This window comes from Mya arenaria, chromosome 15 (genome assembly GCF_026914265.1).
Source record: "Mya arenaria isolate MELC-2E11 chromosome 15, ASM2691426v1".
Lineage (NCBI taxonomy): Eukaryota > Metazoa > Mollusca > Bivalvia > Myida > Myidae > Mya > Mya arenaria.
In genome coordinates, this window is record NC_069136.1 from 51744067 (window position 1) to 51802405 (window position 58339).

At 35.4% G+C, this 58339-nt stretch overlaps 2 protein-coding genes across 7 annotated transcripts; one reads left to right on the top strand and one right to left on the bottom strand.

Moving 5' to 3' along the window:
• The first annotated feature begins 775 nt into the window (after positions 1-775).
• On the top strand, positions 776-5221 carry LOC128219902 (uncharacterized). Its single transcript, XM_052928056.1, has 5 exons — positions 776-922; positions 2344-2494; positions 3023-3155; positions 4411-4502; positions 5110-5221. Exons 1-4 carry the CDS (start codon positions 786-788, stop codon positions 4497-4499), a joined length of 510 nt encoding a protein of 169 aa, XP_052784016.1. The 5' UTR covers positions 776-785; the 3' UTR covers positions 4500-4502; positions 5110-5221.
• Positions 5222-26977: 21756 nt separating this feature from the next.
• Positions 26978-46689, bottom strand: LOC128219903 (uncharacterized). 6 transcript variants are annotated; one of them, XM_052928063.1, is made up of 20 exons: positions 46666-46689; positions 44320-44504; positions 42846-43011; positions 42454-42522; positions 41461-41661; positions 41054-41163; positions 40366-40506; positions 38963-39157; positions 38465-38580; positions 36444-36570; positions 35771-35880; positions 33821-34038; positions 33103-33283; positions 32664-32844; positions 32206-32463; positions 31376-31440; positions 31091-31215; positions 30142-30311; positions 29512-29723; positions 26978-29111 (listed from the first exon to the last, which is right to left on the bottom strand). In XM_052928063.1, exons 2-20 carry the CDS (start codon positions 44467-44469, stop codon positions 28892-28894), a joined length of 3015 nt encoding a protein of 1004 aa, XP_052784023.1. In that variant the 5' UTR covers positions 44470-44504; positions 46666-46689; the 3' UTR covers positions 26978-28891. The 6 variants fall into 6 exon arrangements, with proteins under 6 accessions (XP_052784023.1, XP_052784017.1, XP_052784019.1 ...); XM_052928057.1 differs by lacking the exon at positions 46666-46689 and adding an exon at positions 46424-46623; XM_052928059.1 differs by lacking the exon at positions 46666-46689 and adding an exon at positions 46395-46623.
• Between the last annotated feature and the right edge of the window lie 11650 nt (positions 46690-58339).

Consider the following 58339-nt stretch of genomic DNA (forward strand, 5'->3'; position numbering starts at 1 on the left):
TTTCTTTCAATTAGATTTCGGAAGCATTATGTCCGAAACCATGTATTTTGAGCACTATTCCAGGTACTGGCTTACATCATTTTTAATGTGACTTTAAATTTCAATTTATTTCCCGAGTTTTCAACGATGAACTAAAGATGCCTATCCACGTTTAACGAAGTTGCCAATACTATTGTAGAACATTGGCACAAAAACTGAAAGTGAAAGCGCAATATTAAAGAACTATGTGCTTCTAAACACAGTTTATACGTGTTTTGTTCAATTTTTTAATGATCAACATATTTTCGAAATAAGCATATGTCAACACTGTTGGAGTACAACATATTCAAATTATTAGTAAAATGATTACGTGGTTGGTGGCAAAAAACTAGAACATTGTTATCGACTAAATATTGTAAGCTTTATCACATAGTCTGTTCAGGTACATTAACTTCAAATTAATCAGTTTAATTTATCGCTCTAACTCCCTTGAAATGAATATGGTTGATTTTTATCACGCCATAAACTTTAATCAATAGATTGCGAATTGCATCCTATTCAAAGCATGTCACTATCGTAATGGTACTTTACACGCTCTGTAAAATTAAATATCTCGCCATCAAAATGATCAAAGCTAATATTTGAGCATATATCAATATTTGATGCAGCCGGCACTTTATTTCGTAAAAAAACAACCGTAAAAGTGCATTTAACCGACCATAACAGAATCCCTATAAATTTCAGATGTCGCCATCATGATGAACGACGTGTACGACACCATATACCGGAACTTCGAACGACCTCACATGGAGGACTTCTCAACCGAAAATGACGAAAACCTAGAAGAGTACATTAAGAACATTTTCAAGGTGGACTTTTATTGTCCTGACCTAACCATGGTCAAGATGGTTCACGCCCGTGCAATGGAGAGATTCAGATACCAGTAGGTGCTTCATTTTGCCATTTCGCAATATTCTGAATTTTAACCATTGTCCCGCGCAATTAAGGGAAACAAATGCCGTTTCTTTTGCATTGTCTGGTACCCTGCTTACTTATATTTCATACAGTGTAAGGGGAATGAACTTTGTAATTTGGATGATTAAGAAGGGCTGAGCGATCAAAGATTTTACCTATTAAATAATAAGTGTCTTGAATTGTTACGTGTTCACCGTAGACGGGGAACCTCATTATATGACGTCATTCATACTGTTTAATTTTTAAACTAATCTCTACAATAGTGTTACTTATAGAAGGCTAAAAGCTATTAAATTGGCTCGATTTGTAGGTTATAATCAAGTTCGAACATTATAATCGCCATATTAAATAAACTTGCCGGTTATCAAAGACAGCCATGATGTTTGTCATATCTTTCGTTACAAAGTTCCGTATCGTGTGTAACACTTGTCAACTGCTGTTCTATATATTGAAGGTTCAAGGACATGATTAACGCAGCATCTACTGATGTGTTCTATATATTGTAGGTTCGAGGACATGACTAACGCTACATCTACTGCTGTGTTCTATATATTGTAGGTTCGAAGACATGACTTACGCTACATCTACTGCTGTGTTCCGTATATTGTAGGTTCGAGGACATGACTAATCATCTTCTACTGCTATGTTCTATATATTGTAGGTTCGAGGACCTGACTAACGCTACATCTACAACTGTGTTCTATATATTGTAGGTTCGAGGACATGACTAACGGTACATCTACTGCTGTGTTCTATATATTGTAGGTTCGAGGACATGACTAACGCTACATCTACTGCTGTGTTCTATATATTGTAGGTTCGAGCACATGGCTAACGGTACATTTACTGCTGTGTTCTATATATTGTAGGTTCGAGGAGATGACTAACGCTACATCTACTGCTGTGTTCTATATATTGTAGGTTCGAGGACATGACTAACGCTACATCTACTGCTGTGTTCTATATATTGTAGGTTCGAGGACAAGACTAACGCTACATCTACTGCTGTGTTCTATATATTGTAGGTTGGAGGACATGACTAACGCTACAAGTACTGCTGTGTTCTATATATTGTAGGTTGGAGGACATGACTAACACTACATCTACTGCTGTGTTCTATATATTGTAGGTTCGAGGACATGACTAACGCTACATCTACTGCTGTGTTCTATATAATGTAGGTTCGAGGACATGACTAACGCTACTTCTACTGTTGTATCTTATATATTGTAGGTTCGAAGACATGACTAACGCTACATCTACTGCTGTGTTCTATATATTGTAGGTTCGAGGACATGACTAACGCTACATCTACTGCTGTGTTCTATATAGTGTAGGTTCGAGGACATGACTAACGCTACATCTACTGCTGTGTTCTATATATTGTAGGTTCGAGGACATGACTAACGCAACAATGTGTTCGTACATGAAACAGAACATGGGCAAGGACATCATGCAATACATCGTGAACAACTATTACGGTTACTACAGAAAGAGGGGCATTGAGCAGGACTTTGAGAATGTAAACATGGACATGACGGTAGGGACTGATTTCTAACTCGACGCATTGTCTTAACATTGATATTGTGGTTGTTCGAAAACTTAAGGATTAACCCAAATTGTTACATGCAGCCACAGACGACAGGCAAATAATTATTAAGGTCCATAACTAATTTATTACAGTAGCTAGAGAAAGTACACTTGTTCGACTGCGAAACACATATGAGTGTTTGCATGCTGTCCGCGCAGCACTTGCTTAAGAGGTGCTGCGAAGGGACTAAATGATCGTAAAATCAAGATTGTTAAAATTGCAATATTGTTCATGATTTAATCACGCGTATTCTATATCTTTTATGCTGGCATTTTGCATGCTGAAACTAAATGACAATTCTTATTTCATGCAAGATTTTTTAAAACAAACCACAAATGATTGTCCAGACTTTGTGTATATACTGCCTTTCGCGAAACAGTATATATTATAAAGGTGATTGTTCACTTCCAGACTTCAAAAGTACAGCTTTTCAGTCTGTTTTCCATTACAATTGGCCTTTTATTCTTACCTCCCCAGGCGTTCGACGAGATATGTGGACGTGTACGTATGATGGTGGACGGAATGTTGGTTAACTTTATGGACATCGAGAAACTGTTCGATGGTTCCACGCCCAGGGAAGAGGTCAGACAGAAGTTTGAACCAGTTGTTGGTAAGTGCCAAAACCAGAACAATATATACATTTTTGTTCAGTATTACAAATATGTGTGAAAAAAAATCTGCTCTCCATCATTTTAGCTCGACTATTTGAAGAATAAGGCGGCTTTACTACTCGCCTCTGCGTTAGCATATTCAGTCACAACTCAATACTTTTCATTTAATTCACTAAATACTTCCACAGTCAACCTAACCTATGGTATCGAATAATATAAGTTAGGTTTGACATATGGTGACCAAACTTGGGTTATATAAAGAGTTTATTCAGACCTTTTTATGGAATTACGTTAGTGGCCCTTATGGTCAAGGCCAATGTCAATGTCACTGAAAGTATATATATGGTTGGTACTGAATAATTTAAGTTCCGGTCGACATATTGCAATTAAACTTGGTTTAAAGGAAGATACCGTTCATGGGATTGTTTGTGTCCGAGAGTTATTGTCAAGGTCAAGGTCAAGGTAACTGTGACTAGTAATAGAACAATTGCTAGTACTGAATAACTTGTGTGAAGGTTGACATATTGCAACCAAACTTGGTATATTGGAAGAGTTCATGGACACCTTTCTTGGGATTGCGTTTGGGACTCCAAGGGTCAAGGTCAGTTTTACTAAAATAGATAATCGCTTGGTACTGAATAACTGTAATTAGGGTCGACATATTGTGCCAAATTTGGTATGTAGGAAGAGTTAATTCAGCTCTTCCATGGAAATGCATTTGGGCCTCCTAGTGGCAAGGTCACTTTTTCTAAGGATAGAAAAAACCCCAGTTAATACTGAATCTCACAACGAAGGCTGAATGTTTTAGGGCAATCACTGAAAACCTGGTTTCTTCGCATTGCAGCGTTTCTTGTTTAATGTTTTAGTTTGTCTTTTTTTGACAGGCACATATTACATTATGATTAATTCAATTCTAAGACCAAGCGGCGTATAGTCGAGCGCACTGTCCTACGACAGCATTTGATTTATATTACGTTTGCAATCACTCAAATCGTTTAGGATTCTCACATGTAACTTTTTCAGTATTACTAATCTCATGCACATATGTATAAGTAATTTAATAACACCTACACTATTGATATAGCAGTATGCTCCTTTGCCAACACACCTTTGCAACTGCTTCCGGTCCGGTCCTATTGCATTATGAAATTGGCGTATGTTAAGCGTTGCTTTTAACAAATACTCATTTTTGTTAAAGAAATAAAAGTATATAAATTTTTTGCATGATTGATATATGAAGTTAATACATTTCAGGAAATGAGAAGTGGTGGCGAATGGATCAAGCAATGCGTATCCTGGAGGGAGATTGGCAATCACCTGACATGTCTCTTATCATGAAATAGACGGTAGGTCCGGATATAAGTGACGTCATCAACAAAAATAAGAATTGTGCTAGAAAAAAAATAGATTATTTTATTATTTATTCAATTGGTGTGAATAAATAAAAACATGACTAAATTTATGAAAAAAAATCTTATTATATTTTATCCGGTTACCTTACGGTATGACCTTATGGCCGTTTCAACACATTCTAATACTCATTGAAAACGTATTCTTAATAAATGCGTATTTATTCATCATTTTCTAAGTAAACTAATTTGTCTGAATGTATTGTGTATGTGTTGTTGTCTTTACTGCATTTCAAACGCCTTTTTTGCCTGTTAAAACTATAAAAAGTTTCAAATAAGTCGACATATCCAAGAATAAATGAAATATCATTGGAATTAATTCAATTGATATCCATCCATAATATTGTATGCGCAGTAATACAGGCAAATAAGTAGACCTCGTCAGTCATCTGCTCACCAACTATTTCTTCAAACGTTAATTAATGAAACATAGCTCTAATTCTCATAAATGGAAAATAGATCTTATTCTGACAAGATTGAACTGAACTGAGAGCTACAACAAATCCATACATTAGTTATTAAATGTACTCTTTTTGTTTTTCAGATGGATCGCCAGTGACGTGATTTTTTTTTCTGTATTTGTTGATTTTAATCGTTTTCATTTGTATGAATTCGTCTTTCATGCTTTTTGTTGTTGATTAAACGTTTTGAATATATACAATGTTTTTCTAATTTCAATATTCCACAACATAGTATTGTGATATACCTTATACATTGGGAACAAAAGATAAGCTCTAATACATCAGATAGTCACGCGTCTTATGGAATAAATCGTCTTGTCAAGGTAAAGGTCAACATGCGTCTTCGAATATATCAGTTTGTCAAGTTCACCACGCGTATTTTGGAATACAAAGGCTTGTCAAGGTCAACATGTGTCTCATTTACTTAAGGTGATCAAGGTCAACATTTATCTTGTTACATCATCTTAATACATCAACTTGTCAAGGTCAATCTGCTTCTTGCACTTTTGCTGTTCCTACTTGACCTACAAATCTTTCCAGTAATCCATATACAGTTGATCACTCGAAAACAACAACAAAATACTGATAAAAGTTTTTTCATAACACCATTGTATACTAATTACCAGGTCAGATTTTGGAAATGGTTACTTGATGAATAAAATTTGACCTTGTGCTATTTGCATATTGGATAGCGTTTACAACCATTAGCTAGTTCTAGCATAGTTGAAATTTTCAAGAATAACGTTAAGTGCAAATTAGGTATCGGAATAAGTAAATTATACCTATGTACAAAAACTAGTACATTGCTTATGTCTACTTGACAAAAGCAATTCTTTTGCAAATATTACTCGCATTGGATACAAATCCGTCCGCCAACAACTACCGACAGCTTTTTTCAGCATTTTCTCATAAGCTATACATTAAGTAAATTTTAACCTAGTCCCGAGCGGAACACGATATGCAACAGTAGTCCATTGTATGCTCTTATTGAAAGAAATGCGAAGGGTTAGGTTCAAGCATATCAACAGAAAGTACTTCAATCCAAAGTCTTTGGGTTGTTTTTTTACGAAAACGAGTAGTTTAGAACAAGAAACGCCACTATGCGACGAAACGATAAAGATTCGCTACTATAAGTCTCCATAAAATCTTTCAATATACCAAGTTTGGTCAAAATATATAAACCCAGTCTAAAAAAAGCATAGTATGGCCGGCCACAATGCAAACGTATTTTGGTGGACCAACATTTAAAATGTTTAAAAAAAGTATTTTTTTATTTAGTTTTGAGGTTAAATATTTAGTAAAGCTTGGTTTAAACATATTTATTTTACAACGATTGTGTAACCAGTTATAACAACATTATATCAATCTCGTTGGCACGATTTTACGCGTGAATGTGGTCTTGTGTTGTGGTGGGAAACCGGAGAACCGGGAAAAACCCACTTGTCAGGCTTGGTGACCACAAACCAAACTCACATGCGCCCAAATCGGGAATCGAACCCTGGTGAGAAGAGAGTGCGCTAACCACTGCGCTAACCGGACAACATTAAAGCTTAAAATCAATATTGTCTTGAGATTTTGTGGTGATTGCAGCTACTTTAAAAAAAATATTTGCATTTTTGTAACCAGGAAATGAATTTCATCCACAAGTTTCAAATATTTTTTTTTAAATAACGTTCTTATTTGAAAAGATAACACCAATACCCCTCAAGATTTTGGTGAATACACAGGTGATTTTCACATAGGTTGGTCACTAAAATATGGCCTTTCAGTTCTTTGATATTGTTTAAAAAATATTTTTAAATTCTGCCCTTCAGTCAATAATATTGTCTAAAAATTAACAAACAATAATTAAAATTGATAAAATAACATTGCAATAAATTTCTAAGAGTATAACTTGGAAAAAGTATCATTTTATAATTATATATATAAAATAGATAAGGTTCCCATGTCTAGAAATCCCCATAACCACAGTTGCCCTAAACAATGTCAAATATTTCCTGAATATTTTAAAAAATGCTATCATTTTTTAATTGCCGGAAAGGTAAAAGACTAAGCTACAATAAGTGTGTAACTTTTATGCCAGTTCTTGATACAAAACTAACATAATCAGAAGAAATGCACAGACTCAACACTTAAAACGCCAATTACGAAACAATTAAGGCCAAAAAAAACAACCCGTGTTTCTGGTAACCCGACCGAACCTATTTTTTCCTCGCCGACCCTAATCTTTTTTAGGCATAAAAGTAAAAAAAAATCATAAATTAAATATATCGTCGTTATGTTCGTTGTTTGACTGTCTCTGTTCTCGGAATATAAAATTTCATTCCTGAGTATGTACATTACCGAGACGCTTTGTCAACAGGGAAACAAAAATGGCGGAGTTCGGCGATCGCTGTCCGATATCTTCAAATTGGCAAACGCATGTTTATGGTCCAAACACGTGGTTGATCACAGGAGACGCATTTTGCTGTCTTTATAATGAAAATATTTAGGATAATGTTCGCGTTGTTTATATAATATTTATCCATGTCCAAAATAGAACTTACTTTTTTACATTAGGCTTTGCGTATATCATGCAGGCTTCTTACGATTAGGCTTTGCGAATTCATGCAGGCTTAACTGCGAGGTTCACATTTTCATTAATCGTTACATTAATTTATCAGCAGTTATCATTGTTTATTTATTTCGCCTAATTAAAGTCACATCAACAGCAATCCAAACAAAAACCTGCGAAAGTTATAACAACACATGTATAGGAATGTGTCGGCTGCAGATCAAACGGTACAATTTGTGACGTCTGAGCACGAGCGGCAAAAATATCAAAGGCGCGTAGCTATGGTTTGTATTTAAATCGGTCGGTTGGATACCGTATGATACCATTTGATTGCCTGGATTTCGTCTAGGCTGGTAAGAAAATACCATACGATCGAAAAATATAATAATCAATAATCGTCGTCTGGGAATCTTAAAGCAATGACCGAAATATTTGAATTCACTACGAATATGAATAAAACTTTGATTGTTACGAGAATTATGAGAAATTATAAATAATTAAATAAGATAAGTAAAATAAATGTCCGCGTTTACTTGTTCTATTATTAAACTAACTCCATATAAGAGAGCTTAAACAGTTGACAAGAAAATCGGCGATTTCTTCAAGCAAATTAACAAATTTAGTTGATAAATGACTGTTTCGCTAGAACATAGATTTGTAGAAATTGAAGTGCTGGATTCGTTCTAAAAACCGATCGCGTCTTATAAAGGTGTATTGTATATAAAAACACAAATTTCATGGGCAAAATTGGCGGGAAAATACGGTAGTCAAAGGCAAGAAAATGATTTCAGGCATTAAACAATGCTGTTTTTTTCTGACTTTCTGTTACTTATGGAAAGCTTGGATATAATATAATTAATTTGATGCAACAGAATTTTGCATGAAATCGAAACTGTAAAAAAAAAATCCCGACCGACCGACCCTATTTTTTTTTTCGCCATGTTACCGGAAACACAAGTTTCTTTCATGCTTTTCGATGAAATATGGTGTTTTAACAGTGAAATAACAACAGTGAAAATATCAATTTGATATTTCCACTGCAAAATAAGGAGTGAAAATATCAACTAAAAAAAATGTTTAAAATCTCATCATTATATATATATATATATATATATATATATATATATACAAATATCCGCATTTGTTTAGCTAATACATTTGACCTTCCAAATTTTTATTCATAAAATGACGGCGTAGTAATTTGGTTATGTATTCATGCCCCGCTTAAAATCAAAGTGTTTTCGTTATTTTTTGGAACATATTTACACTTATAAAACTTCATTGATTACTGTTCATAAAAGCTTTGCACCAAAAAAGAGCGAAAAATAAACTGTAAGAATAAATAGCAGAGCAACAAACCGGAAATAAAAAAGTTGACAGCTATAATTTTGCGTGAGGGGCGCCCCACGGATACTGGCGTAAATAACACCCTTTTCAAAAAAGGGGGTAATTAAGAAAACAAAAAAACACACCGAAAATGAGCATAAAAGAAACAGAAAAAATTGTTTATTTCAGTGTAAGATCGTATTTTATTTCACTCGTGATCATAGAAAAACTATATGTTTTTCTATGACACTCGTGAAATAAATACAGGATATTTGTTTATTTCAGTGTAAGATCGTATTTTATTTCACGAGTGTCATAGAAAAACATATTTTCACGAGTGGCGAAGCCACGAGTGAAAATGTAGTTTTTTTATGATCACGAGTGAAATTAAATACGATCTTACACTGAAATAAACAAATTTTCTGTTTCTTTTATGCTTATTTTCGGAGTTTGATTTGTTTTTTATTTATTTCTGAATAACCCCCTTTTTTGAAAAGGGTGGGCTTTACGCCGCTACCCGTGGGGCGCCCCTCATGCATAATTATAGCTGTCAACTTTTTTACTTTCGGTTTGCTGAGAAATAGTTCTCTGCTGTTCATTCTTATAGCTTAATATTTGCTCGTTTTTTATTGCAAAGCTTTATGAACAGTAAAAAATGAAGTATTATTAGTGCACAAATGTTCCAAAAAATAATGAAAACACTTTTTATTTTAACCAAATTACTACGCCGCTATTTATAGAATGAAAATTTGGAAAGTCAAATGTGTTAGCAAAACAAATGTGGATACTCATTGGATTTTAACCATTCTTCTTAGTTTTAAGACTGCATATACGCGTGTTTTGATAGTAAGTTAATATACAGTCATCTTACTGTCAGAGACCAGTCTGTTTCGCTTTAAAATGTTTGTTTTCCAGAAGAGTAAATGCCACGCTAGTTTCAGATTGATCCGATATTTTTTACCCCACCCACATCTCAAAATGTGTCAACAAACTAGCGTAAAATGAGCTTCCTGGAGAATTCACAGATAGTATCTGTAAATTGTTGTGTGAAGTCTCCAGGAAGCTCATTTTACGTACTACAACGGTTAACAGTTCAAAATACATTTGATCGATGCTATAAAATTTTATTTATGTTCGAACAGTTGTTTTTGTCTGTAATTTGTTTGGAATGAAAGCAAATGTTCGAACATTCAGCTTCAAAGATCAGTAAAATGTTTGATAAACGGGATAACCGGTAATAAACGGTAAGTTGTTAATTTCCAATTATATATTTATTTAAATTTATAAAGTATTTCTTTATTTTTTTTTTAACCTTTTTTGACATAATTTACTGAAGTCCAGTGTTCTGTTTTGACCAAGGCAAGTACATGTAACAACAAAGGATTTAAAAAGTAGTTCTGAAAATTGATATTTTCTCTCCTTATTTTGCAGTGAAAATATCAAATTGATATTTTCACTGTTGTTATTTCACTGTTAAAACCCCATATTTCATCATAAAGCATGAAAGAAAATACGATCTTACACTGAAATAAACAAATATCCTCTATATATTTTTTTTGGCCTAAGGGGTTCAAAAAGTACGAAAATCCCCCCCCCCCCAAAAAAAAAACACGTTAATTACAGACTGACATGTAAACTTTGCTCATGCATTACAAAGAAAATCTTGAAATAGCATCCCTACCGTTGTGAACTCGTTAAGTAAGGCGCTTATTTATTCAAATCGACCGTTTTTGTTGTTGCGGTATTTCTACTTTCACTTTGGACAACATTTGAAGGCTTTTCCAATAACGTCATAAAACCAGGGAAGTCGATGATAGCCGTCCAATGAAGACGCTTCATGCATTTAAGACATAGCCGAGTGCGCGGTCAATGTCAAAATTGCAAGAGGGTGATTCGAAGTGAAAGTAATATTTCAAAATATGTAGGCAAATGCTCAGTATATGGAAAAAAAATGTTGGTTATTCCCGAAAGCAATCCGCTTCACTGGTCAAAACTGGGTGTTCTCGTGCACTGCAATGCAAATTTATTGCGCTTATCAGGCTTGCTAAAAATTGAACCTAAGAAAAATGTTAGCATGTTATATTTTTGTCCTTTTGCCCTGTCTTGGATCCGCAAGTTACCACGAGTGTTGGTGAATTTTAACTCGCCAAAAAATGCCACGAGATCACCGCGGATTCTGATGCTAGGTACATCAGTTCGAGACCTGCTCGAGTTCTCTTCTATGTGAATACATGAGTAGTACGACATTCTTCTGTTAAACTCGAGTTTAAGCAACATCAGTACGATGTGTGCACGACACTCTTTCGACAACCACAGAGATTTCTACGAATTCTGCCGAAATGTGCACGATATCATGACGAGTAATGAAGAATGAGCTACGAGAGTGTACGAGAAAGGACGACACATGGCGAACTGGGTAAACATACAGATGGTGCTGTACATCAGGACCAAATCCCTGTTGATCAGCGTAGGTGACGCTTCCTAGCAATGGCAGATAGACTTAGAAACTTCTTGCCCAGATGGAAGAAGGTGATGCAGAAGATGATCTTTCGATTGCTCAGCCTTTACAGTACAGGCAAAACAGAAGAAGATATTGGGTGAGGTTATATATTTTGACTAAGCATGACTAGCATGACTAGTCTAACAATGGTTTATCTCTTGTAAAACAGTGTTTTTTTACTGGTTGACATCTTCAGGAGAAATGATGCAGTGCTTTTTGTTGATATGATCATATATATGAACTTGCCGGAAATAGCAGGGTCTCGAGAACATGTCGAAGGGGTACGTACAAACTCACAACAACTCGACCGAATCTCGAACAGAGATCGCATTAATGTCCTCCTGAGTCGCTGCTGAACTCGTAGATTGTCGAGCGGCTTTTTGACTCGGCGAAAAGCGACGACAAGTGAAGACATGTCTACCACAAGTGTTCGAGTTTGTGCGATACCCATACCACATGTATTCGATATGTGTACGACGAAAACGTTCAATACACTTGTTAATAGTATTTTTAACGTCATGTCGGGGCGGGGTTTACTTTCGGCGGGGTATCTTGGGCATATATGTTTAATCAAATTGAAATACTCTTTAAAACCTTTTATTTAGTATCAAGAATAATTATCATTATTAATCGAAACAAACAGGTGCATAATCATTAACATTTCATCAAAATCGAAGTAAATTTGTGAGTTTACTTGACGGAAACAAAGTGAGCTTATCCCCGACTGTTAAAATCTCAGGAAAAGAAATCCACATGATGGTCACCATAAACCCGAAATTTACGTGCTACTCGAAAATATCACAATGTGAGGCCGTGCTTGTGTTTTATGAATACAGTATTACATACTGATGACCAATCGGTTTTTGAACAAGTAAATGGTGTTTAAAGATCCGGCGTATATAAAAACTAACCGGACGTTCGAAAGTCGAAATCACTATTTCAATATTTATTAGTTGGTCTAACATTACTCTATATACCAATGTTTTCTTATAATGTTTATTTTATTATAAAATCATACCATCTTTATTTCTTGACCTGCCGGGCCTGAAACCCATTTCCTTTACGCGCATAACGACCACGGCGGATATAAAATCCAACACGTTTTGTCACACTTAGTTCAATTTACAGACGGGAGACATGAGACTGTTATTAGCGGCGTTGTTTTGTGGAGTTGTGGTTGGAGGTATGGGCAACTTTATTATTTTTGTATATACGTTATGTTTTCACATTCTCATTTCGACATTATTAAAAGGAGTTTTGTGTTTGAAGACAGTAAAAGAAAGGCCAGTCTTGAAGTTCACTAACACTCCTGAAAGAGAACACACTTGCTATTCATTGCACCAACGCTCGTGAAGTATGACATACTTGATATTCATTGGCACCTTTGAAATATAGTAATACCTTTGAAACCAAATTTTCCAAAATTGTTTAAAGTCTTGTTGAATGCCTTCGTAATTGTGCCAGTTGTCAAAAATATTGGTGTTACATAACTATAGTCGTTATGTGTATTTCTTGTCGCCAAGTTTTATATCCAAACAGTTTGTATATTTTATCTGCATGTCCGTTTGTGGAACAAAAGTCTCCATATGGTTTTCTCCCCCATGTCGTGTTGCATACAATAAGGTTATATCTGAGATGAGATAAAACCTGACCACGTGCTATGTCCAGCACGTCCTATAAGTCTAATAAATGCTTATGTTGTTTTTTATTAAATGAGAGATAGACGGTTTGACACAGGCTTTGCAATGTCTTTTACCTGTGTATCCGGATTTTGCTGGTAATCTGCTAATGTTGACAAATTTTGACCTTTTTTACAGCGTATTCGAAATCCGTAGCTGACAATGACCTACGGAAATTGTTGAAGTTGCTCACTGAGAGGAAAAATGTGGATGCACGGCAAGGGAGTGGGGCGGACACACCCAGCACAGTGCCACCATCTAACCCATTTCCGATGCCTAACATGCCCGTAGAACCCTCCACCGACGACAACTACCCCCCAGCCCCCGGATACCCCGGAAACTACTGGCCTGAAACTGGAAACGGCCCGGAGCCAGGTCCCAGTGAATTCTGGACATCTAACAGGTATATTATTTGGTCAATTTTTAGCTAGCCTGTTTTTCGAAATATGTCCTAGTAGTGTCATAGCATTGGCATCGAGTCTTTGGCAAAGTTGTGAACAATATTTAACCTTGGCAATAACTCAAAGATTTCCAATGTATTCCCAAACGCGAATGTACAAGCCCAATTACTCTGACCTGAAATATTGACTAATTATTACGCAAGCCGATCGATTTATTACTTGCGACTTCAAAAGGGGATGAAAATACTATCCATAATAATAAATTAATAAAAGAGTAACAAATGGTAAATCATCCGTCCTGTGAAAACCCCGCACCTGCCTTTTCAGGTGGATGGACTATACGTTTGAGAGCCTACAGGAATCATTCCTGTTTCCCGGCTACGACTTCATGTACAGCCTGATGGGCCGGGCCCAGATGGGGGTGTGGAGTCGTAGGGATCCCACCGGTAATAACTTGATCTTTATTTAATCTGCCTGATATCGACTTAACACATATGCTAGTCGTTATAAAGCGTTAATGTAATTAAAAGAATTTTGTGTTAGCAATAATTACTTTTTTTTGAATGCTTCAGCTAATAATCTTTAGTTGTACGGGCTACTCATTGCCGAAAACAATACAGGATAGCTCAGATCATTTAAAATGCACTCTTACTTCCAAATAAGACTAACCACAAGTAATTCAATTGTTTGAAATTACCGAAAAGGGTTGATAAATGTCACAAACAATGATGCTTATGAAGGATACCGCGTTTAATTTGAAAGAAAAGTGCAGAATACACGGTATTCTACTTTATGAGCTGATAGTAGATCACAGTAAATCTTTAAGCAATCACCAATCATTTAATACTGTTTGCGTGTTCAGCTATTAAATACACGATTGCAATCTTTTATCAGTAATTAATATTTTCCATAAATGCATTATTTAGTAATTATTTAGTTAGTAGGAAAAGGTTTATCACTAAAAAGTTATGTTAATTTGTTATTATAGTATGTATTGATTTTAAATAAGAGTTTCTCTTTAACATTCCTGTTTATAATATTGATGCTTCGGTTTTTCTTTATGGAACTTACAAAAATATTAACCTTTTATGCAGTGTCGTTCAAGTTCGAGCACTGTGACCTTAACCTGGATGAAATGCCCGAGCGTCTGCATGCCATGATGGAAATCACACGGGACCCAAGCGTTCCGGCGTTCTGGGGCACCAGACGCTTGCTCGAGGTCTACTTTCCACAGCGGTTTAACTGCCCCTCAACCATCGTCGATACCACCATCCTAGGTAAGTGTTTGTATTTTTACCCGAACTGTGCTTACCTAAATAATGCACTGATTTTGGACTCTGTTGCCAAACGTGTGGACTTCTGCGTATTGCTTACTTTATTCTTAGTCTTACGTATTCCTTACACCAAACTTTTATACCGCGTTTCGATATTCGGGAGTGTTTAAGTGTTTGTTGGGGGAGAGTAGGGTATACCCCCTTTTTTTTGGAAAAGTTCCCTATTTTAAACTTTTGTAACTTATGCTAAGTGACTCTCGTTGGCTCGATGTTGCCGATTATGATTTTGTGTTGTTGGGGGAACCGGAGAACCCGAAGAAAAAACGCACTTATCTGGCTTGGTGACCACCGATCAAAGTCCTTCAACTAACGGCAACTTTTCTATTCTATTTCAGACTACTCAAGACATACTACTATAACACGATTTACTGGTGGAGAATTTTTCGACTGGATGAAAGATCGCATACGTCGTCTGCACCCGGCATTCGATAATGAATACGTCATCGATGACGTCACGTATACAACAACAGAACGTCTGTTCGAGATGGTGTTCGATGAAACGAAGTTCTTTATAATGGAGCTTGGGATGGGAGGTAAATCATTTTCGTTCATGTCCTGGTGAATGTATAAACAAATTCTTTGTTAATTGTGTACATATATTTACGGTTGGTATCGAGTTTAATTGTAAACCAATTGTAAAAAGACGGCGAGAGATCTTGCTTCAAACTACTCTTTGGTACCATTTGTTGTTCATCACTTATATGAAGGCAATCGAAGCCATACATTTTGAGTTAACATTTCCAACTATTGACTTGTATTTACCTGGTCTTGAATTGGTTTGTGCCGTCATTAAACCTTTCAACATAACCGAGTTTCGACGATAAATTAAAGCTGCATATCCAGTCAATTAACGTTAACAATACTATTGTCAATATCGGACAGCGCCGCAATTTAGAGGGCGGTATTAAAGACTTATGCCCCGAAACATTTGAATATTTAACAATTGTCCCTGTAAAGTTCATTATTTAAATCACAAGCGGATCATGGGGGTGGGGTGCCTCCTAAAATCGTTCAAGATTACTTTCAATTCCAATATAGGACAAAATATGTAATAAGATACGACGAAAATGCACAATTTAGGACTACAATTTGTTAAAATTGTCGAGGGGGAGCCCCCACCCCCATGTCGATATTTTAAACCAAAAAGAGCTCGGTTCTGCTGGAGGGGGATGGTCATGTTAAAAGGATACGCCCCTAAGTTTCGCCACCTAACGTCGAATCCTCGATCCGCCCTTGAAAGTGATCGGTATACTGTCGAAATCAGACAGCTCAAAGACGCATTGACATGCTGTCAATATAATTCATATTATAATGCTATAGAATGGATGTTGAGTACAAAGTAATACTTGTGTTAGTTATATGATTGCGCAGTTAGTGGCAAAACCAAGTAAAATTGTATTTACTCAATATTGTCAGTCTATTGTAAATGGACCGCTTAAGTCGGTTAATTTAAATGTATTACAAATTAAACATCTTAATAATGCGTCATCCCCGTCAATACACTTATTTGTAAAACAAACCATATACTAATTAATTAACTTCAACCAAGTTCTGTATGGTTTAATTTTGTAATCGTACTTTACACGCACCCTTAAAATCCAGAGGTCGCCATCATATAATGAACAAAGACCACATTTGAAGAGTTCCAGCCGTCAGTATCTTAGTTTTAACGCTTCAATAATTTGCGACACTATTTAGTAATAAAAAAAACCGTAAAAAGTATAAATTATCAACAATAAAAGAACCCCTTAAATTTCAGACGTTGCCATCCTGATGAACCACGTGTATGAAACCATATACCGGAACTTCGAACAACCTCACGTGGAAGACTTCCACACCGGAAGTGACAAATACCTAAAAGAGTTCATGAAGAGCATCTTCCAGGCGGACCTTTTCTGTCCTGACCTTACCATGGTCAAGATGGTCCACGCCCGTGCAATGGAGAGGTTCAGATACCAGTACGTGCTATATTTGTTTTAACTTCTAAAATATATGATTTTAGACCTTTGTCTCGCCCAATACAGGAAACGGATGTTGACGAAACAAGACCTAATATGCATTACATGTTGCGCTTGCATAAGTCGATATTATCACACATTTAAAGTTCACCGATATGTAATAGTCATAATGACGTTTAAGATTTTTTTGTTTAATAAGGCCGGAGCGAGCTTATATTTTACCTTAACAGAATCTTTATGATTAAGAAGGCTGGAGCGAGCTTATATTTTACCTTAACAGAATCTTTATGATTAAGAAGGCCGGAGATAGCGAAGACTTTACCTTAACAGAATCTTTATGATTAAGAAGGCCGGAGATAGCGAAGACTTTACCTTAACAGAATCTTTATGATTAAGAAGGCCGGAGATAGCGAAGACTTTACCTTAACAGAATCTTTATGATTAAGAAGGCCGGAGATAGCGAAGACTTTACCTTAACAGAATCTTTATGATTAAGAAGGCCGGAGATAGCGAAGACTTTACCTTAACAGAATCTTTATGATTAAGAAGGCCGGAGATAGCGAAGACTTTACCTGAACAGAATCTTTATGATTAAGAAGGCCGGAGATAGCGAAGACTTTACCTTAACAGAATCTTTATGATTAAGAAGGCCGGAGATAGCGAAGACTTTACCTTTACAGAATCTTTATGATTAAGAAGGCCGGAGATAGCGAAGACTTTACCTTAACAGAATCTTTATGATTAAGAAGGCCGGAGATAGCGAAGACTTTACCTTAACAGAATCTTTATGATTAAGAAGGCCGGAGATAGCGAAGACTTTACCTTAACAGAATCTTTATGATTAAGAAGGCCGGAGATAGCGAAGACTTTACCTTAACAGAATCTTTATGATTAAGAAGGCCGGAGATAGCGAAGACTTTACCTTAACAGAATCTTTATGATTAAGAAGGCCGGAGATAGCGAAGACTTTACCTGAACAGAATCTTTATGATTAAGAAGGCCGGAGATAGCGAAGACTTTACCTTAACAGAATCTTTATGATTAAGAAGGCCGGAGATAGCGAAGACTTTACCTTAACAGAATCTTTATGATTAAGAAGGCCGGAGATAGCGAAGACTTTACCTTAACAGAATCTTTATGATTAAGAAGGCCGGAGATAGCGAAGACTTTACCTTAACAGAATCTTTATGATTAAGAAGGCCGGAGATAGCGAAGACTTTACCTTAACAGAATCTTTATGATTAAGAAGGCCGGAGATAGCGAAGACTTTACCTTAACAGAATCTTTATGATTAAGAAGGCCGGAGATAGCGAAGACTTTACCTGAACAGAATCTTTATGATTAAGAAGGCCGGAGATAGCGAAGACTTTACCTTAACAGAATCTTTATGATTAAGAAGGCCGGAGATAGCGAAGACTTTACCTTAACAGAATCTTTATGATTAAGAAGGCCGGAGATAGCGAAGACTTTACCTTAACAGAATCTTTATGATTAAGAAGGCCGGAGATAGCAAAGACTTTACCTTAACAGAATCTTTATGATTAAGAAGGCCGGAGATAGCAAAGTCTTTACCTTAACAGAATCTTTATGATTAAGAAGGCCGGAGATAGCGAAGATTTTACCTGTTAGGGTAATCCATCCATAATTAGTACACAAATTCTACTGGTAAAGTTTCATATTTAAGCTACAATGTAAGTTGAAATTTTAATTGTAAGTTTCCAATCAAAGGGTTAAATATTTACTGCGTTGACAGATGGATACGCGTCGGTATCCCATTACAATTTACCTGGAAAACTGTTGGCATAAATGTTCTGTATTTTGTCGGCTCGAGGTCTCAACTTACACTACTTTAACTGTATTTCGTTGGTTCGATGATTTCACTAACACTACTTCTACTGCTGTATTTTGTAGGTTCATGAACTTGTTCTAACACTACTTCAACTGCTGAATTTCGTAGGTTGAAGTACCTTTTCGAACACTGCTCCTGCTATTATTCGTAGGTACATGAACTTTTTCTAATACTACTTCTACTGCTGTATTTTGCAGGTCCAGGAACATTTTCTAACACTACTTCAACTGCTGAATTTCGTAGGTTCAAGTACTTTTACTAACGCTGCTGTAGTTTGCAGGCTCACGCTTCATCTACTTCATATAACCGTCAGGTTTAAGAACTTCACAAACCCTACTTCTACTGCTGTAATCTGTATTGTGTAGGTTCGAGGACATGAATAATGCAACATCGACTTTCTGTTCTCTGTATATTGTAGGTTCAAGAACATGAATAATGCAACATCGACTTGCTGTGTTCAGTATATTGTAGGTTCGAGGACATGAATAATGCAACATCGACTTTCTGTGTTCTGTATATTGTAGGTTAAAGGACATGAATAATGCAACATCGACTTGCTGTGTTCTGTATATTGTAGGTTCGAGGACATGAAAAATGCAACATGAACTTGCTGTGTTCTATATATTGTAGGTTCGAGGACATGACTAACGCTACATCTACTGCTGTGTTCTATACATTGTAGGTTCGAGGACATGACTAACGCTACATCTACTGCTGTGTTCTATATATTGTAGGTTCGAGGACATGACTAACGCTACATCTACTGCTGTGTTCTATATATTGTAGGTTCGAGGACATGACTGACGCTACATCTACTGCTGTGTTCTATATATTGTAGGTTCGAGGACATGACTAACGCTACTTCTACTGCTGTGTTCTATATATTGTACGTTCGAGGACATGACTAACGCTACATCTAATGCTGTGTTATATATATTGTAGGTTGGAGGACATGACTAACGCTATTTCTACTGCTGTGTTCTATATATTGTAGGTTCGAGGACATGACTAACGCTACATCTACTGCGGTGTTCTATATATTGTAGGTTCGAGGACATGACTAACGCAGCATCTACTGCTGTGTTCTATATATTGTAGGTTGGAGGACATGACTAACGCTACATCTACTGCTGTGTTCTATACATTGTAGGTTCGAGGACATGACTAACGCTACATCTACTGCTGTGTTCTATATATTGTAGGTTCGAAGACATGACTAACGCTACATCTACTGCTGTGTGCTATATATTGTAGGTTCGAGGACATGACTAACTCTACATCTACTGCTGTGTTCTATACATTGTAGGTTCGAGGACATGACTAACTCTACATCTACTGATGTGTTCTATTCATTGAAGGTTCGAGGTGCTGTGTTCTATATATTGTAGGTTCGAGGACATGACTAACGCTACATCTACTGCTGTGTTCTATATATTGTAGGTTGGAGGACATGACTAACGCTACATCTACTGCTATGTTCTATATATTGTAGGTTGGAGACATGACTAACGCTACATCTACTGCTGTGTTCTATATAGTGTAGGTTCGAGGACATGACTAACGCTACTTCTACTGCTATGTTCTATATATTGTAGGTTCGAGGACATGACTAACTCTACATCTACTGCTGTGTTTTGTATATTGTAGGTTCGAGGACATGACTAACGCTACATCTACTGCTCTGTTCTATATATTGTAGGTTCGAGGACATGACTAACGTTACAGCTACTGCGGTGTTCTATATATTGTAGGTTCGAGGACATGACTAACGCTACATCTTCTGCTGTGTTCTATATAGTTTAGGTTCGAGGACATGACTAACGCTACTTCTACTGCTATGTTCTATATATTGTAGGTTGGAGGACATGACTAACGCTACTTCTACTGCTGTGTTCTATATATTTTAGGTTCGAGGACATGACTAACGCTACATCTACTGCTGTGTTCTATATATTGTAGGTTCGAGGACATGACTAACACTACATCTACTGCTGTGTTCTATATATTGTAGGTTCGAGGACATGACTAACGCAGCATCTACTGCTGTGTTCTGTATATTGTAGGTTCGAGGACATGACTAACGCTACAATGTGCTCGTACATGAAACAGCACATGGGCAAGGACATCATGGAATACATCGTGAACAACTATTACGGTTATTACAGAAAGAGGGGCCTTGAGCAGGACTTTGAGAATATCAAAATGGACATGGCGGTAAAGACTGATTTTTACTTAACGTATTTTTTTAGTTAAATCTGATTAATGTTATGATTGTGAAACAACATATCAATCACCCTCGTTGGCATGTTGTAACGCATAAGTGTTGCATTGTGTGGTGGAGAGAACCCACTTGTCCGGCTTGGTGACCACAAACCAAATTCACATGCGCCACGGCAGGGGATCGAATCATGGACACCTAGGTGAGAAAGTGCGCTAACCACTGTGCTTACCGAACAACATATTGTCTAGAACTTTGACCTTAGCTCAAGACTTTAAGGAAAGTGACAAAGTTGGAATATGCAATACGATGGTTTATGAATATAAGCTCTTGTTCAAATAATGTTAGCCCTTGTTCAAATCATCTTATCTGAACTCCCAAGGTGTTTGACGAGATATGTGGACGTGTTCGTATGATGGTCGACGAAATGTTGGTCAACTTTATGGATATCGAGGAACTGTTCGATGGTACCACGCCCAGGGAAGAGGTCAGACAGAAGTTTGAACCAGTCGTTGGTAAGTTTTCAAAACCAGTACAATACAGATACATTTTTCTTCGATAAAAATTCAAAATGAAATCTATTGAACTCCTCTTCATTGTTTAATTTTACGTTTGCAAATGCTCAAACCGTATAAAACGTTTACACCTTTATCTCGGTATTCATATGTAAATCGAATTAAATTACTCTCGACATTCATGATGTAGCACTAATGCCCCTTGACCATGTGCTTTCTCTCTTTTGCAATGTTAAAATTTGAAGCGAATGTTAAAAATGTGCTGTTTAACTAATAGTCATTTTCGTTTAAGAATTAAAATATTTACATTTTTTTTTGCATGATTGTTATATGAAGTTTCATTTCACTGCAGGAAATCAGGACTGGGTGCGAATGGATCGAGCAATGCGTATCCTGGAGGGAAATGGGCCATCACCTGACATGACTCCTATGTGACCTACACTTGATATAGGTGACGCCATTAACGATGAGTATTGTGCAAGAAAACATATCATTTCATTTCTTTGCATTGGTATGAATGAATTAAAACCTGACATTTTGCAAGATGTCAAGAAGGGCAGATTCAAGTTTTCTCCATCGTTTTATCTTATCATTTTTTTAAGATATGACCCAATACCCATGGCATTAATCGTGTTATAGACGTTAGGTCCGTACAATATATGCGACGTCATTAACGAACATGAGTTATTGTGCAGAAAATCATCGATTTTTTTTTTCAATTTTATTTAAGTTTTGTGAATGAATAAAATCATGGCATCTTTAAAATATTTAGTATCGCCGATTCAATTTTCCATGTCACGATTATATTGTTCGGTCTGATATTTTAAATGTCATCTCATATCCGCTCACGTCACATATTCTATTCCTCAAACAAATGTTATCTTAACATATTCAATTTTATTTATTTATCCCTCTATGTCCGAACGAAATGTTTGTTATTGTAAAATCATTGTGATCGTCTTTTTCGCCAGTGATAAACATTCTTGAAATACAAATTACAGTCGAACCTCGTTGGCTCGAACTCGCTGGGACCGGCAAAAATACCTCGAGCCTCGAAAAATTCGAGCCAAGCAGGAATGCTCGCCTTCAGAATAAAGAAATCGTCCTTTACATCCAGTTCGAGCCAACGAGGAGTTCGAGCGAAGTCAGTTCGAGTCAACGGTGTTCGATTGTATTTTTAAATAAGTCGACAAAATCCTATATTTCATGGGCTGAAATTGAATATATACCAGTTAATATAAATATAACTGTTCCTTGATACTGTTTTATTACAATAGAAAATAGCTCTTCACTCTATTGAAACGCATTGTAACGAGACCCATAAATCCATTCATCCATTTTAAATGTACTCGTTTTGTTTTTCAGATTGATCGCCAGTGACGTGACGTGTGACCGTCTTTGTTGATTTGATTTGAACCGTTATCATTTGTATAAATTCGTTTTTCATGCTTTTTGTTGTTGAATTAAACGTTTTGAGTATACATATACATTATTTTGAATTCCAATAATCAAGAACTGAGTAATGTGACTAAATGTGTTAGTTCGAAAGGAAACTAAGTTAAAACACATCAGCTATCATGTGTGTCTTGGGATACATCCAAGTTGTCAACATAGACGAAAAACTACTGCCAGCTCTTATCTTACAAACTGTCACCTTAACATTCCTTATGTTCGGCACAATTATTTTGGCACTTAAATCTTAGCGATGTAATATTAATACATTTGGTAAAACCAGTTTTTAAGGCGAAGATTGTCTTTACCGTTTTCTTTGGATATCGACAAAAGTTCGAATCCGGTAAGTCCGCAAAATTAACATAACCTTCATAATTTTAGAAAAAGTTAATCAGATCATTCTCTAGGTAGACGCGGTTTTAAATGTTCAAAATGACCATAAACTTAGCTTATTACGACAACGACGAAATATACAAGCGATTAAGAGCAAAGAACACTAGGTAACAAGTCATTGTAAGGGGGAAAATCGATTTAAAAAAACAAACGAGTCCAGTGTGTATACTACGTGATAAATTACGTCATAAATGGAAGCAGTGAATCGGGCAAAAGCTGATAAAGTTGGACAAGAGTGGTTGCCTGGCTGGCTAGCTAACATGAAAGGGACGATTTGAGTAATAATGTGAAAAAGGAGCATCCTATGACACATTTCTAGGTCGTTAATTTACACTAGGGTACACTACTTTTTTGCATACTCCACCAAATAGTCCTGCGGCAATAAGTGAAGGCATTTAGATCTCGATAGTTCTAAACAAAAATTTACTGGTCAGCTGAGTTAAACATGTTTTTAATAAATTTGACCTTTCCTCGTGTAGGCTAAATAATTTTCAGTAATAACATACAGCATCAAAACATACTTGATATGCGTATTGGTATGGCTTCGAACGTGACACAAATAACGTTTTCCATATACAAAAGCGAAGTCTAATATCAAGATGTATCCATTGCTGTGAGTGTGTTTAGGGAAGACCTGTTATTTGACATAATTGTATTTGATCATCTAATATCAAACCGAACCGTCAAATCGGAAATACGAGGTCAGTCATTTGCATGATGAGCTTATAAAGTCCATGTTAAAATTGGGCTTATACAAAGATCTACTAAATTACTTGACAACTTTATGTTAGTCAGCGCCTCTAACACGCGACCCTGACAATGACGCATTGTCGTATTGAACACAGGCACTGGCTCTCCGTCGTTTCATCGTTTGACGGAACGTCAACTGTTTTAGCGTAGAAACCATAAATGTTTACACTATTTTTCTATTATCTTGGCTAGTAACCAAACGGACAAGAGTATTACAAACCGTAAATATGGTTAGAAATTTGCGTATTTAGTATTTGCGTTAGATTTCTTTCTTCGATGTACAAAATTCTAAAAAATCAGACGTTGACGGATGTTGATGACAAAGGTCGAATCAAATCGTTAAGGAGATCTTTTGTCGTTATTAATTTTGGTAATGTGTATTTAACAATGAACTTTGTTTGAACATTAGCAAAGAGAGGGTTGTTCTTTTACCTGGTATTGCGTATGAGTTTAAGAGCAATACACCACTATGCAAGTATAGTAGATTGATTCGAATCGAGTGGCAGAGTAACTGACCTAGAATCTCCTATGATATGATATCATACAAAATACAAGTGCTGGCGTAAGACAGCTCGCTCAACCACGCCGCATTGTCTTAGATATGAAAACAATAATGATGTATATGTGCCTGACAAAAGACAGCTCGCTCAACCACGCCGCATTGTCTTAGATATGAAAACAATAATGATGTATATGTGCCTGACAAAAGACAGCTCGCTCAACCACGCCGCATTGTCTTAGATATGAACACAATAATGATGTATATGTGCCTGACAAAAGACAGCTCGCTCAACCACGCCGCATTGTCTTAGATATGAACACAATAATGATGTATATGTGCCTGACAACCACGCCGCATTGTCTTAGATATGAACACAATAATGATGTATATGTGCCTGACAACCACGCCGCATTGTCTTAGATATGAACACAATAATGATGTATATGTGCCTGACAACCACGCCGCATTGTCTTAGATATGAACACAATAATGATGTATATGTGCCTGACAACCACGCCGCATTGTCTTAGATATGAACACAATAATGATGTATATGTGCCTGACAACCACGCCGCATTGTCTTAGATATGAAAACAATAATGATGTATATGTGCCTGACAACCACCACAATAATGATGTATATGTGCCTGACAACCACGCCGCATTGTCTTAGATATGAACACAATAATGATGTATATGTGCCTGACAACCACGCCGCATTGTCTTAGATATGAACACAATAATGATGTATATGTGCCTGACAAAAGACAGCTCGCTCAACCACGCCGCATTGTCTTAGATATGAACACAATAATGATGTATATGTGCCTGACAAAAGACAGCTCGCTCAACCACGCCGCATTGTCTTAGATATGAACACAATAATGATGTATATGTGCCTGACAACCACGCCGCATTGTCTTAGATATGAACACAATAATGATGTATATGTGCCTGACAACCACGCCGCATTGTCTTAGATATGAACACAATAATGATGTATATGTGCCTGACAACCACGCCGCATTGTCTTAGATATGAACACAATAATGATGTATATGTGCCTGACAACCACGCCGCATTGTCTTAGATATGAACACAATAATGATGTATATGTGCCTGACAACCACGCCGCATTGTCTTAGATATGAAAACAATAATGATGTATATGTGCCTGACAAAAGCAATAACAAAGATCAAATTAAAAAGTAAACAAGAACAGCGATGTGAGAAAACCAAATTTTCAATGATTGACAGAAATTCAGCCTTTGTTGTGAGATTCAGTTTAAACTTTCTTTTCCATTTAAAGTATCAGAGACCTTGACTTTAACCCCAGGGGGCCCAAACAAAATCCCATTGAAGTCCTCCATAAACTCTTCTACATATCATGTTTGGGCACAATATGTCAACTCTTACTAAAGTGATTCAGTACATAACGGTTATCTGATTTAGTAGCTTAGATCTGACCCTTGGGGGCCCACAACACAATCCCATGAAAAGTTTCCATGAACTCTTCCTATAAACCAAGTTTGGTCACAATATGTCAACCATTACTTTAGTTATTAAATACTTACCATTTTTCTATTTTAGCAACAGTGACCTTGACCTTGATCATGAATCTCGGGATCCAAAACAAAATCCCATGAAAGGTCTCTATAAATTATTTATATATACCAAGTCGCAAGATGTCAACATTAGTTATTTAATACCAACTATTCATAGTAACAGTGACCTTGACCTTGATCCTAGGGGCCTCTAACGCAATCCCATGAAAGGTTTCTACATGTCAAACCTGATTGAAATTATTCGATACCATAGACGAGTTTGACATCGCCCTTCCACTGGCCCGCCCAAACAACGGCGCAAGTCTGTCTAATAATTAGTTTTTCCGTCGTGAAAACCAGGTTTAAAATGTGCCTGTCAAAAAATAAAAAAAGTGAAAACGGATTTAGGGTAAGAATAGAGTTTTGTTACCTATTTGAAAGATGGCCACCAAATATTTTGCGAAGTATTAAGTCACTTGAATGAAGGGTGTAGAAGTTATTGATAAAAAATCCAACTTGCCCTAACACTTTAATCTGCCCTATCAGGTGCCATAATTTCAATTAAGGATACTATAGAGTATATTACATCATTGTTTGGTGGTCTTGAAGAACTGTGAAGTATTAAGAAAATTAAATTAAACGAAGGGTAGTGGAGTTATAAGTGAAAATGCCAAACTGCCCTTAAACCTAACCAGACGCCAACGCTAACGCCGATGCCGACGCCATGGCGTATAGTGAAGCCTTCTTCTTCTTCGAATTTTCGAGCTAAAAATCTGACTTGAAAGTAAACACTCATGTTTGAGTTATTTTTCACGTTGATCCCTTTTGTCGAGTACATGGACAGAATATAAAAAATTTCCACATTCTTATTTGATAAGTTGCGGCTTAAAAGCTTGTTGCTAAAATAAATGTTATATATGAAAAATGTTTCGTATATCGTTAATCAATACCTTACACAATATACAAAATAAGATCATTAGGTTATTCAGATTTATTCTAATACTTATATGTGTTTGTACATTGTATTATAGTTGACAGGTGAGCGAGATTTCAATCAATGTTAGGAAAAAACTGCGTATTCTTTTTTGTGTTGTAAATGATGCACACCGTTTCAATGAGGAAAAAAATGATCCACACTCTTAAAATTTAAATGATGAACACACTTAAAATTTAAATGATGCACACACTTAAAGCTGCACTCTCACAGATTGACCATCTTAACAACTTTTTTAAAAAAAATATTGGAAAGAGCAAATTATTGCGTTCATATCTGCAAACCAATGATATAAGACTGCTGACAAAAAATCAGATCTTGGTTTTTCATATTTCCGTTCGAAAATTAATGTTTTATGGCTTAAACCGTTACTAACGGTTTAAGAAAAATGCATAAAACATCATTTTTGTACTAAAATATAAAAATCTGATTTTTTTTTGTCAGCAGTCTTATATAACTGGTTTATATGGATTTTCGCAAAGATTGGCTTGTTCCAAGACAAAAAATAAATAAAAAGTTGTCAAAACGTTCAGTCTGTGAGAGTGCAGCTTTAAAATTCAAATGATGCACATAAATTGAAATTCAAAGGATGCACACTCGTGAAATAGACATGTCTGAATATGGAATCAACATACAAAACAATCAACGAAAATGGATTGATTGCTGAAGCAAATAACGATCAAATGCACAATATGGTATAAAAACCTTTTATATAGAACACTGATTTCATAGAAATTATTACAGGAACAATTTTAATGTACAGAGCAACACAGATAAGCATTTTATGAATACATATATATGCGTCTATAATTTTATTTACAAATCTCAAAACGATATTTCACAATAAATAATTCATTGATAAAAACTATAACAACATGGACTTTTCCTTGACTAAATTTAAAAGTTTGCACAAAACATGATCGTATAAACATTTTGTCACAGAGATAAATAGTGGATGTTGACGGTTTACATACCACGTGATATCCACTTCATATGTAAACATTATGTTGATGGATAGTTCGGACATCTTAAATCGGACAGTTGCGTTTTCACCCAAGTATTATTCTTTCTAAAAAAGGACGGACAGTGCTACAAAAACAGAACAGTGTTGTCGATTGGTACACGAAAACGCCCATGGATAGCGTTTTGCTTGCTCAAGGGAAAGAGATGGTAAAGTAAAATAATATCACATTTGGCACATCTCTTCTAAAAATCGTGAAATTGAGCCAGCCAAATGTGTTTTAATTCTATTTAAATATAATATATATTCAGTCTTATTTCATTTACTTTTTATGGCCTTTCACAACAGTGTGCAACTCGATATTGTACGGCTGGAAATTGTCCGAAATACGCATCAAGTTCTTTCAATTAACATATGGCATTTTAACCACGTGGTATGAACATCGAGTTATTCTGGAAAAAAATAATATTGCAAGACCAGCTTGACCGTAAAATGTTTAAGTATACACAACCAATATTGTAAAATACAAAGATTGTCTAAAGTTACATGTAAACGATCAGTATATCACTGTCGATTCTTGCCACTGAAATCCATACATACATTTGTATAGTCAATAACAACTCCCTTTTAGGCCAAGTTTTGTCTCAGTTTGTTTTCACATACTGCATACATTACGATAAATATTGTGTTGTTAAGTACATTTTGTATCTGATGTTGACTGTCTGGGTATATAAAATGGTCCAAAACACGATACTGTTTCTCTATCATAAATTTCATCATACCACGTATTAAATTCACAACAATATCCTAAGGGTCATGTTCACAGCTTGTTCTCTATTGTCGTAAAATCAACTTTTGAAAAAAAATATTACTAGAATTTAATCTTTAGTCCCTTACATTGCATTATCCTGGGATAAGATCGGCTGTGTTTCGGCTTAGTTATTTCTTAAAAATCCTTCAATGAACCTGCGCACCTCTATAGCAGACGGCCTTTCATTTGGATCAACTGACCACATCTTCTTAAGAAGCTCAACGATTTCTTCCTGAGGCTTATTGGCTTTGCTGAAACTCGGACGCCACCCCCCTTTTGAGTTTCCCTGCCTTTTTTTCAGCGCTTCCATGGCATCACCGTAGAAGTCTCGTCCCAAAATTTCCCTGTTAATAATGATAATAATAATTAAACGCTGGTGCAAATTGTTACTGGACTATATAGGGTTAGACAATTTAATATTGCATCCAAAAACGTGTATTTATCTTGAACTTGTCTTTTCACCAAAAAGAATAACCGACGTTAGAAGAATGCATATTGGTACATATAATGTCGGAGATTATAATCACATGTAAGCTAAGGTCTATAACTCTTAGAGCGTTGCGTTCACACCACGGCACTCCTGTTACATATCAAAGAAGGAGATGGGCTAGCTCTCTGTCGTTTCAACACGCAATATGTGTGTAATTTAAACTGACAGATTATAAATGACTTGTTTGCATACTTTTTTAATAATTGCTATGACCATGAACAAGTCATTAAGTAACTCATTAACAAAAATATTACCTGTTCATATCTGATGTAATCTCTTGTCCAAACCACATCTCCCAGTAGATGAAGGAAAGGCTGTAGATGTCAATCTTGTTTGAGTGATTCTGGTTGCTAAGTAACACCTCTGGTGCCATATAGGCTGGCGAACCTTCACACGTGCGCACGAGAATCTTTGTTGGTTTGGCAACACCAACGTCGGTAATCTTTGCAGTACCTTCCGTTGCAACCTGGAATATCAAAAACATGACCGAAATGAAGACGGTTAAGTTTAAACCGTTTCTACAGCCCAAATCTCACCATCTATTGTTTACGTTAAGCATTGATGACAAAGCAAATGTTTTAAGGGGGCCATTCTCCAATTAGCTTCATGTATATTTTTTTTAATTATGATGATTTAATACAGTCTATTTATTTTAATAATAAATATAAAAATATTCCAGCACCCCACTTCGTAAAAAGCGCAAAGAGCTTAGAAATATTGTTACATATAACAAAATTACTTACTTTATATTACGAATATTTCACTGTAATCAATAGAAAGATGATTTCCTTAAAAAGTCTTAGATCTCTTCAAAACAAGATATTACACAATGGTTAACTAAAACAAAAATATTAAGCTTCAAAAACAACAAACAACAAACATACCAGAACATTTTCGAGCTTCATATCTCTATGTGTGTATCCCTTCTCATGTATGTAGTCCAATCCCTTTGCGAGATCTAGTGCATGGGCCATCATGCTTCGGAAAGCCTCTCCTCGGCGGGGGTGATCTTTCGGGATCATCCCGGGAACCCATCGCTCTCGGTTAATGTTTTCTGTTGTCAAATATTCAAGAACATATCATACATCTTCAGGTATAGCCTTTTTTTGACTTAGGTTTATCGGCCACTGAGAACTCTCCAAACCAAGTCTTATAAACAGATGAGTACCTTCTTAAAGCATAATTAAAATTGCATCGCATGTCGTTTAGAATAATAAATAGTTACACGGATTACTCAAGTTTAATGCTAAAGTACAACACACATTTTTACGGATGTACCATTAAGGTCAAAATAAAATATCTTGATCATTAGATATAAGTAATTCCTTAGGATAGATAACGGGTGAAACCGTTGCTAGGAGATGGTAAGAGTGATGTACCAACGCATAGTCTCAATTACATCTCTAACGATAATAGTAGCTCCCCAAATTTCTCTCATCCTGAATAGATATATATTTTACTTTCCTCAAAAAATGAACAGCAGGAGCTGTTTTTTCAGAAACATTTCTAAGATTATTAAAAAAAGAATTCATTCTTAAAAACTTCAATTTCCACATTTTCATTGCACATTGATATCGTCACCTTATATGCTTTAAAACAGGATAGTGTTGAAGAGTAGGATAAGGTACAATTTTGATTATAGATACTTTTATAATACGATCCAAGAACGAACAAATCATTGATACGCAAATGTTATTACATTCACTTAGCAAATATGCGCACGAAAATGCACACAAAGTTAGTTTACTTTAAATTGTTTATTGTATATTTAAAAAAAGACAAAAAACATCAAATACACTGAAAACACATGACTTAAAATAAATGTGTACTAACCCGTGTAATATCCTTTCAAGGTGTCCTTACACAGCTCCATCACCATGACCCAGATGAGACCTTTGTTGGGATCCTTGCAAAAGGTAGCGCCGTAGTATCGAACCACGTTAGGATGACGAAGATCCCTTAAACAGGAAAGTATTGACTTCTGTCAAGATAAACATAGCACAAACCATATTATCATAAAGAGAGTGTTACCATTGGGAGCTTTTGTAGAATAGTTTTCGGACACTGTATTGTTAACAAGACTTTGAATATGCATGGTTATAAACAGAAATGACATACCTCATCGTTCGATCCTCAGTGAGGATATCTGTTACATTCTTCCGACTAACAGCTTCATTCGCGACCTGAAAAATGTATTCCCCATATGTTATTTACTTGGACATCAATGTACATGTTCGATATAAATGATGTCAGCAGTTTAGTCGAGCTCATGGTGGTTAAACGTCTGGACTGAAAAAAGGTTTAGCTAAAAAAACACTCTTTCAATATTGGTACTTTGGACATCAGCTTAACCCAAATTGATTTTTACAATAAATTTAAATGTGTTAAACATATATATCCATTTCCCAGGTTATAAATATTCTGGCATTAAATGGTTTTGGACATTCTTATAGAACGGCCTATTCAATATAAAAACAAGAAATAAACAAATAACTGCTTAGATTCCATGGCTGCCAAACAAGTGACAAGTTTTATTTTGATGAAAAACTATCCCCCCCCCAATATTTTGATATAAAACGTCTTTCTGTATTTACCGTTATTCAATTCATTACTTTCATACACTATTATGAATACTACCAGGACAAGCCCATTAGTCAAACATTGAAATGAAAACCCTATTGAGAGGCACGAAGCAAGGGCCAAAACACCAATGAACGAAAGACACAAACGTATAGACACCACATATACAAAAAAGCACAACATACATACCTAGCACTATTCAAAATAGGTTTTACCGATTAATGACAGAATTTACAACGCCTTGGAATGGTCAGTCTGCTGGATCTGGTTAAAACTTCAAACTTATCCCCAGGTATTTATAGGATGAGGTAGTGTGTAAGGGTGGTTATTTATATGAGCATAGTTTAGCAAAATCTACAGAAACATGCCTTCAAAGCCACTGGTCGGCCTTTTTTGACTATCTCCGAACGGAACACATCTGCAAAGCTTCCGCTTCCCAATGGATGCTTTCCATGCCAGTCGAACTCTGATATATCGTAGTCAAACTTCATGATGTTGTTGATGTAGAAGATATCCAACTCGCCATGCATGTCAGCACAGTCGTTGCAGAGGGATGGCAGCTTTTCCTTCAGCTGTTCGATCTCTGTCATGCTGTTCCGTAGTGTCTCAATCAACTGTTGGTCAGCCTTTAAATAAAATGTTGACGTGTAAGTAATTGTTAATAATTCTGGTCCAACAAAAGATAATTGACTTTCAAAACTGTGACATTAAGAGTTATTTTACGGACAACAAACTGATATTAGATAATGTTCAAAAAAGGACATATGCCTAAATTAGGCAATCACCGAAAGAGGTCACATGCCTCAATTCTTCAACTGAAACATACCTTCAGGAATTCTGGTATTCGTTTTGCAGCCTCGTCAATATCTTTAAAGAACCTATCGAAGTATTTGCGGAGTTTTGAGTTCATGTCCTTGTGTTCAAGAATGCTTTTTATATACAGCGTTGTGGCCTCTGCCATGACCGCTGCCCGTTGGTTCTGCGACACTTTATCGGTGTACCTATCCCTAATAATTAAAAAGAATGCACTGTATATTTGAATGATAAATCCAACATTATTATAACAAATCTGATATTAACAAGCATTAAAACGTTTGAATTTCCACGTTACCTTTTGTTGTCTTCATTTAATGTATAAGATTACTTATGGTTAAATGGCTATTTTTTGTCTGATTAGATACATGTACTTTAGGCATGAGGACACGAAAAAACACCACTATCTCCAGACTCTCATACAATAACCCAAACGGTAACATGTAGCTTACTTGAACAGTTTTCGGACATTCTTCTTGCCAGTGTCAAGCATACCAACACAGCTGACAGCTCCTCCCATTGTGCTGTATGTGCGTTCTACCTTTCCCTTCTTCTTGGCAAATATTCCTTTCACCGGCATCAGTTTGACTGTCTTAAGCATCATGGCTTTGCCCTTGCTGTCGGCAAGGAATTCTGGAATATAGTTTTAAAGTGTCAACTACTATATATGACAATGACGTATATGGCCGGGTGTCGTTCAAATATAAAATGAAATATATATTGACAATTTATATATGTTTTTGTCTTTTAAACTAATGATTGTTTTTCGAAACGTTTTAAAGAATATGTTAAGGGTCATTTAAGGAGAATGGGGCTTGCCAGTATCAGTATCAGCCAGCAAACATTATTCTTCCCGTTAGTGACAACAACATCTTATGGTAACATGACACAAACCGGCAAATTCGCACCATAAGTGACCACACGGCACTCTTATAACAGTAATAACAGTTGGCACAAAATTGTCAATTCCAACACAGAATTTTACATCATTTGAATCAGAGGCTAGATTATTTATTATCAAACCGCTGGCGAACGAAAATGCAGTTTGTAGTATGAAATTTAAAATAATAAATACAATTCACATTGACAAAGGATTATAATTCACGCTTATTATACATTTTGAATGCATTTTACATCTTGATTACAAATAACGCTTATAAGCAACCTTACTTTCAATGTCGTCTACTTGGTGCTGAAGGAGACCAAATTCCTTTGAGAAAACATCAATAATCTCTTTATCGATCTTGCTGAGAACCGAGTGTTCTCTCTGCCAGCCATCTATCGCCATGGCAATACGTTCTGATATTATCATGGCAGCATCGTCAGCAGTTCGCTTCCATTTCCGGTCAACCTTTGGACAACCACGCGGATCTTCCCAGTTACACAATCTGTAAAATAATAGTCTTATTTATCGACTTGGTGGAATGATAGTTTATACAATTGTATATATATCGATAATATGTATCTATGGTTTAATGTCTTTCATTATAAGACCTAAGGTTGAGTGGAATATTTATTTATTTATTTATTTATTTACTATATTTTGTTTGTAACTTCGATTTAAAATGAATGTTTGATTTTGTCCTCATATTTTTTAATCAATATTCGGCCAGATGGGTTTTTGACTTTATGGTGGATAAATGTTTTGTTCTATTTTATTCTATATTTTGCAATTATAAGTTAAGAAATTGGAACTCTTAAATTAACATATTGTTATCATAAATAGGATGATTTAATCATTGCTTAAAATCCAAAAAGCAACCTAAGAGTAAGTTCGTATAACTTATCGGCTTACATATACATCAAATTCAATGTATATTGTTGAACAAACCTATGTTTAATATAGAGACGATTTTATGAGTTGTCAACTTTTAATTAAACGATATACATACAGATGTTATGGTAGCAAGTACTTTTAAACAATGTTTATTGACTTTAAACAATGCGTATTGACTTTAAATTATTGACAGGGTATCAGTTGTTGATCAATATCCTTCATGCTATTGAAAGTCGAAGTTACCAAAGTGTTCAAAATATTGCGGATTTTTTGTTCACATTCAAAGTGCAACCCACGCAATTCTTACAATAGTAAATGTTGTTGGCGTTAGATCATATCATCCAAGGTATGCACGATATAATATTAATTTGCCATGTGAATATGTGTTATTGTAAACATGGTTGGCCAACAGTGAATTTTATTTTCAAATGTATTTTTTATAGACTTTGTGGTAAAAGGAATGGTTTTAAACATCAAATAATCAGCCAAAATCATGAAGAACTTTAATGGATTGAGTCATTATTCCAGATAATTTAGTTTTATTTTCTTCCAAATTTAGAATTAGTAGATCAATGAAGCGTAACTCTGATGATTTGCTCGTTATTAGCACAAGAAACGAAGTTGAGTTGAATTAAAAACTATATCAAGTTACATTAATCATTTTTTCAGAAAATAGACTGTGTTAAATAGGAAAAAAATATCAATTAATTGGATAATACTTGTCCACGGCGGTAACAAAAAGTTAAAAAATATCCATTAAAATTAGAGTGCAAATTATACACACAGTAAGTTAGTTAAAGTTGAAGTTGTATTCAAAGAACTCAGTTCATGATAGCATGCCCGCAAAATATATAATTAAGACATGGCTTTTGTAAACAAAGAAACATGCAATACACAAATATATAAAGCGAAATATGAAGGAAAAGATATATGTTTTAGAATGCTTTATACAATCATGTGCCATACTTAAAAGATATTTTGTACACCTCTTTGCAGTTTACAAGCTAGTAATTACGTATTGAACATGTTAGAACGTGTTAACGATTTACAAACAAACTAGCATCAAATTCCATTTTTAAGACAATGTTTAAGTTTGGTAACTGGTTTGTATTGAATAAATTGATTCGCTCGTTGCTGTACTCTTTGTTTTAATAACAAACAAGGCACGCTTACTTCTATTCATATCAAAGTTTGGCGGTGGATATAACTACCTTACCCTTACCCATAGCTTAACTAACCCTAGCCCTAACCCGAATGACGTACATAATTAGCCCCGCTCACAACACCATACTGGATTACTAAGACTTTTTGCGTTTTTACACGGACGGAAACCACCAACGCACCTGTCTTGAAGATCCCTACGCTGCAGCAGGTCTTTGATATGCCCGGTTATCTTGAAAATTTCGAAATCCACCTTCTTGCGCAGGTTCCCGACGCAATCGTCACTGTTTCTCTAGGAATCAGACAGAAAAAGAAGTTTGAACCTGTTACTATACTATGCAGGTAACATAAATTTTTTAGGATCACATCATTCAATATTTGAATTATTGTTTTAATTACACATTCAGTTCATATCATATAGCAACATAATACATTCGCAAAAACAGTTCGACAAAGAACAATCGTAATGCCATTTTTAACCAAAGAGACGGTTAGTTTATGCGGCGCAAACAGCGAAAAATCGGTTTCGGCACAGATGGTTTTAGCTCTCCCAATGCGGCCCTTCATTCCTCGTAAAACGTAACAATATGCCAATTCGCTAATGGCTGTAGTCGACTTATTTAATATTGTCGACTGACAAGCCATGGATTTTACGCTTAATGCATAACTCACTTGATTGATTAGGACGGTTTTAAAGCCACACTCATTCAACGCTTTAAACAATTGTCGTCAACGTACACTTATCAACAATAACATTGACCATTAAATTTGAAATATGTGTTTATGACAGCTGGAAAATCTAAATGTCAAACATTCCTATCTTCGCTTTCATGATATTTACGTATCTATGTTTACCTGCAGTTCTTCTACGTGTTTCTTCATTTCCATGTATCGCTGTCTGGTTTCATCCTCGGTCATCTCATGCTGGACGCTCGTCACGCGAAGAACGTAATTCGACCGCGTGAGGAACCCGGATAGCCACCTTGAAAGAGGAGAAGAGGTAGCTTTAGAAATAGCTAACAATGCGATGTGGACAGAAAAAAATACTCCTAGGTAGTGTCGAGAAACAATTCTATCAAAGGGATCGGAATAATTAAACAACTGACTTAGGAATAAATATGAGATAACAAGCAAAACAGAAAGTCGGTCAGAAGTATGTCGAGTTCCTACGAATGTTATTCTAGGATATACCTGAATCGTACAAGCGATAGAGCGTCTCTCGAGCTAACATCTACTCCTTATTTGAAAACAAACTCATCATAGCCTTTAATTCATTGTACAGTACAGTGTTACATTTAAGGGGTTGATAATAACGTTGGTGATTGAAATGGCGTGATCAACAACATTTAAATTAATTAAATGTATAGTTCGTTATAATCGGCGTTTAGGAGGGCTTTGACTACATTAAATATTGTCCAAAATGCAACTTTAACTAAGGGACCATTTTTTAAAATTCAGAAGAATGCATTTATTATACAGGTTATTCACAATGTACGATTAAATCTTAAGATCGTTGTGATTAAATATGTATACTTTAAGTGATAACGTAGTCTTAAATTATAACGGACCTGAATTTTACTTTTTGAAAATCCCCGAATAGATGAAGGTTACATAGTACGATAACAGTTTCCTTCATGTTTCTCAATATACGCAGTAATCTCTATTGACGAGCAGCGACAAAGGCAGTTTTGAAAAATTATAATTACGCTTCATTGTTTGTTTGCAAATGTCATTCATAAGAATATATTCCAGAGTATTCCCCATTTTATCCCCGTACTCAAAACAGTAAAGTGTGTTAAAAAACAACAACTGCAAATGTTACAGTATTATCAACAATAATGTATTAAGAACATGCGGATACTTAACATGTAAAATTAAAGTCAATAACAGCGTTTTAGGTGATCTACATGTTTGTTTCTTTCTTCTATTTTTATTGCGCCGACATGATACTGTTCATCATTTTAGGCATAAGCTTTAGCATTTCTTTTGAATATCACTTAGAAGAAATCATCGCTCAAGCCGTTCAGCACTTTCAGTGCTTTGATTTTTCTTGCATGACTTGTCTTTATAAATGATGTTTCGATCATCAGTAAGCTATGTCCGCACTGTTACGAAAACAATACCTTGTCACCGTTCAGTTTCAGTCCTCCCATGTCAATGTGGTTATATTACGTGTCTTATTTCTACACCTTTTTTCATGGAATTTGATCCTTGAACAAACTGACTGAAACTAGTCTGTATCTGAGCTATATTTCCAAAATACCACATTTAGGAATTCAAGGGGATATCTCGTTTGTGTCCATTGTAATATTAGTTATTTGCATACTCTGTCGAGGATTTATTATTGTATCCGCGTTATAGACTAGGCCTAAAATGCAGTATTTGGAAAAAAAACTACAACATTTATTTGATCCATTGCAGATTTGTGTGTTAAGTGTTAAACATGTTCAAATATAATTTTGCAATTACAGCAACTGAATTTTGTCTATCAATGGCAATATTGCTGTCGTTTTAAGACGACTAAGTTTAATATAACATATCTGTGCATACAGTGATAAACCAGAACATTGTTTTGTCATTGACATACCATAAACATTTTCTTGTCCAATGGTAATATTATCTTAGGCTATCAATCTAGACGTTGGGACTTTTTGCTTACTGTAGTTGTTATATCATTTACGCATTTTTATGAATTTACCAGTAGTGGTTGGTCATTCCCTGTCGGAGTGAACTTGTTATGAGTTGTCCCATCTTTTGAAGTTACATCCTGTCCAGTGGTAAAATTACCTTTAGGCCATCAAACTAGACGTTGGGACTTTTTGCTAATTCTAGATGATATATTATTGAAATAACACATTTTCTAAAAATGAATTTACCAGTAGTGGTTGATCAGTCCCTGTCGGAGTGAACTTGGTATGAGTTGTCCCATCTTCTGTTGTAACATCTTGTGGTCCTTTATCTGATCTTTGTGGTTAAGGTAGAATTCCCGAGACTAATGTAATAGAAATTACAAAGGTGTTAAAAGAAAAGTACCTAGTAATCATATTATCATTACAAAAGACAGACAACTAAAGGTGTGAAATAACACCGTGGTGAAGTGTTAATTATCTATATTACATAAGGAGTGTCTAGTTTCGTCTTTAGAGAAAAATTAACGATCAAATTGCATGATAAACTTTAATAAATACTGCCTTCGTTAACTGAATAATAGAGTCCATTTTACAGTAAGGAAAGCACATGTTAACCCTAGTGTTCACAGTTAACTTTGTTTTGTAGAACTCAAAGTTTCAAAGTAAATGCTACACTTCGTTTTTAAGATAAAACTTTGCATGATACGACACATTTAATAAGATAATGGTAAATTTGGGGTTTACCTTGTTTACCGACATGTAGTGTATTTGATGTTCTCTTACACCTGGGTATACCCGCGACAATTTCTCGAATACCTCACGTTGGACATCTCCCTTGTCTTTGTCCGGTACGTTCTCCCACTTGTTCCCAATGAAGAGAGAGGCTTCGGGGCTGAAGTCCTCGGAGCAATTGACAACCGTCTTAAGTAAGTGACCCAGCTAAAAACAATATACCGCATTTAATAGAAGCCCCTCTAAAAACGATTTAACGAAAGAGAAATGAGTGCAAAATCAAATTTATCGCCATACGTGAGTAGCCAAGATAAGTAATTAATGCGCCGGAGACGCCCAGCAGTAAAACAAAATGTACCGCCTTAAGTCAGCTTTCCAGCCTATATGTAACGCCTTAAGTATGTGGCACTGATACATAAATGTACCATAGAGGCCGAGTTGTACGGCCAAATTTACTAGATGATAAAACGTATCACAGGGACCGGGCCTTAAGTAAGTGACCTAGATAAAAGAGTACCGAAAAGTTCCAGCGGAAAAAACCCAATACGTATCGCCTTATATAAGAGGCCATACTGAAAAACCGAATGTTTGTTTTGTCCGTTTATACTTGGAACATGTTCGTTGACATTATTGCATTTTCAACAGCTGTCCCTATACAGCCTCGACCAAACTGAGCCTATTGATTTCATACCGTCCGTGTATATGTGCGTTTAAAAGAACCTTAGTAAGCCAATATGCTTATCCCTGAAATACCAATCACACAAACAAAAGAATACCTTTCTTTGAACAAAAACGTCTTCCTAAGTCTACTTTATAAATAGGTAGATAAGAGTAACAAATAATTGTCTGTACAACAACCCTTGATAATGTATTAACCTGTTCTTGCAATTTCGCTGTTATCGTTTAAAACGCTTTACTTGTGCTATCGTAAAGGTAATTTTAACATTAAATAACGTATACACAGACATTTGTATAACGTTTTGCACATCCAGTCAGTAGTTGGGGATTACGTCTATATATTTTGTTTTAAAGGTCCCATATGGAAAATTAGACATACTCTGAATCATTAACTACTGACTGGTTTGTTAATCCATGGATATAATCGGAATCCCCAACTACCAACTGGTTGGTCGTGAATAACCGACTGGAAATAGTCGAGTAGCCTAATATCAACATCAACATCTAACTCTGAATTTTCGAATCCCCAACCGGCAACTAGCATGTAATCCCCAAATGGCAACTGGTAGGAAGTTGAATATTCGAATCACCTTCTACCAACTACCAACTACCTTCCAACTCTACCGTCATGTTTTGAAACCCCTTTTGGTTAAGTCAGCATGGTCATTGGTTGACTATATCGTTCCACCTATCACTCTATCAAGAGGGCCTCACAAATGTGTATCAGGATATCTTACCCTGCCTTGCTGAACCCCTCCGGCTGCGTTTGTGTTAATAACATAGAGGAAGCCAAAGGATTTTTTCAGGTAAACCTCTAGACTTTGGTCAACATTGTTCCCTCCCTCGATACCGGGCGTGTCCACGATCACAACTTCTTTCTGTAGTAAAGAGAGTTTTTGTATGCCATATGAATTGATGTAAATGTAAATGTATATATGAATTATCAACCTGCGATAGAGCATGGTTCTAGATTGAAAGTAAAACTTGATTGGCATTTACTGTTTGATCCAATCAATGGTTAAATCACAAAAGCATAGATGGCGGTAAAATAAATAAATACGTTTAGAAACCAGGTATAGACGCTGAGCGTGCTACTAATACAAAGGAAAACCAGGGACAAGATTAATAACCATCAAGTAAGAGATGAAATTGTTTAAATGGCACGGGCTTCAATGCTTTAAAAAACAGGCAATCGACTCAACATAACTTAAGAAGGTAACGAATATAAGGCAGTTAATATGTATAAAAATATTTGGCAAAATATTGAGTTAACAGTCCTGAAACATTATACTAAAGTTCACTTCCTTGACGATTTGCGATAACGTCTCGAATGGGTTTAAATATACTCTCCTTACTGCATTGAAATATATATAAATGGTTTCTTTTGAGGCTCAATTAATTTATTATTATATAGTAATTACTTACACTGAGGGTTTTGAATGGATAGTAGAGCTCCACTCTTTCGAATGGATTATCATCATTTTCATCACATTCAACTACGCTGTCTTTAAACTCCTGTATACCCTTGAGATCCTCTGTAATTTAAATTTTAAATAACAATGAATTAATAGAATTATAGGTTATATTTAAATGCCTTAATCGGCGGTGTATTTATCCTTGCTGCACTGTTGGCATTGTGTCAAATGCAAAGCAAATAGCTGACAAATCATCAATCAAATCTTGAAATCGAATATCTTTCTTTCATATTGAGAAATACGGCATTGTCTCCACTATTTTTATGTGTACATGGCACATGACATGGCATGCGTTGATCAAACAATGTAATAAAGATGTTAAATTCTTTATATTTTCCCAATTAAATTACATCTTACTTAATTTGATTTCTTTCGGAGGTCTTTTTCTTGTTCTGTTTTCGCTATCGGACAGCTCTGGCTTGTAGATACACCTTGCCCGTTTCTCATCGCTACAGCGGATCTCTATGATGGTGTTGGTGCATTTGAGGGCATCCGTGGGCAGCAACTGACTGTCGAGTATCAGGTTGATGAGGCTCGATTTTCCCGCCCCGACTTCCCCTGAATACAGTCAAATGATCATTGTGGCAAAACATGCTTATTGGTTAAGATTGCATCGTTACCTACAATCTGTTCAATAACTTATTTATCTGTTAAATTATGATACAGAAACTGATACCGAGCGAAGAATATACGTATCACCACGTATGTTAGTATTACCTACCTGTAAAAATGTGACATATTTTCAAAATTACTGTGTTTCAAATATGGTTCAAACTCAAACGGATCCAAATGTTTTTCTTATCAATACATATAAATAATAATCATTTTGGAAAATATTTTGTATCAGCTAAATGAAATTAATAATATATCTTAAAATGTTCAACAATATTATCAGCCACGACATGAAATAATTAGACAAACAGCGATTGCCTATGAAAAAGACAAAATCTCCAGTTTGGACATTATATAATAATTCAATATATGTTCTCTGTGTCAGGTGCACTGGTATGACTGTGTTTAAGAACGATTGTGCAGAAAAATGCATTAGTTTATTCAAAGTCACTTTCGTTGGCACAATGTTGCGCGAGATTAGAGTTGTGTTTTGGGGGACCCCGGCGAAAAAGAAGAACTTACAAACGCTCAAGCCTGGAATCGAACTAAGGACATCTTAGTGAAAAGCTAATCCCTGCGCTAACTGCACATCCCGGTTAAGTTGATTTGAAATGTGTTTTCTTATAGAGGCATTTGTGATGCATTAGTAGCTGTTGTCCGTAAGTAACGCTTTTAATACTGAACATATTTACACCTCAATTGCCTGCTTATACCACACAACAGTTTTGTAAATTTTACCTGCAACTAGAATCCAGCATTCCCCATTTTTAAGCGAATTCTGTTTTTCCTTAAAATCGTCTTCTAGCCCTGAAATAAAAAAGTACTAAAAATGCATACTTTTATTTTGCTATCATACTATTTTAAAGATTCATGCATCAGTTTTATCCTCGGTCAGACTTTACAATTTTGTAATTTGTAAATTTGAATAATATAGACAGGAGTAAGCAAATATTGTTTACTGGCTATTACATAATACAATTTATTCACAATCAGAATTAATCATAATTAGTGAGTTTTATTTCATTCAAATTAATTTTATTTCACTTTCCAAGGACATCGTATAGTATAAGCTACTATTCAATATTCATTGAAACATAATTGTACAATATAATTAAGGGGTTCGTTCTCACTTGGGTAAGATTGTGTAAGATTCGATTTAAGCTTGAGAGGAAAGGCTTGGTACAGTTTGTGCGCTTGTCGAATCTTCTCCTGCAGTTTCCGTCGAACCACCGCATGGTCATCGCTAGCCTTCATTAGCGAAGGACCATCGGGTCTGCACAAAGGGTCAGGATCAGGCTAAAAAACAAATACTATGCAATAAGAACTTATAACCGGAAAGTTAAGGAGTTAAACACACTTACATCGATATTATTGCTAATCAATGCAACTGGCTCAATGTTCACTTCATTCTTCAGCGGAAATAGCTTACGATTCTTACTTCAATCACCCTGAACTTGATCTTACAACAATAGTTTATCGTTAATATCATAAAGATCATTTTCTAAAACTGTCTCTTCAAAATGAGAACACAACACAAATTATACAAAACAAAAACAGTGTACTAAGCTTAATTCTGTTAAAATGAAGATTTTTCGAGAATTTTGTCCTAGTGTTACCGAGTAAAGTAATATTCATATACACGTATTTGCTGATTATATTTGAACAAGATGCTTATTAAACAGTGGATACTTCAGGACCAAGCCAACAAAAATATATTGAAAAATGGTCTTATTTAAAGGCACACGAATCGAGGTCACACACACACACACACACACACACACACACACACACACACACAATAAATATGAGACACAAAACGCCGAAAACAAACAAATAACAACAAATCTTCACTGGTAAATGTTTAGGGCAACAATTATGGCACGGCCAATTTAAAACTTAATAAGAATCTACTAGCCACTTCAGCCAAGTTTTAACTAATCACTTGTCCCAACCAACTCTTTTCGATTTGCCGAAGGGAAAAATGCTATATACGGATTTCTGAAAGCCATAAAAAATATATTTGATTATCCGAAAGCCTAAACACTTTAGTCATGTTCTGAAAGCCCTAGTAATACTTTATTTCATTGTATACTATATTAGCCACAAAACGTCATTCGGTTTTCTATGAAAGAAGAACGAGAACACAAAATGAAGGTCGTGCAAGAAAGGTAGTAAGAAAGATAACGCAATATAGTAAAACACACACAATATAGTCATAAAAGAAACACACAAAGTGGCAGACCTTTTACAAATTGTTGGTAGTACAAAAACGTACATGTCAATTCCTGACTGTTTCAAGGCGGAAAAAGTCATAGATATCGGGTACAGTTTGTATGTAAGCAGTGTCCGTGTGTTATGGAGTTGTGCATATGTCATTGCAGTAAAACCTTTTACTAATATACCTTGTTTACAAACACGTGTTTATTGATTTCACTGACAAATGAGTGTTTGAAAAATGTGCGGTTTAGATATCGTTAACCGATATTTCCTGCGGTAAATTATTGACGTTTAAAAGGCGGCAGCCCTTTCAGTGATAGCTTAGCATGGTTCGTGTATTATGAAGTTGTGTGTTAATCGTTTAATTATTGAGATATCATTTATTACCTTTCGTTTCAGGATTATGTCAATAATCTTGTTAACAATCTTGTCCTTAGTTCGATCGCCAGTAATATCTATGTCCATTTCTTTAGCTAATGCTACGACCGATTTCATGTCCATGTTTTGGACATCTTCCGGACTGAGGTTCGCGTCCATTTTCGCTTATTGCTGCTTTCGTATATTGTGTAAGTCTGAAATAGATACTAATTTTATTATAATTTACAATTAGCGATTTTGCCATAAAATATAAATTTGAGAGGTGATTACAGGAAATTCACGCAATAAGTAAATACAAAAATAAATGGCTTGGTGCGAAAGAATCACATAGCCATTTATTTTGTGAAATAACACACTTACAAGCTTTAAATGGTTTAGTGGTCTTCATACAATTTTGGTAACTACCAACAAACTGGACCGGCCACTGTTTATATCTACCGCTCAGCCTGATTAAAACTAATAACTGCTGACTGCTGATTTACTTAAATAAATGTGAAAATACCGCCTTCTCATATAATAAAATATAACGTTGACCACTAAAACATGTTCTAGTTCTTAATTGTATTTTGCCAAATGGACAAGCCTCTGTTTAAATCTATTGATTCAACTGGATTCAATCAATAACAGCTGACTGCTGATGTACAAAATTCAATGTGCAGAACAAATACACCTTTGAAGACTTATTTATAGGTAAAAAATTCCAATTGTCAACCCATATAAACACTGAAGATGTGTGAGAAGTAAGAGACCTTGTTTAATGATTTGTTTAAATAATTAAATGCATTTTCTTAAAATCATCTCGCATTTAATATTCACATAAATTACCTAAAATCATAAGATTCATCTGTCTGAAAAATATCTTTAAAATACCCGCACCTTAAATCACACACTCATAATTCCGTAAACAATGTAAGTAACACGTGCATAACATATGATTATGAGATACTTTTTATTCTAATTTCACGTTGAGTTACCTTGTGATCGTCTAAAGCTTATTCATGCAACTGACATTCCACCCGAAGAGGAAGAGATATTTTGGTTTACAATTTCGTACTATTCAACAGACCATAAAGAGTGGAGTTAATGTTCACATTAAAATGAGTATCGTTTAAGTTTAAAGCACGGTTTAAATATCTTAATGTAATTTTATGAAAATTTAGATACATCAAATGACTTGAGTATGGTTAATGCTTTGAAGAAGCCTTTTGAAGAAGGCTTTTCACTAATGTTCTCAAAACTGCGAGTAGGATTTTGGCTATTTAATTTAAAGCAGATATTAATGAAAATGCTGTAATTCTATTGCAATTTAATTTTAAGAATAACAAACAAAAATCAGTCTAAACTTATCGTTCAGAACCATAATAAAGATCAAATTATTTTTAATGTTCACTTTTATAAGTTACTAATGAAAAATATATTTTGCAATATATACAAATATTTTCAATCTTCACTTAGCTAATGTACATATATTCAGTCGTTTTATTTTAAAATGTTGTTGTTCTTATACTTTGTTTTAGGTTAGATAGATTTCACTTTGTTAACCTTAACTCTGAGGTCATCTTGCTTAAACTTATCAATTTGAATATCACGCAAAAAGAAAAGTCTTATACAAACATGCCCATGAATACAAATCTTAGATCATTTGGTTCAGGAACCATGATAGTTAAAGTTACGTTCTTACTCCCAAATAAGATTTACCACAATTAATGATATGTTTTAATATTCCAAAAAGGACGAATAAATGTTGAAAACAATGGTTTTTATGAAGGATAACGAGTTGATTTTGAAAAAATGAGCATTAAAATAGTATTTCTACCCTATAAAACTATAAAAGACCACAGTAAATTTTTTAGCATTCACCAATCATTAAATATTTTTGCGCTTTCTGCTTTTAAAAACACGGTTATAATCTTGTAATCAGTAATTAATATTTTCAATAAATGCATTATTTAAGTAGTTAAATGTGTATCATTCAAAATGTATGTCTGTTATACATGTGTATGTATTGTTTTTTTGAATAAGAGTGTCACTTTAATCCTTATATAATACTTCTTTTAATCTTCAAGACACATTTGGATACATACCCAGAAACTATTACAAAATAAATGCTCACTTTAATTCCTTTTTTTCTTCAAATATATTTCACCATTCATTGAACGTTAAAAAACTACCATTAACTCAAGTCGATGTTTAAAATATCTTTAAAAAATGGCAATTTAATACTTAATGGAGACACTTCACAAAAGTCATCTTCCTTCTAACGCCATTATGTGAATACGTAGCGTCGCTTGTCTTCAACAATGGCATTGATCATTCATGTTCCCCTTAATTTGTAACACATAAACTTCACATTACCGTATACACTATATTTAAACGGAGGGTAGCGTTTCCTACATTGCGGTCTTGTTTATTTGCTTTATCAGATCCTTTTTCGCATGCATAGCTATTATATGTGGAGTTCTATTTCCGATGATAGTAAATGTTCGTAGGTTGGAGTCCAAGAAAAACTATAATGTTTTTTTTTTGTATTCTGTTTGTGTCTGTTATGCATAAGTCCTATGAAGTACTTGGGATTTACCTATTAGTTTTATCATTATTTGTTTTATTATTAAGTTTCCTCAAGTTAATGCATAGTTTGATAAGATTAACCATTTACTTTTTTACTTTATTCGGGATTGTTAGAATATGAGTGAGGTTGTGACACAAACTGATTTAAACCCCAGTAAATTTACATTTTACTGACCGTACCAAGGCGGTACCTTACACTCTTTGATAAACAAATCTAGTTTTATATATAGAATATATGTACTGTGTTGTTTGTGGAGTTTTGTGCTGTTGTTCCATGTTTCTGGTTTGTGATATTTTGGGCTGTTTTTTGTGTTCTATGTTCTGGCGTTTACCCAGTGCCATTAAACGGCGTTAATGTTTAAACTCTCGGCTAAAAAGCTTGTTTCTGTAGTTTATCAAAAAGAAAAGTAACATCACATGGGTATTCTTTTCTTTAATAAGCCTACCGGTTTCGCTTGTAGCGCATCAGGGCTTATAATAAAAGCTAAAAGTGAAACCATTTTTTCCGGGCTCAGTTTATAACGGGCCCGGACTGTTTGCCTCTTTACTGTGTTCATATTTAGATGTTTGACAACAGGCTTGTGATGCGTACCCTGACTTGTACGACTCTTCTTCGTCAATCTTTCGGGTTCTGATCGTTGAACCGTCCTTCAAGATTACATCATGCTTAGGTAACTGCGGTTTTCCTGAAATGTTAGGAATGCGTGACTTTTAATTATCTGTCACCTACAATCACACCATGCTTGAAACGGTGCGATCACATCACTTGTTTTTGTCCCTTGTATGGAGTAAACAGATGTTTGCAACGTTTTATACACCTTTTTTGCAGAACATCGTATACAACTTACTCGGAGATAAATATCATATTTTCTTTAATAAGCGACCGGTTTCGCTTTTAGCTTTTATTTTAATCCCAGATGAGCAACAAGGGTTACCTGTCGGCTTATTGAGAAAAGAATACCTACGTGATGTTCCTATTTTATTTGATTATACATATTCTTGAACCGGCACCTTATTATTATAAATATATTTATATATACAAACGCATTTGTTCGTGTCACAATGAAAAGGCTACGCAAATGCATTTCGGGGATTTTATTTTGGTAATACACCATTTCCAATAGTTCAATATCGACTCTTCCACGTGTACATAAACTTATTTTACATTTTAACAATCGTATAATTTGAACCTAGTTTGCAAAACGCTTATTTGTAAAATATGAATTGGAAATTGAATAGCCCAACCAGGCACTTTTGTATAGCTATTGGATTTCCGAAGCTTTATTCATTTTGAAATAATGTAACAGCGTCAGGTATAGAATGTACATAAAAATACCCGTCAGTCGATGGACCAATCAGAAGAACTATTGAGCAATGAAGGAGGAAGTATAGTAGCTTGGCTGTTATTAAAGCTTGCGTGACTAATTATTATAATTATATAAATACTTAACATTTACCGTAGTTCTCCTAAAAAGTACGTTTGGCTTAAAAGTCCTTTGTCAAACATTGAAACAGTAACTTTCTTTGCAAAGTTAAAATGTTTAATGTATCCTTGCAATGCGCTTAAAATTGAAACGAATACTATGTTTATGCGCAAGAATTTACCTCATTGATTTGTCTGAAATGACATGTTGAAAGTCATTTTGTGATCAAATATTATATTTGTATTCATGGATATGTATAATAACTCCTTTGGACAGTATGGGTATGTTTTTGTAATTTTAATCATTCTACAGATTTAAAATGCGTATAGGCATTAGGTATTAAATGATATAAGTGTAGCTTACAGATAACATGAACATTTACAGTGATATCACTTTCGGCACTAATGATACTTAGATGTGTAGTCCTGATCTCTGATATATAACCTCTGGTGGTGATTTACTACCACTTGTGGTGGATCCTTGGTCTAGTGGTAGCACACTTCACTGTCAATCTAGGGGTCGCGTGATATCACACTTCATTGTCAATCTAGGGGTCTAGTGGTAGCACACTTCACTGTCAATCTAGGGGTCGCGTGATATCACACTTCACTGTCAATCTAGGGGTCTAGTGATATCACACTTCACTGTCAATCTAGGGGTCTAGTGGTATCACACTTCACTGTCAATCTAGGGGTCTAGTGGTATCACACTTCACTGTCAATCTAGGGGTCTAGTGGTATCACACTTCACTGTCAATCTAGGGGTCTAGTGGTATCACACTTCACCATCCATACCGTACAAATAAAAATACTAATCTTCATCCGCGAGGGACGTTAGATGTGAGCCCCGTTTGACAGTGCTATGCATTGATGCACGTTTATGAACCAGGGTAGGTCTAACCAGGGTTATATTCTGTCTGTACACGATGCTCCAAAAACCTCAAATGACAAACGATCATATCGGAGCACGCGCCGAATGGGCAAGGCCAGTGTGCGAGTATAAATAAGCTTACACACCACCAACACCCCTTATAATAACTTGAAACAAATAAACTGAAGAGACTGATCACTGATTGTACTTGAATATTTAAACATATTTATTTACAGTCTTAAAGCTGCACTCTAAAAGATATACCATTTTTACAACATTTTATTGTTTGTCTTGTAAAGAGCATTGTTTTGCGTAAATATCTGCAAACCAATGTTTTGTGATTGCTGATAAAAATAGATCGTAGATTTTCATATTTCCGTTCGAAAATTAATGTTTTATGGCTTAAACCGTTACTAACGGTTTAAGAAAAATGCATAAAACATCAATTTTTGAACTTAAATATAAAAATCTGCGATTATTTTTTTTGTCAGCAGTTGTATATATATCTTGTTTCCATAGAGTGTTGCAAAACATGCCTCGTTCCAAGACAAACAAATAAAAAAGTTGTCAAAACGTTTAATCTGTGAGAGTGCAGATTTAAACATTCGCATATTTCTTTCTACATTATATTTCTATTCACTCTGTTGATCACGGTGCATGACACCCATCTAAGACGTTTATCATAAATATAATTAGAAAGACTGTAACTTGAGTATATAGAATATCACGTTCGACAGCTGCAACTTACATAAACTATACTTTTATGTTCTTGCGTTATGCTTGAAGAAAGCAGAAAGCGTTCCAGCACAGATTATGGACACTTCCTGGTTTAGCATGAATAAGCACTTTTAAATTAATGGGAATAACCTCGTGAACGAATTCTATCTAAAACGGATCAGTATGATTACAAACTTGTTTTGAATGTTGAATGATCAATATATTTACAAATGAATACAATTAAAATCATTGAATCCAGAGTGTTCATATTACCAATAGTGTTAAGTAATCAGGTAGCTTAACCACGGTAAATTTTAAAGTGAGTTGCTCATGTTTTTTAACTAAAAAATAGTTTTCCCGGTATGCATCTGGTAAGACTTAATATGTCATCATTATTTTACTCTATGATATCGAAATTGCAGAAAAAATACAGTTATAGCATACAAATGTATATTAATTTTGGTGGGGTTCGAACCCACGCCGGTTAAGTAAAACAGAACAACCGAAAAGTCCACACGGCCATCGGGACTTTCACAAAGAAATGTATAAGATCTTCATTTTAAGTGACTTGTTTGTTATGTGATAAAAGTAAGCATACATCCGTTGCCATTAAATACATTTATTACCAAATGCTATAAAACTCGTCATGGAGACGTTATACAGCTTTCCATCCCCGCTTTATAACTTTTCGTCAACCCATTTGGTTGTCTGCATTTAATGTCACCTTCTGTAAGGTCTTATTAATCTGTTATTACGTTAACATACTTTGACTATTGAAACACTAAAGAATAGCATGATTAATTAACGGGATAGTTAAATTAAAAGTACTGGTTTGTTTTTGTAAATTAAACTGTTCGAATTTTTGTTAAAGAAGGATATTTGATTATTGAAATTTATTGAATGGTATATACACTAATCGAATGCTCACTGTAATGCCAGGGCATTATCGGAGTGAGCAGAAAATTAACATAAAAGAATATACTTAAGTTTAAATTTGCATTTGGAACATAGACAAAGACAGAGACGGTTGTTTTTTCCAGATTTCTGTAATCCCCTGAAAACCATTGCCATTTAATAAGCGGCTTTTTAATAACCACACCTTCGTTTTGAAGTCCACTGCATTGTTTCAGGACATTTGAAGTCTTGTTAAGCTACTTCTTTGTGATTTGTTCGATAGGTAATATCCATACAAGAGGTGGACAATAGTACAGATAGTAAAATATATGCATCGATTGAGCGATATCGAATATTTTAAGATATCTTTGTATTTCCAATCAGCTTTGTTTTAAAGTAGGGAAGCGTTTTTTATATGTATCGAAATACAGAACTTGAAGCTCAAAGTAAATATCTGCTTGTGAATTTGACTTTGGCATGTTACACTATCGTAACCAACACGTCATTCTCATTTATTGATACATATTTTACGTCCCTGCATTGTCCTTGCATGACAAGCCTTAAATAGTCCCTGACCGATTAGTTTCAATTGTTCAATGAGACGTGCCTCATCTGTGTATTCGTTACATTCCAATGTCGACTTTAAATGTGTGGGGTTGTTTTTCTTTTCACATTAGAATTGGATAAACGGTGTATGTTATTGATAACCGGGGAGTCCATCATTATAAACTTGATAGCCGTCAATCATTTCGAAAAATCTCTTTTTCTGTTTCCTAGTGAGTATGTGCTAATAATAGGATTTTAAAAATCTACATATCTATACGGCAACACTGCAATGTCGTATTTAATCATAAAAAACATATTCGTGTTTAATTGGCCATAGCTAGATTCTCAAAATACCACTTTTTTAACATTACGTTTTGTATTTCCGTTGCCACAGTTCTTCCCTCTTCTGTAAATGATATCGGCATTTTAAAGTCTCTGTTTAATAGGCCTCACCGTCTCTTTTTATAGCCACGTTTATGACCTCGGCATCTGAAATGAAACAAACAATTATGAATAGGAAGGCAAATATAATTGCATAGATTGTGTGGTACATTGAATGGGCGTGTACACACCGATTTTTCAGCTATTCTACGATAAAAAATGAATAGGTTAGGATTAAAGACAAACCGCTTTAATTCTACATATTGATTCATCCCAGGATTTGATCAGCCTTGTGTTTGCCCTTTCAGATGAGTAATATTTCACCTCCGCTCATTGCATCTAAGATAATGCCCATATGTCTTTTGCATTGCTTTTCTTGGTTTGGCCTGAAGCAGTTCTTTAATTGTCCCAAAATTCATTTGGCCCTTACTGATGTTTCATAATCGTCCAAATCCAGCACAAAACTATTGCGTCTGTCAAAATGCATTTGATCATGATGATTGATTATGGGCCTCTTCTTCACCAATTGTGCCGTTATCATCATTGTTAGCTTCTTATATTATGCTTAACTGTTAAATTCATCAAGGTTCAGCTTGAGGTTATTTTTTATTCCTTATTTGCATAAACCATATAAATTTCCGTCTTCATCGTACTCTAGCGATTCGACCTTTTATGCAGCAGGTAATAACGATTTTGTGGCAGTCACATGACTGCCATTCAAATCGATGTCACTGCCATAATATTTCTTGGCACTGCCAACGTTTTTGGTGGCATTGCCGTCATTCGTATTGGTAATAGCGTTTTGCCATCTGTGCGAGTATAAAAGCACCACGATTTTCGTTGGCAGGCAGTCTGAGTCAAGCATTTGTTCAGTGCAGAACCACGTTACGTTTGCTAAAGTAATAAATCTGAGTTTCAACTGAAATAATTACAATAGTTACATTAAAGAACTACTTGATAAAATAATCACTCACCAAACGTATAACTTATGTGACTTTGTATGAATTGATCATTTATAAGTATTTTTACTAACGTTCATTATCAATGAAATTGACAAAGTCCTACTAGTACAGTATACATATTGAAGATATAACGCACAGACAACTTTTATAAGCAAGTAGGGTGACTGTTGTGAGTTATCTCGCTTAGATTGCATTACCAGAACAATATTGAAATCGCGTTGAACTACAGAAATAACACCGCTAGATTAATAAATGATATAACAATATTTTTTATATATAATACGGGTTTTTCGGAACGTGCGCACCAGCGAAAACTAGTGACTTTTAATGAATATTATGATATAAATGCATAATATTTCTGTATAAAGATTTGTACCCAGTTCGAGTGATGTTTCACCTTTATTAATGCAATAAAACTGTTAAAACTTATAAACTGTTTTCAATACGTGGTTGACAATTGGTACGAACTACAGAATATCTGCGTAATATCAGAGTTGAGTTGGTTACTTGAGAGCCAAGCTGAGCTTGTTCACACGGCCCACAAGAAGTTGAAGCGAAGTTGTGATATAAATTTGCGTCAAGTACATTCTCTAACGTGAAACTAGGACGAGCCCCCTACAATATCTTTAACATTTCGACATCAATCTCATCTAAATCTTTATGTATAAAAATATCTTCTATGTCATTCAGAAACATCAAGAAAAAGAAAGGAGACAAACTTTCTCCTTGTCTCACACCAAGAGTACAACTAAATCCATCGCCTAATACATTTTTATGTTTAACCTTTGATTTGACCAATTCATACATGGATTTAATTATATTCAACATATTACCCCTAATTCCAAGCTTTATCAATTTATACCACAGATTGTCTCTCACTATGTAATCAAAGGCTTTTGTATAATCTATAAAAGCGCAGTATAAACGTTTGCTTTGATTCAACATATGAGTTATAATGCCATGCAGGACGAAAATGTTATCAACAGTTCCCATACCTGATCTAAATCCCGCCTGAGCTTCTATATATACATTATATGTTTCTGCCCAATCAGTCAATTTATTATTTAATATTCTCGTAAAAAGTTTACCAACAGTACTCAGCAATGTGATTCCTCGCTAGTAATTCTCATCATTGATATTACCCTTTTTATGAAACGGTATAACGAAACCCTCAGACCATGCCGGTGGAAAATACCCTATTTCAAAAAGCTTATTAAACAAAGCAAGAAGATGTGGCAACAAGACGGATTTCCCATGAATGAAAAATGCATTCATATGCCTATCTGGGCCCCCACTTTTGTTAGTATTCAATTCTTGATAAACATACCAATTATATATATATATATTTAGTATTTATGCACTTTGCTGTTTGTAGAGTTGTGTGCTGTTCTATGTTTCTTGTTTGTGAATTTGTGTTCTATGTCTTTGGCGTTTCCCATTGCCACTAAACCGGGTTTATGTTTAAACTGTTTGCTACTGAGCATGTTTCTGCAGCTTTTTGCATATATATTCAATTGTGTTAAAGCATTAAGTAAACAATCAGAGCTGATGGCCTATTCAATTCTGCAAACATAACATCAAACTCATTTTTCTCATATATATATCTATAAAATCAACAACATCCTCGTCTACGCAGAAAAAAGGATCAGTAGGATTATTCACACTCTTAAAATAGCGTTCAAATGTATCTATTGAAATATTAGTACTCTTGATATTAGAACAACCTTTTAACATATTCCAGTATGATTTTGCATTTTTAAATCTTGACTCATTTAGTCTCTTTGTATGTAATTTATCATAATTTAACTTTTTTTGACTATCACATTTTTTTATATTGAGATCTAGCAATTACCATATTTTTTCGATTTCCCTCTTATTTATCTAATCTATACAGACTTAACATGCTATAGAAACTCCTTGTTTTTATACAACAATCCTCATCAAACCATGGCTTGTCAGAAGTAATAGTGCTATATTCATTATGACTAGTATCTGAATGCACATAACATTTGCGCTTAAAGGGTTTTGCTGAATCATATAAAATTTACGAAAAGTCAGAAATACATAAATCAATTTCATTTGCTGAGTTAGCCTCTTGTATCCTTTGATTACACAATTGTAATTTATCTAGTGTTTCCTGGTTTGATAAATTTTGCAAGAATGCATCTTTTTTATCACAATCCCAAACGAATTTACTAACTGAGCTACGAGTTCTATCTTCAATGATGTTAACTGAGATAGGTTTGTTAAATAACAAAGAAAACATAACATCACAATGATCAGAGAGTAAATTCGGTGATTCAACTACAAAACTCGATACATGCTTAAATAAATTCTGTGTAGTCAAAACATAGTCTACAAAACTTGAACCCCGACTTCCAACGTGCGTAAAATTACCCTCTTTATCTCTATCAGATCGACCATTTAAAGACGTAATCCGGTTTCTTTACATAAATCTAACAGCATTAATCCATAATTATTTAGCCTCCCTTTATCTTTTGAACATTGTGTTAACGGTACATCAGTTATATAATTATTTGGTAATAAATCATTAAAGTGCATATGATTATCGCCTGTGACAAAATCTGAAGTATGAGCATTTAAATCACCACAAAGCACAAAATAAAAAGAGTTGACATTCTTAGCTTCACGATCCGTTATAAATGAAAGTTACCGATCGAATGTGTGAGCTTCAATCAAACTCTGGCGACTACTATTTTCTGGTACAACATATGATAAACAGAAATATAGATCCTTATCTAAACCCAACGACACACTACTGATTTTTATACATAAAATATCGTCAATACTCGTAAATATTAATGTTTCATTTGTAACATAAGTGTTTCTCAAATAAACAATTATGCCCCCTGAAGATCGTTTTCTATTTTGCTTATGTTCATGCCTATTTAAAACATAACATTCAAAATTGTCAATATGTAAATCAGAGAAGTCATTAGTCCAGGTTTCCGTCAAAAGAATTATATCATTTGATTGAAAAATATTTATCAACTCAGTAGAGTGTAACTTATTCGTTCGTCTGCTAGTGAGACCCAGTACATTTTACCGCGTACATCTCAGCGTGACCTTCTTGTCAGTACACTATGCGGTGATCGGTTGATCACGTTCTGCTGATTGACCACCGCTGTCAACACCGGGTGTATTTTTAGAAGTGGGTAAAACCTGGCTAATGTCATTATCTCGAGTTCTACTGACACTAAGCTTTTTATAAGGTTTCGCAGATTGAGACCGTTTTTCGGACCTAGCTACAGCACGGGGGTACGGGATCTGCTCCTTGTAGGGGTGTCTTTGTCACTATTTAATAATGGATTTCCTTCGTCACAATGCACAGTTTTTAGTTCAGTTTCACATATTATGGATTTCCTTACCGGTGTTGAAATCTGTGGTGCGGCCATGCCATGACTAACAGGCTTTGGTACAACGAACTTAGCTAGTGTGATGAAGGTCTCCTTTGGGTACCCTGAGCTGCTGTTTGGGGGCCACACTCGCCTGATGGCCCGTGATGATGGTGTCTGTCTGCTGAGAATCGCACGACTGGGAGCTGTCTTGACACATAATTATCATGGGTTCGACACTAGAAGGTTCGTGCGTAGATACCGGAAGTAGAGACCCAGCATGAGCGGGGGTATCACTATCAACAGGATGGGCCGCCACCGGACAGTCGGAAGTGTGATTTAGTGCCGACCGATTTATGCGCGAGTTACTTATGTGACCAATATCGTTCAATGACACTATCCGGTTTGCCCCAACTAAGCGATTCCAATCAGGAAACTCGTCACGTACGATCTGCCCATCATTAATTAGTTTTGAAGGATATACGATCGGCGCCCTAGATCTTGGATATTCCCTCTAGATCTCTTTAAGATGAGGCCACAGGCCGCTGTGCGCTTCCTGTATCTCGGGGGAAAAATCCATGTCTATGGAAAAGGGAGTGTCTTTAAGAAGACGAACATTGCCCATCACATAGTCAATATCCCCATAGTCTCGGAAATTTGCTATAACGGGCCTACTCTGGAAACGCCTGTTTTGGTTTGGCCTGCCCAGCCTATGGACGCGTGCGATACTCTCGTCTGTAGACAGTCTATTGTGAAGAAACTCTCGGACGATTTGGACACAATTTTCACCAGGATTTTCTACAAAGCCACGGAATATAAGATAATTTCTCCTAGACCTTGCCTCTAGGTCGATAGATTTGAAGGCTAAAGTTTACAAAACGTCCGTATGTGAATTTGTCGCATGAATCACTTGATTAAGTTTATCATTTACACCTGTAATGTTTTGTTGGAAGGAATGTAGTGTTATACTACTGTGTACTTGCTCGTTCCTGATGAACCTCAGCTCATCGAACATATGTAACAACTTGCTGTCCAATGACCTATGAACAAAGTCTTCCCTTGAAGTGCTTGAACTTATTGATGTCTCTTTGTTTGGACATTCCCGCGTATCTAATACGTCAAACCAGTTATGAGTGACAATGTTCTCCATTTTTAAACATCCAAAAACAATTAAACACTCCAAAATACCAGCTCTAGTTACTAAATAAATTGTAAATCGTGTTATCCACAAATAATAAGCAAGCTGTTAAAATTATCACTAAAACTTGAATTTTTTCAGCCCAGGTAGAAAAAGTCTGACCACCTGCCGCCATTTTTAATCCCTATATGTATGTGCATCTCGAAATACGTTGTTATAACGGATTTTTGTAGAATTTGACCAGAGAAGTCAATATAGAAATCAAATATACAAAAATCCAGCTAAACTTCGGTGTTTTATTCAAAGTTTATAAATACTAAATGGTTTTTCGAAGCCTTGTTTAAACTTAAGCAGTATTCTGGATTCCGTTTCAAAAATTGGCTGGTATTCCGAATTCCCGGGGGGAAGGGGAATGTTTCCTTAATAATGGTATCCTTAAATTAAACGCAGAAAAATAAACTGTTTGCATAGTATTGCTCTTATGTCTGATTTTTAGAAGGGTATTTCTCAGTATTAATAGAAGTACATTACGTAAATAGACATGCACATATTTCCGGTGACATTGGTGCCATGCATTGACTTTTTTGTTACCAGTATAAGCATAATAATTTACATATATATCTTGAAAAAGGAGAAAAAACACGGAAAAGGGAAGAAACTCAGCGTGTAGTTTCCATTTTCGACGGTTGGTTACTTCCCTTTTATAAATTTTGCCGCAAACGGGCATAATCTAATTTCGCAAATATCCAGGTAAAACTCAACAAAATGTCAACAAGTAAATGGACAATGATATATTACTTAAAACAATGGTATGAAGGTAATGGTCTAAAATGATACATTTGTCCAGGATTCCTAGACTGTTTCCAAACAATAAGGCTCCAGTTAAAAGATGGTATCAAAACAAAGCTGACAGGAAATGAGCACCCGGTGTAGGGCTCGAATTCCTGGCCGCCGAAACACTTGCATGGGGCTCTTATCAATTGAGCTTAACGAGCGTCTCGTCCATACCCCAACACACAACATACCTCCCCCATAAAGCTTTTTAGGCCGACGGAGGCACTCCTGGCGTTTACTTCTGCCACCATTAAAGTAAACCTGTGAGGACGAGTGCACCACGTGCAGGGATCGAACTAACAACCGCTAAAACACTAGCACGACGCTCTAACCAACTAA

Coding starts and splice junctions, on each gene's coding strand:
- LOC128219903 (XM_052928063.1), bottom strand. CDS start 44,469: ATGGACGCGAACCTCAGTCCGGAAGATGTCCAAAACATGGACATGAAA. Junction 34,039..35,770: donor CGTAGGGATCTTCAAGACAG/GTGCGTTGGTGG, acceptor ATTATTTTACAG/ATTGTGTAACTGGGAAGATC. Junction 33,284..33,820: donor CCAAGTAGACGACATTGAAA/GTAAGGTTGCTT, acceptor ACTATATTCCAG/AATTCCTTGCCGACAGCAAG.
- LOC128219902 (XM_052928056.1), top strand. CDS start 786: ATGGAGGACTTCTCAACCGAAAATGACGAAAACCTAGAAGAGTACATT. Junction 923..2,343: donor ATGGAGAGATTCAGATACCA/GTAGGTGCTTCA, acceptor TATATATTGTAG/GTTCGAGGACATGACTAACG. Junction 2,495..3,022: donor ATGTAAACATGGACATGACG/GTAGGGACTGAT, acceptor TTACCTCCCCAG/GCGTTCGACGAGATATGTGG.